The sequence below is a fragment of the Actinia tenebrosa genome, unplaced genomic scaffold (assembly GCF_029948245.1).
Source record: "Actinia tenebrosa isolate PJP-AT-01 unplaced genomic scaffold, QUT_ActTen_1.0 PGA_scaffold2__45_contigs__length_23673736, whole genome shotgun sequence".
NCBI classification, from domain to species: domain Eukaryota; kingdom Metazoa; phylum Cnidaria; class Anthozoa; order Actiniaria; family Actiniidae; genus Actinia; species Actinia tenebrosa.
In genome coordinates this window covers 19,484,643-19,551,523 of record NW_028292579.1, presented here as the reverse complement: position 1 = coordinate 19,551,523, position 66,881 = coordinate 19,484,643, and the positions used below count along the sequence as shown (strand labels likewise).

Below are 66,881 nucleotides of genomic sequence, written 5' to 3'. Positions count from 1 at the left end.
CTATTTCCAATGAAACTATAACTTTCATTCAACTTGTTTTCAAATTCTATAACCCTAACTTTTTATACAATTTTTTTTTTTCGATTGCTTCTTTACTTTAACTATTGATTGATACAATTGAACTTATTTAATGAGCAGGAGATCCGGATAGCGAGAAAAATTGTGCTCAAGGTGTTGAAATATGGATTTTGTACGCCAGAGCTTTGACTCCAATTGGCCTTTCGAAAAGATTACAGCGAGCAGCTCTCGAAATTTCTAGCCCGAAAGGTGATTGTAAGAAACCGTTAGCGGGTAGAGAGCGTTACCTGACCGCCGCTAGGAACGGTTACGGGGTGACTATAAAAAAAGTTTTTCGTTAGGTTTTCTCCTCTACATGACCAATACGTTCACTATTGAGACTCTTATACTAATCACATTTCGATTTGTACCGGAGGGAGGAAAACTGGAGAGCCTGGATTAACCCTTGTGTTAATAGAGAGAACAACACGTCAACTAACCCGCTCAACTCACATTTGCGATTAACTGGTCCGGCGAGAATCGAACTTGCGAGTCCGGGGTTGAGGGAGAGAGAGAGAGAATGAATGAATGCACCTTTATTTGAGGACGATAGTTTCATAAGTGTCATACACTTCTTTACATGAAAGTCGTACTTCATAAGAAAGAGATTTACATATAATATGTGATATATTTAAAAATGAATTAAATAATATGAACTATATATATAGCTATTAAAATGCGTATAAATGATAAATATAAAGTGACTAGGTACTATCCGACTGCCAATTAGACAAATTCTTATTAAAAACTAACCTAGAGGATGAAGTTCGGATATGTGAAGGAATAGAATTCCACAATTTAGCTCCTCTGTAAGAGAAACTTTTTTTAAGGAATTCAGTCCTTGGAATGGTTTGAATTTCTAATTTATCTTCGATATTTCTCAATTTAGATTTATAAGCATTTGAATCCTTACTTTTTGAGAAAAGATCTTGTAAATAAGATGGAGTATTGTCATGCAAAATATCATACATCATGAGAGAAAGGCGCTTTTCGCGTCTTATAGCCAAGCGGTCCCAATTCAATTGTTGCAAGATGTCTGCTGACCTTATGTCATAGCCCTGAAAGGTTATGATTCGGGCAGCTCTGTTCTGCAACTTTTGAAGTCGGTCTGCTTGGCCTTTGTTTAAATTACTCCAAACAAGATCACAGTAATCAAATAACGGTTGAATAAGAGCCTTATACATAAGTATTAAGGTATCAAGAGGGACAAAATCTCTGGCTTGTTTTAAACCATTAATGGAAGAGCCAGTTTTCTTACATAAGTTTTCAATATGAACATCCCAAGTTAGGTTTTGATCTAAATACACACCAAGGTGTTTTGAAGAGGTTACCCTCTTTACCTCTTGATCCTTAATCATGATATGCGAAGAAATTCCCAAATTTGAAAGCTGAAAATTTGATCCAATTAACATATATTCAGATTTTACTACATTCAAACTCAGCTTATTAGCCAATAGCCAGTCACTGACACACAGTAAATCTAAATTCACTTTATCATAGAGTTCAGTAGTTGACTTTGATGCGTAACTAATTAGGGTGTCATCAGCATAAAGACGAGGCTGACTAATTTCGAGACAATGAGGCAAGTCATTAATATAAATTATAAACAGTAACGGACCTAAAATCGAGCCCTGTGGAACACCGCTCGTTACAGTTACTGGATTTGAGGTATAGGTTTCAATGGTACAGCATTGACTTCTATCAGTTAAGTAAGAACGAAAGAAATCTAATGCTACTCCACCAACCCCATAGTGCTTAAGTTTAGAAATGAGGATGTCATGTGAAACAGTATCAAAGGCTTTCGCTAAATCTAAGGAAACTACAAGGTTAGTTAAGCCACTATCCATGTTAGTATACCAATCATTTGTAGCCTCTAATAAAGCAGTAACAGTAGAATGTAAGGGTCGAAAGCCAGATTGAAACTTAGTTAAGAGATTGAATTTATTAAAATAGGCATATAATTGGTCATAAGCTGCCCTCTCACAAATTTTAAATAAAATAGGGAGAATAGATATTGGCCTATAATTATTTGGATCATTACGATCCTTGGCCTTATGTAGAGGGATCACTTTAGCTCTTTTCCAAAGTGAAGGGAAAATTCCCTTAGCAAATGACGTATTTATGATATTAGCTATGATAGGAGCAATTATGGGAGCAGCTTCTTTTAAAAGCCGACAAGATATGTTGTCCAGTCCTGTGGCTTTATCTGTTGGCATATTGCTTAAAAACTTCAGAACTAAGTCACTAGAGATCTCCACAAAATTGAAATTAAATTCAACTGGTCTGAGGAAATCCTGGAAATCAATGATACCTCTCTCCATCTCTGCGACCAGTGTATTGCCAATTCTGGAAAAATGATTATTCATTAAGTCGGCAATTTCTGCTGGGTCATTAAAAGTGCAATTGTTAATTTTTAATTCAGTGATGGAATTACTTGTAGAATTGCTTCTACCAGTAAGGTTATTTATTGTTTTCCACAGTGCTTTAGGATTTCCATAATTGTCTTTAATTCTAGAGTGATAGTAAGAAACTTTAGATTTCTTAATTTCGTTAGTAACCATGTTTCTAAAGCTCTTATACTCACTCCAGGATTGTTGATCTCTAATTGCTTGTCTCTTTAAATAATTTCTATGAATAATTAGCTGTCTGATATCTCCAGTGAGCCAAGGAGAGTGGTTATTTCTAACCCTACGTGTTCTCAAGGGAGCATGAGCATTAGCAACTCGAAGAAAAACCTCTTCCCATTGCTCTACCATTTCACTAGGATCAGACAAATTGTCAATAAGAGACCAATCTATGGAACTCAGCTGAGTCCTAAACTTATTCGAATCAAAATTCTTAAAGCATCTATATGTAATATACTTATGACACTTAATATTTGAGGGAACCGCAAATTTCCTTATAGCATATATCAGGCTATGATCGCTCATGCCTAAGTGGCAAACACCAGATGCTACCATGCGGTCAGGCATATTTGTAAATATTACGTCAATTAAAGTACTGGAAGTTCGCGTTACCCTGGTGGGCTCTTTTATAATTTGAAAAAAGTGATAAACATCACAGATAAATTTGACGATTGATAAATTAGGATCAGATTTACACAAATAATTGCAATTTAAGTCACCAATAAGCATTAATTCCTTAGTTTCCTGGTCATAAGTTTGGATTATACATTCAAACGACTCGAAAAAATTTCTGTTACAATTTGGTGGTCTATAAAAAGCACATATGCCAAAAGGTTTACTATTTGGTTTTAAAATTTCAATGTTAATAATTTCGTGCTGCTCATCACAATTAACTATATCATGCCTGATCCTGAATTTATTTCTAGAATGAATATACAAACCGACACCTCCACCAGATCTATTTCTGTCTTTTCTAACAAAAGTATAACTATCAATAGACAAGAAATGATCAGAAATAGAGTTGTCGAGTCTAGAGAGAGAGACAGAGAGACAGAGAGACAGACAGACAGAGAGACAGAGAGAGAGACAGACAGAGAGCGGATAGATAGATAGATAGATAGATAGATAGATAGATAGATAGATAGATAGATAGATAGATAGATAGATAGATAGATAGATAGATAGATAGATAGATACACCTTTATTTGAAAACGATAATTCAATAAGTATAAAACTTCTTTACATGGAAGTCGTTATGAATATGATCAGTAAAATAAGAATATATAATCCTAAAAACTAAGTTGAAATTTTTAGAAACAAAGAAATGATTTATATTAAATAAGAAAGAGAAAAATCCTACTGAGCAAAGGCAGCACGCCATCTCAACAGACGTTTCTTTAAATTCATTCTTTAGTAGTAGGGTAGGGGCAGCACGGGCCGGATTTTGGGTGGGCTAGTGGTGGGCTAGTGGTGGGCTAGCGGTGGGCTAGTGGTGGGCACATTAATTATTCATCAAATATTAGCATAAAACGACCGGTAGGTATTGTTTCGGGTTACCATGGAGACCAATTGACGTCATAAGATTATTGTTGACCGATATGAACAAGTCTTTGTTTCGGGAATGGTGGGCCAGTGATGGGCACCTCCATTGTTTATTAAATGGTTACCATAAAATGACGAGCGACTATTGTTTATTAAATCGTTACCATAAAACGACGGGTAGGTATTGTTATGCAAGTTTGTGCAAGTCTTTTGTTTAGCAATCTAATTTATAGAGCGCGGGGATTTTGAATTTTTTATTCCAAAACTCAACCAAGCAAACAAGACCTAAAAAAATTACTTTTGAGAAACGCAATGGCAACGTTATTCCAGTTAGGATCTCGAGGATATCATGCTACCGTCAATAAATTCAAAGGACAGATCCTGATCTACATCCGAAAATACACTGATTTTCCTGACGCCGAAAAGGTTCCAACAAAGTATGGAGTATCTCTTTCCATTCAAGAGTTTGAAGAATTGAAAATAGTCATCACGGACTTGAGTGAGATGGTCAACGTTATGGCAGAAACGAGTCCTATATCCACCCAACCCGGAGATCAAACAAGAATTCAGAACCAACAAGTAATTGATCCACGAGCTACGAACCCTAAGTCAAAAGGTTTCGCTAAAAGACAGCAAGGAGGCAAAGAAAATGAACCTCCCAAGAAAAGACAGAAATCAAACAAGCTTTCTAAATCCGATAGCATGCGTGGAACTAATTTCAGTCTATTTTAGTTTTAGATGTAATTACTCATGTGTAATATTTCTAATGAAAATAAATGTTTTTTGAAACAATCTTATGTGTTGACCAAATTCTTGATAACATCCTTCCATAATTCTTTTAAGAACAAACGCCAAGCGTAGATATATCGTTTTATGAATTATAATTTAGTGACTATTGTATCCAACACAATACAATTAGTGACTCATAAACCACAAACAATAAGACTTACGAAGTTCTACCTAATTATTCAAATACGATGTACTGAGAAAGAGTAAAATACTTGTTACCAAACATTCAAATAAACAATACAGACCAATACAAATCATTGAGTTTTAGTTTATTCATCAATTTATGATAACAAACAACAAATACAATCAACTCATTCTACTTCATCTTTGCCTATAGATCATTTTAGATATTTTTCTTCTTAACCTAAAGCAATGTCAATGGTGGTCGTACTTATAAGGGAAGCGGTTTTTTACCCGTATTGACCGACGCACACTTTTTCCAGGCTTTTTGTTGGGGTCACCTTCTAAATAGTTAAGTAATCCAAGACGTGGTCGTTTACGACGTTTAGGAAGTGAATCAGGTGGGGTCAATAGCGAAGAAGGTGGTGGTATCAAAGGAGAAGGTGCCAAGAGAGATGATGTAGGAGTCTCTGGCATTTGTGGTTCAGTGGAGAGTAACACAGGAGAGGCATTGATAGGTGAAAATGCGGGTGGAGGAAGAAAGTTAGAAGGTTCAGCAGGTAGCGGTGAACTCTTTGCGGGCTCGAAAAACAATTGGTCTGATGGTGACTGAATTTCCGCAGCGAAGCTACTAAGGGGTGATGAATTACCTAATCCCACTGTGCTGGGATTTATTTTGTCCTTGTAGCGCAGATAATTGTTCTGGAGTTGAACGTATTGCCTTGCTTTTTGACTTTTGTCCATATTAGGATCCTTTAGAAGGATATTCATTTGATCTTTCAAGCTTTGCATTCTCGAAATCTCTGGGGGTAGTACAAGATTTTGCCTACCAAGGTAATGAAGCAATTCCTCAGGTACATTTTTCTCTTGCTCTTTCTTCTCTCCAGGGAAGACATTGGTTCTCAGTCTGCAGTCGTCTGGTGTGGTTGTCTTCAAGTCAATGAAGAGATATCCATAAGGTCTACTCACGGCTTGTTCATATTTTTGCAGAAAATATTCAGTTTTTCCAGGATACATTTGCTTGGCTAGATTGAGAATTTGAAGTTTATCTCTTGGATTCTTGAATATAACCAAATAATGACAATTCAAACTAATGCCTCGATTAAATTTTCCTTGATGAAAGATATTCTGTACCATGTAGATGACACTCAGGTTGCGATGATGCGATCCTTTAGTGAACAAGTTTAAAACTCGCTTATCATTCCCAGTTTCGGTCATCTGGTCATCGATCACTATAAGATTTCGTACATTTATATCAAAAAAATGATCTTGATCCAGTTCCTGCGGAATACCTCTAATAAATTCAATGCCAGGCACGGTTCTTAACATTTCTAGATAGGCTGGTTGCCATTGAGAATAACAGTATACAATACGCTGAGGTGGATGGTTGATCATCACTTGCGCATGCTCCAATAACTGCTGTACCCAAGAGGTTTTTCCACATCCTGTAGTTCCTCCTACCATACAAGTAAATGGATGCTCCAAGTAAAAAGGGATACATGATTTTTCTGGCCTTGTGATTCCAGCTTGTGGAAAGGTCCGATCCTTGTGTTTTCTATTCATGCGTCTCTTTAGATTATCTTTTCTAGAAAACTGTGTTTGACACACTGAACATTCCATATCCATGTTACCTCGACGGTGACTTATAGCTAAATGACATGAAACAAGTTCTTTTCTCACTAATATGTCTCCTCCTCCTCCTCTTCTCCTCCTCCTCTCCTCCTCCTCCTCCTCCGCCTCCTCTCCTCCTCCTCCTTTCCTCCTTTCCTCCTCCTACTCTGCTTCCTCCTCCTCCTTTCCTCCTCCTCCTCCTCCTCCTCCTCCGCCTCCTCCGCCTCCTCCTCCTCCTCTCCTCCTCCTCCTCTCCTCCTTATCCTCATGTACGAGTTTAAGTATAATTACTTAGGGACAACCGTTCCGGCATCATTTTTTCATCATGTCTCGTGTGGTAAAGAACAATCTTGGTTATCTTCAACTCTTGGTGTCTTCTCCTGAACACCAAAAGCACTTCCTTCTTTGCACTGCTACACCCGAGCAAGTTCACGCAATTATTCAAGTGATTCATAATATTTTGTACAAGTACATCCCTACGACAAAACAAGAACGGAATCATCTGCTACCTTACCAAAGCTCAATATGTGATCTTCACGACCCTGGTGTTCCATATAAGAAAAAGAAACAAATTCTTGTGCAAGAGGGGGGTGGATTCATTTCGGATTTACTGACCCCGGCTCTGATATCGGGACTTTTGATGGTATAAATGGGTAGTGATGTAGGAGCGGACAATCATTTGATTTAAGACTCAGTTGGGGATACATCACCATGAAAAGAAAATTGGAATGGCGGGAACAAGAAGACGAAGAAGACAATGAAGAGTCCAATGATGAAGAAGAAAGTGAAGAAGAACCGATTATTCAGAATGTTTTGCAAGATCTTTCGGACAGTGTTTCAGCGTCAGATGCCAAGGATCTTTTGCATAGCATGGCGGCTTCCAAAAATATTGTGTTCTGGACACCAGGCGGTGAGCTTTTGCGAAACCAGAGGCGCATACCTGTCACCAGTATTACAGACCTCTTAGATTATGTATTGTTGCCCTACAATCTTGATATCCTCAAACCTAGAGCCCTCAATTCGTTCCTGGAAGGATTGGCAGAATTGGGGATTAATAAGAAATGGATTCGAAACAAAAAAGTCTTAAGTGATTTAATGGAAAAAGAAGAACTTGAGGATAATAAAGAGCAATCCGATGAATCTGATAGTGAAGAATCAAGTAGCGAGGAGGAGGAGGACCGAAATTCTGAGACTAATGACACTGAACAAGACCAGGAAGAGGTGGACGAAGAAGAAAATGAGGGAAGTGAGACAGAAGAAGATCTCTGTGTTTACTGTGGAAACAAGGATGTCAAAGTGAACAGAATAGTGAAATGTCCAAAGTGTCTTTGGCACGAAAAGCTAGTAAATTTTCCTAGTTCAACACTCTGTAGTATTTGTGAACATCCATTTGCAGTCAATAGAAAAACGCTCAAAAGCGTGCTTACACGCTGCCATGGTTGTAAGACTATACATCACCAATCACCCAGAAGTAACAAGCAATAAACTTTTAATTTAAGTAGCGATGAAGAATAAGCATTGTATTTTTATGATAGTTTACAAATAAAGATGTTTTACTCTCCAACGTTTTCCTTTGTATTTGAATAATTAGGTAGAACTTCGTAAGTCTTATTGTTTGTGGTTTATGAGTCACTAATTGTATTGTGTTGGATACAATAGTCACTAAATTATGATTCATAAAACGATATATCTACGCTTGGCGTTTGTTCTTAAAAGAATTATGGAAGGATGTTATCAAGAATTTGGTCAACACATAAGATTGTTTCAAAAAAACATTTATTTTCATTAGAAATATTACACATGAGTAATTACATCTAAAACTAAAATAGACTGAAATTAGTTCCACGCATGCTATCGGATTTAGAAAGCTTGTTTGATTTCTGTCTTTTCTTGGGAGGTTCATTTTCTTTGCCTCCTTGCTGTCTTTTAGCGAAACCTTTTGACTTAGGGTTCGTAGCTCGTGGATCAATTACTTGTTGGTTCTGAATTCTTGTTTGATCTCCGGGTTGGGTGGATATAGGACTCGTTTCTGCCATAACGTTGACCATCTCACTCAAGTCCGTGATGACTATTTTCAATTCTTCAAACTCTTGAATGGAAAGAGATACTCCATACTTTGTTGGAACCTTTTCGGCGTCAGGAAAATCAGTGTATTTTCGGATGTAGATCAGGATCTGTCCTTTGAATTTATTGACGGTAGCATGATATCCTCGAGATCCTAACTGGAATAACGTTGCCATTGCGTTTCTCAAAAGTAATTTTTTTAGGTCTTGTTTGCTTGGTTGAGTTTTGGAATAAAAAATTCAAAATCCCCGCGCTCTATAAATTAGATTGCTAAACAAAAGACTTGCACAAACTTGCATAACAATACCTACCCGTCGTTTTATGGTAACGATTTAATAAACAATAGTCGCTCGTCATTTTATGGTAACCATTTAATAAACAATGGAGGTGCCCATCACTGGCCCACCATTCCCGAAACAAAGACTTGTTCATATCGGTCAACAATAATCTTATGACGTCAATTGGTCTCCATGGTAACCCGAAACAATACCTACCGGTCGTTTTATGCTAATATTTGATGAATAATTAATGTGCCCACCACTAGCCCACCGCTAGCCCACCACTAGCCCACCACTAGCCCACCCAAAATCCGGCCCGTGCTGCCCCTACCCTACTACTTTCTTTGTTGGAACAGATTTAATTTCAGAGGGGAGAGAGTTCCACATCTTGCCTCTGTAATAGAAGCTACTCCTGAAAAGTCTGTTTTGGGGGTGTATCGTACTTCAATTTGATCGCTCCCTCTTAATTTAGATTTATAGGTGCTCGAATCCGAGGACCTCATATTAAATAAATTGCTTAAATATGATGGGCAATTTTCATGGAGAACGCCAAACATGAATAAGAACAGTCTTTCCTTTCGTCTTTCGTGCAATTTGTCCCAGTTTAACTGTTGCAAAATGTCAGCAGACCTCACATCATAACCCTGATAGGTTATGATGCGAGCAGCTCTGTTTTGAAGCTTTTGAAGACGTTCTGCTTGACCCTTGTTCAAATTGCTCCAAACAAGGTCGCAGTAGTCAAACGTGGGCTGTATTAATGCTTTATACATTGTAATAAGGGTAGAAATTGGAACAAAATCTGGAATTTGTTTTAAACCGTAAATCGACTTGCCAACCTTTTTACAAATATGATCAATATGCGTATCCCAATTTAGATTATGGTCAATATAGACCCCAAGATGTTTAAGAGAACTAACTTTCTTAATGCCTGAACCATTAATCTCAATACTGTACACAACATTGCATTCTATCGTGTAAATACGATTTGAAAAATTCTAGACTTATTCCATTAATTCCATAGTATTGTAGTTTGAAAATTAAGATTTGATGTGATACGGTGTCAAAGGCTATAGCTAGATCTAAGGCTACTACTAGATTAGTCAAGACTTTGTCCATATTGGCATACCATTCATTTGGTTGCATCAAGCAGAGCAGTTATCCAAAGGACGAAAGCCTGACTGATATTTTTTAATCTGCTTATACACTCGATGTAGGGGGTTGCTAAATTGCGAGTCTGCGAGCCCGAGTCTCAGATATGCAAGCCGCGAGCCTTTTTTAGCGCCAATACATAATTTCGCCCCAAAACATGAATATTATGGTCTAGAACTCAAGATGGAGGATGCCTGTGAAAAGGTGAGTAAAGTAAATCTCATTTAGTTAGAAATCTGCTTTAAAATATTGGATTTTTTGTCTTAAAAATCCTTTAATGACCAAATTATATTAATGTCTCATAACTGCGGAACTCCCTTCGCGTCCATTTATGGAACTGACCCTTGTTTTTTTGTGATTTCAGTCTGAAATTTAACGATGAAGCGCACTGCAGTTTACATGTGGAACTCTGCAATTTTATTATGCACTTCATTAATTCATTATTTACTGCCTAACGCGACATTTAGAGAAAAGATTACCCCGAGGGGCGGAACACAAACCGAATGAAGTGTTAAATATTGTCATAAAGTGTAACAACTTTATTCACTAAACAGGACGTAAAACTCTTGATTGTTTTTAAGTTTGCAGTAACTTAAAAGGCGTCATACTCAACTTATCAACTTATCTCCCGGGTTCGTGCATCCACCAGGTAGGTGAATATGAAGCATATAGTAGTCTCCTACAAAAAAAATAGTTCAAAAATACAAAAGTCACGGTATGCTTAAACTGAAGGATCGCAAAGTAGGCTCGTGGCTCGCACACAGAGGCTCAGACTCGCAGACTCGCACTTTAGCTAACCTCCTCGATGTAGCATACACTTAACATAGTGATCAAGGTGGTTAAAAACTGCCTTCTCACACAGGTTTGATAAAATAGGCAGAAAAGAGATAGGCCATAATTACTTGGATCATCTCTATCATTAGCTTTCTTCCACTCTGATGGAAAAATCCCTAATGAAAGGGATTTGTTGACGATATTAGCTAAGAGAGTGAAAGGGAGAAAGAAGGAGAGTAGAGGGAAAGAGATATTTGGATATATGTTATAGGGGTATCATATTTGTTATTTTAAAAATACACGACCACATCACCAACGCTGTAAAACTTATGGTGCCTAAATAAATGTAACCTCTGGTTTTATTCACTTTGGTTAACGGTTTCTACACTCCAACTACTTGGATCCGTAGGACATGGCAGGTTCACAAACTTGTTACTGTAAACTATTTTGACCTAGTTTAAAACGCTTTCTACCAACGCTTTGACAGCCAAGATCCCCAACTGCCCCCAACGCGCGCATGGCTCTGTTCTTAAATACGCCGCACCCTCTCTCTTGAGACCTACACGGGCTTAAGCCCATTGCAATACCTTCCGCTTCCCGGGAGCCCTGTTAGAAATATCATTATTAATTATTACTATTATTAACTACACTACAGTAGCGCCGTAGCTACACGTGCCACCACGTGCCATTCTTGGAGAAATTCCACATCAGTCAGCTGTTTTTTGTCACCATGTCCTCAGCTCTCCAAAATACAAAACGACGGACGATTCAGAGCTAACACAGTTAACTTAACGAAAACTTATCTTCCAAAAACTGAGAAGAATCCCATTTGTTTCTTTGCCAAATTTTTAGTCGATTTCTACTGATTATTGAATTAAACATTAATCTTCACATCCTTTATACATTGACCATAGACCGCTCGCCATGACTTCAAGTAGATCAACCCAGACATTGTTAATGATAAAATCTGTAAGCTAGCAGTGTACCGCCTGACTTACATCATCAGCCCAGAGGTTGATTCTGCAAGGGCGCTAGGACAGACGGATTGGGTTTTAAATATGTGTGATTGTTTCAGTTATTCGTAGATTTCTAATTGAATTGATATATGTTCGTTTCCAAATGGATACTACTGGTAAATAGTGTTCACTTATCTTTCCCATCCAACGGTCTTTCTGGTTCGAATCAGCCGTACGATATGAATATATTTACCACGTCCACCAACGGTCTTTCTGGTTTGAATTGGCTGTACGCTCTGAGTATTTACCGCTGCACTATCAGTGCCAAGCAGCGGCGGCGTCGCTTCGTTAGCGATTACTCTCCTTTAATTGAGTTAATCAAATTTACCTTCAGTACAGTAAAATAGACCGTACTGAAGGTAAATTTGATTAACTCAATTAAAGGAGAGTAATCGCTAACGAAGCGACGCCGGCGCTGCTTGGCACTGATAGTGCAGCGGTAAATACTCAGAGCGTACAGCCGATTCAAACCAGAAAGACCGTTGGTGGACGTGGTAAATATATTCATATCGTACAGCTGATTCAAACCAGAAAGACCGTTGGAAAGGACGTTTACTAGCTTTTAAAGATAAGTGAACACTATTTAGTATCCATTTAGGAACAAATATATATCAATTCAATTAGAAATCTACAAATAACTGAAACAATCACACATATTCAAAACCCAATCCGTCTGTCCTGGCGCCCTTGGATTCTGGGTTCAATATGTCAGTTAGCCATAGTGCCCTGACTTAGATCAGCCCAGAGGTTGTTTCAGGGTTCTATCTGTGAGTTAGCCGTGCCCTGACTTAGATCAGCCTAGAGGTTGTTTCAGGGTTTGATCTGTGAGTTAGCCATGCCCTGACTTAGATCAGCCCAGCGGTTGCTTCAGGGTTCTATCTGTGAGTTAGCCATACCCTGACTTAGATCACACCAGAGTTTGTTTTAGGGTTTAATCTGTGAGTTAGCCGTGCCCTGACTTAGATCAGCGCAGAGGTTGTTCAGTTTAGGTGAACCTAATCTGGAATTTTTTATTTCTTTGTGACGTAATGACATATTTTTCGTGCGCTGACGTTAAATAAGAAATACCCGAATACCAGTTTATTGTTTGATCTCAATTTATTTCTTTATAAGTTAACATGGTTATACAGTAGTTCTATCCATCGGTAAAATATCAGATTCCATTGTATTCTGGTTTCACGCAAGGCTATCTTATCAGTGTTGGTCATATTTCAAACCGTCATCACTTTATATCATTGCTTTATTAACTTTCTTTTGTTGTTGTTGTTTTTACCTTTCCATGCTTAAATTATTCATCATTATTAGACATCGTCTAAACAAGTACAATGTCATATATTCATTTGTCTCATTCAAGCATGTCGGGCTCCACAGCTTCCATGATCTTGGACCTTTGTATTTGTCTCACGCGAAAACGTTGACGAGAATGGATTGCCGCTTCAGCCTGTCAAGAAAGTTAATATATATTAGCATAAACCTACTAGCATACTATCACGAATCCTGCAATCTGATTGGCTAACGTACTCACTATCAATCCTGTGATAGATAGCGAGGGGCGAAAAATAAGCAAGTGCATGGTCAAGTTTCGTCGAAATCTCTGCTTGTTCTATAAAAAAATCTTTAAAAATCGGTTGTAGAAAAGACAAGACTGTATCAGGGAAAGGAATTGAGGTTTTGAACGGTACAGATAAGTAAAAACTGAAGAATTATGGCAATTTTAACACGAAAAAGCGGCCGTCAGATTTCGCTGAGATTTTCATGTGCAAACTTTACGACGGACAAACAACTGACAACTGAGATAACGATGACATTTTAAAAGATTTCCTCAAAGGACAGAAAAAATCCAAAAGACAACTTATTCACATGTATTCAAGAAGAATTTTAAACGGTAAGAACAGACGAAACAATTAAGAAAGTGCAAGTTAACTGACAAGAATCTTATAATAAGCAAATTGTAAACATGGCGCGGCTTTGAATGATCTGACAACAAAGCATTTGTAAATAAATTATTTCAGTTTATCACTCATTAATTAGAAAAATGATCCCAAGAACTGATAAGATAAAAAACAGAGAGAAAGAGAGTTTTGACAGTAATAATAGAGACAAAAAGCTATAAAAATAGAACAAGTTTAACAGTTTACGTTAATACTTCGAGTCGAGTTCGCGAATATGAATGAAAACAGCATAATATTCTATCCTATGTATTGTTATTAATGAGGTATGAGGCATCCACTCTGGCCTGGAACAATGCCCAGGTAACCCAGAGTGTAATGTTTTTTATCCCGCTTGCTCGCGGGTGAGGCGGGTAGGTCGACGTCTGTACTCTTCCCGTTAATTTGAATGAAGTGGCACCAGAGGGACCACGCTTCCCTTTATATAATATACTCTATTTGCATATTACAATTCCCTAGGGTATTCATCATAATATTCACAATGACTGAATAGTGCTGCCAGTTGACCGTCGCTTTGTACAGTAAAGTTTTCAGTGTCATTTTTTGTTTTTAATACTATATTATTAGCTAGTAGTTGTTTTATGCTAAAACAATTAGACTACTCGTTCTCGTTTTCTATGAGTCAAATAGTCGATTCGGCGTTACGCGCCTCATCGACTATCTATTGACTCATAGACTAATTTTGGATTATTATGTCTCAAAATGAATTCATAATGATTATCGTCCACGTAGCACGAAAGGAAACCGAATGGATCTAAAGACTACAGTTAACTGCACCTTGTAGTACGCTCACTCATTATAAGTTACCAATTATAAAACAGACTACAGTACTTTACATTTCGTAAGCCACTGCTTTCCCTTTTGCGGCCGGGGCAACGAGGTGGACACTTTCCCCATAAACAATATGACTGTGACACGAATAGTGACAAGAGTAGCATGACCACAACACTGCTAACTTTCATCTTACTCAACTGTGATATTAACTGTTGGAAAAAAAGAGAAACAAATAAAACGATTGGGAGTAAGAAAAGAAATACGAGAGAAGGGAAGAAAAACAGAAAAGAAAATGCGACTAGGAAAACAGGAAAATTTAAAAAAAAAAATAAAGAAGAAGATAACGAAACCATCATTCACTGTCTGGCTGTTTAAATACCCCTAAAGTTTGACCATATATGGTCATTTGGCGGGAAATTTGAATTTCTTTCATTAGCTGAAACTTTACGCCGTTGTATCCGAATGAGATGGGGTTTTCACTGTAAATATGCTTTTTGTGTAGCAAAAATATCTATAACACTTTTAACTCTACTTTACAAATTTTTAACGTTGTTACTAAAAATAGGTGTTACTTATGACGTCATAATTTCAAGAAAAGTCAAACATACCGTTACTATTGTAAAATTTAGAATTTTTTTTCCCTAAATAGCACGTTTCAATGTCTTGATTTATTTGGAATGGAAACTACTCTTCTGTAAGACAAAATGTGAATTTAAGACCCTTGCGGGAGAAAAAGCCATAGCAACCGACCTATACCTTTAATGATAGTAGTTTCCTGGCTGATCTTGGTAGATAGTAAAATCGATTGATAAAATGGTGTTCAAGAGCAATGCTTTAAATAGCTAACTTTTTGACGCAGATCTACTAGCAAAAGACTACACACCAATATTTCTTGAGTGAGAAAAAGGACTCTTGCTTTCGGTTCGATATAAATTGATCACGCACTTGACACAACTCGAGTTCGTTTTATTTCGTGTCGGCCATAATAATAATAATAATAATAATAATAATAATAATAATAATAATAATAATAATAATGCCTTTATTAAAGAAATGATAAAATACATATCATTAACGTGATTACAATCATAAAACTAAAAACTGATTAAAAGTAACTAATTACTAAAGATTATTCTATTTACAAATGAGTTTTTAAAACGTTGAGAATTAACTCTAGGTCTAATAAAATATGATTTTCTTAAATTATATTTGGACGTTTGTATTTTAGGCGCTATGCTATGCAAAGGATGGTCACTACTAACCGATTTCTTATATAGCCTTGTGTCAAATTTATTTAAAAGATCCTGGATATTATAATGGTATGTTGTATAATTTCGTTTGTAACAGCGATCTAAAAAGTTTTGTACGGTGGTAAGCTCCGGAGGTGATGCTCCATAAACACTAAGACCATAAATTAGTTTTGATATAACAATTGTTGAAAAAAAATGGTCAACTTCTTTTTGTGTATATCCTTCCTTCCTAAGGGATCTTATAACAAATAAAGATTTGTTTATAGCTGTAATGGTATCTTTTACATGAAGGTCAAATCTACTATCACTTTGGAAAGTAATACCTAAGATTTTAAGACTGCTACACTGAGGAATTTTAGAAATAGGCTGAAAACTAAATTGGTCCATTCCTTTCTTAGTAAAAATTATTTCTTTGCACTTAGGAGGATTGCATGACATACTATTATTTGAGGGCCATAACATGAAAGAATTAACATAACTTAACTGACTGAATTACCAGTTAGTTTCCCATTAACACAGAAAACAGGAGATACAATTGTCATGAGAGAGAAAATTAATGTTTTTACAGACTAAGCTAGACATCAGTTTTTTAATTACTATTTCTTATCGTATGAAATCAAGATAAAGAACGATCAATTAGTTATTGAAAATATCGATATAAGATTTCAGTAAGGCTGCCATCACGCACGAGTTTAGATGATGGTATGCTTTGAATTTACAAGTAAACTACTTAGCTCCTCCCATTAGCATGTACACCTATGGTTACGCCCTACACACTCTTTACCCCTTTGCCTAGTTATTTTAGCACTATTCTTTTAAATCTTATGATACATATATTCCTCGTAGACCTTTCTATACATTTACCATATATTCACATATTATCCTTGGTTTAAGTTATGTTTAGTTCTATGATTTTCACTCGTATTATTCTTAATAAGATATCACACTCAGGAATTTACTATTTCCATTAGCCAATCAAGGCACAGCGATAATATCATATTGATTGTAGAATGACACCTGTCATGAAGTTATTATAAATAGAGCTCATGTAATTAGTTTTAGTCAGAGTGAAGAGAAAGTGGAATAAAGATCCCGAGTAGCTCTACCGAGAGCGGTCCATCCCATAACACAATAGTACTATCGTCTGCATATTTGATTAACACTTCCTCATCAGGACTGGAGGAATCAAATATCTCTAAATCATTAATAAAAATAATGAATAGATATGGTCCACTAACTGTTCCTTGTAATGTCCCTCTATTTATGTTTTTCCAAACTGTTAAATGATTGTTACATATAGTTCGCTGTTTCCGATTATATAAGAAATTTATAAACCAGTTGATTAAGTATGGGTTCAGCGGCATTTGTTTGAGTTTTTCAGAAAGTTTATGATGATTAACGTAATCAAAGGCTTTGGAAAAGTCCATACTGAAGACTCTCACAGCTTTACATGTTGTATCATCTAAGGCAGCTAAGACACGATGTTGTAATTTAATCAAAGCGTTAAAACAATTTCCTCCTCTCCTGTAAGCAAATTGGTTATTATTCAGATATTCTTCAAATTTATCTCTGCAAAATTTTCTGTAAACCGCTTTTTCAAACTGTCTTGCAATGACAGGGGTAATATTGATACCTCTGTAGTCTGCATTACTGGTAGGGATGTCTACTTTAGGTAGAGGATGGATGTTCGCTTTTTTCCATATGTCCGGCCAAATAGATGTTTTTAATGATAGATTCCAGCATCTTGTTACCACAGGTGCAAATATATCTGCGAAATCTTTCCAGACCCAGAACGGAATTTGATCTGGACCGGTTGCAGTTCGTTGTATGTTAATTAACGTTTTAAATACTTCCATAACAGATAAAGTTGGTGGTACTACCGTATGATTGCTAGTGTCATGTGATAAATTAGTTGGACCAACATAATCATCATCTGTGCAGAGATTACAGAAATACTCATTTAAGCTGTTAGTACTATCTGCGTCCAAGCAAGGTCGACGATTTTGTTTCCTATTAGATAACATATCCACTCTCTTCCACCATGTCTTTGATCCTATCTTTCCAGAAAAACTTTCCAGAAAAATTTTCCAGAAAAACTTCCAAACAAGAAATTCATACAAGAAGAAATTTAAAAACACCGCTCAAAACACTTAAGGTGGCTCGGTCGGTATTTCCAAATGACCGAATCGCTTATGTCGATTTTGGACTCATAACTTTTGCGCCCTTTAAGCAATTGCCATAAAACTTTACCAACATCTAAAACAATCATTTAGTTATAATATGGTATATTCTGATTGCATTCATCGCCAACTATTCCGGTCATGCGCCCGCGTACAAATGCAGCGGTGTCGCTTGAAAGTGTTAAGCGAGTTAAATCAGATTTTACAAAGAAATGTATAGAGAGTCAAGATAGTTTTCGATTTATATATTTCTGTGTAAACAGTTTTCCACTTGCCTGGGTAGAAGAACAATATATAACATTAAATCATTTAATTTTTACCAAACATACTTTAATTTGTTTGGAAAAACCTTTTCGTCTCGATAGTTAGATTTTAACAGCCTTCCTGCCATATGTGCTTTATTAAATTGCAAGAAAAACACAAAAGGTCAAATATGAACAGGATTTCTCAAAATCAGAACTAGTTACCTCATTTGCCGGAGTCGATCCTTAAAATACACACATTCTAAATTACTGATGTCGAATCTGTGGTCGATTGAACGAATTTATACTTTTCGTTTTTTACTTTCAAAAAGCTCCGATTTGAGACGAATATTTGTGAGATCCTTCTTCAAGAATAGGCACTTTGTGAAGCAAAAGCCTTGAAAATTATTCGCAAAATACGGCATGTTTGGTACCAAAATAAAGCTTGAATCCTCAGCTCTAGTTTGCCATCATTTGTAATAGGATACCTATTAAAGCACAGGAATACCGTAGCAAAAAGTTATGTTTCTCTACGTCCGGGCCTGAGAGAGTTTGGGCTTCCTGTGGTTTTTATTTTATACATGATATCCGATGACTTGGTGAGCGGCGCATGGCCGGAATAGTTGGCGATGTTCAGGTTAATAATTTGTAAGATGTAAGCGATTAAGCAAATGCACTGTTTTCACAAAAACTCGATTTTGCAAAAAATCTGTCCGTTTTATTTCGACGAAAATTTTGGGATCCTTTTAGATAAACATAACACACAACCTGGCCAAGTTTAAAAAAATTCCTTGGCGCTGAAAAACCGCTACAGAAAGCTCACCTAAATTCACCATTGTGATAATCTTTTAAAGTTGTTAACTAAATAGTCTTTGAATAAACATGCTTGAAAGCCATAGTTTTTAAAAAGTAACGGCAATTTAACATATATCCACATGTCATACTGCGATTGCCAATCAGGCTGACAGTTTCAAAGTATTTTTATAAAGTAACGTTAATGTAATAAAAAGCTCAAATACCTGCTTAAGTTCAAGAAGTTGCGCTTTCTTCAATTTCTTCGTGGTTATCCAGAATTGTTCAGACATAATTTGCCCACATAAATTTCAAGGTACTGTGATGAATTACCATCGAATTTAGCTGCTGTTTATCGCTATGAATAAGAGAAATAACGTATTGGGTCGAACACTGTTCCGTGTCGAAGCTCAATCGAAGCTCTTTGCTGATTTGTTGTTGAATACGAAATGAGCATAAGGTGTAAAATATGTCAACAATTCACACGCTTGTTAGGGGGGTGTTTGAGACGGTTTCAGTGGGTCGAACGCCGACCGTAATAAAAGGATAAGAAATAGCCATAGTAGACCGTCTCAAACACCCTCCTAACAAGCGTGTGAATTGCTTTTTAAAAACTATGGCTTTCAAGCATGTTTAGTCAAAGACTATTTAGTTAACAACTTTAAAAGATTATCACAATGGTGAATTTAGGTGAGCTTTCTGTAGCGGTTTTTCAGCGCCAAGGAATTTCTTTAAACTTGGCCAGGTTGTGTGTTATGTTTATCTAAAAGGATCCCAACATTTTCGTCGAAATAAAACGGACAGATTTTTCGCGAAATCGAGTTTTTGTGAAAACAGTGCATTTGCTTAATCGCTTACATCTTACAAATTATTAACCTGAAATGCAATCAGAATATACCATATTATAACTAAATGATTGTTTTAGAGTTGGTAAAGTTTTATGGCAATAGACCTTATTCGTGGTGTGACAATGTTTTCCCAATTCAGCGTGACGAACCTCCAGGGGATTCATTTTCTTTTGTTTTTACTCTTCGAAAAATTCATGATATCCCAAAAGATACGAAAGGAATAACGATGATATCCCGACGAGTTTCAAAACAATAGCTCTTCATTCCCCTAGAGGTTTGTCACGCTGAATTGGGAAAACATTGTCACACCACGAATAAGGTCTATTGCTTAAAGGGCGCAAACGTTATGAGTCCAAAATCGACACAAGAGATTCGGCCATTTGGAAACACCGAGCCACCTTAAAACACTTAAAATATACTTGTGGCATACAAAATAACATAAGATGTGGGATGATGATATCTAAGCGTTTTGTCAACTTTCGTTTAACTTCCAATCACCGTGGCGTGTTATGGCAATGAAAATTAAATCCAGTGATTTGTAAGTGACGAGCGATCAAAAATTGCCAAAACCGAAACACTATTCTCGTACCCATAGCTCCTCGGTTTCGTTCCTACCCGTCGACGGAGGCTCTGGTAACAGCCGTTTTTCCCTCGATGCTGATTGTTATATGTTCAATGCTCAGAACGTTTAGGTTTAGAATACTACACGCATAAAGACGGCTGACTAATTTTCCCGAATGCTCTGCTGAAAATAATTTCAATATGGCGGATTGGAATGCCGGAAAGCAACGAGAAATCCAAATATATCCTTTTTCTAGTTTCCAGAGGATGCTAGGCAATGTTCTGTGGAATGTTTCAGGTCTATTTTCGAATCATATCTACGTTTCTGAGCTTAAGTTGTGTGTGTGTTTCTAACTCGAAAACTTGTATGACAAAACCATGTGCTCTCCAATCTCGTACGCAGAGCCCGCATTTCTTCTGGCCTGCGGCGAAGAACAAGGGCTCTGGCATAATCTATTTTTTGAGATCAGGCTTTCTTGGGCTTCCTGTGTTCAAAGGCTTGCTAAAAATTAAAAATATGTTCCCAATTTCTAATTTTTATTTTGATGGAAAATAAACACAGGACTCTGATTTAAATCAGTTTTAAAGCATGATTTTCATTGATTATATTTCACTTCCGGAAAATAGATTATGCCAGACTAGCCCTCGTTCTTCGCCGCAGGCCAGAAGATACGCAGGGTACGAGATTGTGTGCTCTCTTAACCGACTCGTCGTACGCATGTCCGTAGCGTGTTAACACAGGAACCCCACTCATTCACTTCTCCCCCTTTCACCTTGCATACCTCACAGCAACTAACTAGAACACAAACAATAGCATTGCTATCCTATTGGAGAATGCCTCTTACATTCCGATCAAGTTCGTCTTTCATTATTTTTGAAAGTTGCAGGCAAATTATTCGCATAACTGTAAAATTTGAACCTAATAAATTATTATGTTTATACAGACTACTCTACGTGCGAAGCAAGCACTAAATACTTTATTCAGTAAACATGATTTCAATAGTTTTATCCGCATGTCAAATTATAGATTCGATTTTATTTTTATGAGTATTGTTTCTATCTTATGCTTACCATTTTCAAAACCAGCTTAGTATAGTTTTTAATAATTTGCATTGATGTTTTACAATAACTTTTTGGGTTGCTTCATTATTTATGAAAACTTTTAGTTTTTAACAATGCGATTAATTTGTATAGATACTTTGATACAGTGATTTGTATAGATACAGTGCGACTACTCCAACCAAAGCCACCTCGACAAATTTTCCACAAATTAGCCAATCAAAAGTAGGAATGTGAACAATAGAATTGCTACAAATCGGACAAATATCCATGGGTTTACACGGCTTAGAAGACTGCCGGTACCTTTGTTATGTCGAATATAAACGTGCTATTGCATAGCAACATAGTGATAAGATCTAACAGTGTCAGCCTGATAATTTGTCTGGAAGAAACAAACTGTAATCATAAAGAGATATAACTAGCTAAAAACTAGTGTGAGCTGCGTCGGTGTTTCTAATGAAACAGTAATGATGAAAAGGTAAATTATACACCGTGAAAAGATGAAACAACTTACTGACGTTTCGGACGCTAGTCCTTCGTCGGAGTAAAAGAGAAAGAAGTGGTAGAAAGGAGTGTATATATGATAGAATAAGACAAAAGAAACCAATGAGAGCAAGGTAGGCAAGGAAACAAAAACAAACAATCAAAAGACAAAAGAAAAGGTTAGTTGAAAATAAAGCGTTCATTAATCCCGTTGGGACTAAGAGTGCCCAATAGGTGAATAAGCCGCATTTCTTTGGTCTTGCGACAATCATTGTTGCCGTTAAGCAAAGAAAGACCGAAAACAATGAAGTCAGAAAGAGAATGGTTAGCTAGATTAAAATGGCGCATTAAAATGACCGCATTCCTTTCACTCTTACGTATCATCCTATTAACATTTCCATTAAACCCATTGTTAACCGCAACTTTTCTCTGCTTGACTCTGATACTCGCACTTCTGCTATTTTCAACAACCGCCCTCTCTTTTCCTATAAACGTGATCGTAATCTCCGTTCTTTCTTGGTCAAGGGAGTTCTTCCCTCTAACAAAGAACCTGGTACTTTTCGCTGTTCTCGTAAACGTTGTTATACTTGTCCTCACATAGTCTCTCACACTTCTGTTGTCGGTCCTAAATCAACTGTTAAAATCACTGACCATTTTGTTTGTACCACTTCTAATGTTGTATATTGTATTAAATGTACCCGCTGTAATCTTTTGTATGTGGGCGAGACTGGCCGCCGTCTTGGTGATCGCATTTGCAATCATCTTTATGATATTCGCAATAACGATCCCACCAAACCAGTTTCCCGCCATTTTAATCTAGCTAACCATTCTCTTTCTGACTTCATTGTTTTCGGTCTTTCTTTGCTTAACGGCAACAATGATTGTCGCAAGACCAAAGAAATGCGGCTTATTCACCTATTGGGCACTCTTAGTCCCAACGTGATTAATGAACGCTAGCAGCAGTAAGGGGGACTCGCGGTCAATGTCAAAGATTTACGGGTTTTACAGGCGGTTTAAGGAAGGCGCCGGCAGCGGGAATAAGCCGTGTCTCGTTATTTGTTGCTGCTATGTTGGGAATATTTGTCTTATATATGCATGAATGTAAAAAGTTCACCAATGACTTCTGTATAATTTGCCTAAGATCCAAAGTTAACATACCTAAGCCCAAGGGTTTCTGGTGTTGTGGTAAGAAAATGCAAATAGAAGACGACACGTCAGCGCAGTGTTACGAATGTGGTAAGAATATTCGTAATGCCGTACCAAATGCTACCAGAGAGCAGTATTACGCCAATGGAGGTCGTAAGAAAACGCCATATAAGAGAATAAAATACTTCAGGGACTGGATGAGTCATATCCAAGGTTTACATCCGGTATATTTAAGCGACGAAGTAAAGAAGAAAATCATAGACCATTTAGAAGAGCCAACCCCACAAAGTCTACGAAAAACGTTGAAAAAATTAAAGCTAGGGAAATATTACAAAGCTATTCCCTATCTTTTGTCTGAAATTACCGGTAAGTCTATTCCTGAGGTTTCTGATATGACAAAAGCCGAGTGGATGTTTTGTCGGCTGAATAAGGATATTCCTTATTATCCTGACGTAATTTACGAAATATTTTACAAAATAGACCCCAACCACCCCCTGTTAGGATGGATTCCGAGAAAATAAAAATGCAAAACTGGCGTTTATTTTGCCAGAAACCCCACTGGGGAATGCATCGCGCAGAACACCAAGCTATCCCCAGTGGGGTTTTTTGCATTTTGGGCTTACGGGGCTTATTTCATCCCGCGCCAGAGGCCCTCTAGTACATACACATATATCTTTCTTACGACCCACCAGAGGGTGAACTCCGGACAGCGTCCCGAGACACCCCCTGACTTTTCCAATCGCGAACCCCCCATCGCGGGGTTGAATCGCACTTTCTACCCCTCCCCCCACGGTTGCTGTGAGTGGGGGAGGCTTTTTTTTCACTCACAGCAACCGGTCCAAATGCATCTACAGCGAGGCTCGAACTCGGGACTTTAGGCCTCCCCAGCCCCAAAGTCCACGATCACAAGCGAACGCCAGACACATCTAGACGCTTATGTATGTGAAAATTATTATATTTAATCTGCATATTTTCTAGACTGACGTTCGATATGTAAATAGAATCCCGTCACGCTCTTTTCGAAGCAGATGTTTACTGAGCAAGCTTTCTTTGAAGCTCTTCTTTTGCCTCCTGGTAGATCTTTTTGCGAGATTCCTCGGAAAGATCTTTTACGATTGTTTTTTTATTCCTTATGTCCGTCTTTAATTTCTCGTATTTGTCGTCTTCGGCCAGAATAAGCGAGAATTCTACGTCGTCTATCTTTCTGTCACGCAAAGCCTTTGAGACAAGATCGGTAATAGTATTTACTTTAGCCCTAGATAGAGCTATTGTCGTGTCATGCTTGGATATTTTCGTAGATAGCTTTTTCATAATGCCCGTAGCAACAGCCGAAATGATACCACAAGCTGCCCCAACGCCGGCCAAAGGAACTCCAACGATTATTCCCGGCCCAGTAAGCGAAGTAGCAACGCCAGAGCCCGTTAACACAACAGATATGGATCCTGAAGTTATCGCAATCTTATGTAGCGTACTCCGGGCTCTAACGTACTTTTTTCTAACTTTTTCATAGTGTTTTGCCTGCCCTTCCAAGTAAGCCAGGATTAAGTTCGCTTTATTCAGACGAAAGTTTTCGGCGTTTAGTTCGTTAGGTGTAGTATAGGGAACATCTGGGTACAACTTAGGTGCTGAAGGTATGACATCCATTATATATACTAATGTACGACGCTTTTGGGAATGATATTGAGGAGCAGCCACATCACGACAACCGGGATTACTGGAACTGGAGGGCCTTTAGGAAGATGTTTCCGCATGCAGACCCTAGTAAGTTCGAAAGAAGACCCGATGGGATTTACTATAACGGCTCTAGGATGTACAGCAACGAGGATTTGAAACCTACGCTGGTCGATCAGATAGACAATCAACTGAAGAATTCTGGTTATATCGAACATAAGCCCGTGCAAGGTTGGTCAAAGGAATTATTGCTTGGTACCGGTACTTATCCGATACCCGCGGTTTCATTTGATGAACATCCAAGTTTGGATTTGACATTGAACATGCGGATCTCTAACAACCATTCCTTTCCGTTAAAGGTGCGAGATATCTTCAAAAACGTGCCCATTAATCATACCACCGCTAAGGAATCTCATGAATGGTTAAGTGGTCCTAACATGCGTTATTGGCCGCAGCAACTAAACTTTGCGGTTTGGTGTGCCACTAGCGGCTGCGGTGTAAGTGCAAACTTGATGAAGAATTCAATATTCATGTTTCACTTCCACTTCACGGTTAGAAGAATACTACATGAAATGGGTGTTATTGCGCTGCCGGGAGATGCTGCGTTCTATCCAAGGGATAATAAATACGACGTTCCAGCCTATGACAGGCTTTGTAAGGAGTTTGGAGTTGTGGGAAAAGACTTTAGATGCACTACCGGTGCTAACAATGGTTTGGGGCACATTTGGGCTTATTGGGGGATTGGTGGGCACGAGCTAAGCAACAGGGAAGTTCATGCGCTGCAGTTGCGATGGAACACGGGATATCATAAGGAAACTCACGACAGTAGCACCTTCTTTGAACCAAACGCTAAGACCACTAAGGAAGTCAGAGACGGGCCTCTGTTTAAAGACGAGGGCGGTAAGTATCGTGGAGCTAACCCGCTGATTATCAAAATTACCAACGACGAGCAAACAAAGCAATATCTTAATTTCATACCCCCAGAAGGCAAAGGACTAACCAAAGCCGGCCTTGCCCGTTTGAACCGCAGCATAGAAGCTTACATGTATTCCATTTTGGGAGCTCAGGTAAATACCCGATCAAATATAATTGGGAATACCGGCGCCGCAGAAGAGACGCGAGCCGAAGCCTTGGTCTTATTCGAAAGTTCGATCTTGGAGGGTGATATTAGCAAGGGCGTACAGCGTTACCAACTAGCCATACAAAATTCCAAAGCAAGGTTGGACTATGCAGTATCCCCGGGTTGTTGGTTAATGCCCAGTAATTTATCTATAAATACTGGTTCTGTAGTAGGATACAACAACAAACTTCAACGAGCTACTAAGGATATGAAGTTTGGGGTGAATGACGTGAACTCTGACACTCTTAGGAACATTCCTCACTTCGTAGAGAAGCCAAAAAAGTCACACGAAACGAAGCTACCCGTAGTTAAGAAACCATCAAAGAAGGTTATGCCTGCGATACCTGAGGAATATGACCATAACTTATTAAAAGCCGGCCTAGCAGCTGCAAGCATTGGTCTGAGCTATTATATATGGCGATGAGTAACCCCTACATGGCTGGAGTAGATTGTGTCTATACGACTTACACAGGCGAGAAAAAATACACCCAGGCATCGTGGGTTGATGTCACGGGCATGTCCGTGAATTTGAACTACTCAGGAAAGAAATTGATCCTTTGTAGTATTTGCATGGGCGCGAGCAGTCACGCCAACGTCGGCTTTAGGTTCCTGGATGACAACGGCGTACTGCAGCCTATGCGTGTGAAGACAAACAACAGGGAGCCTGTGCATTTCTCCGTAGAGCCGAACACCGACAGCGCTGAGAATTTATCGGTTTGGACTTTTCATATGGTCGCCGATTGCCATGGGAAGGTAAAGCTGCAAATGCGCGTAGATGACACCGGGAGCGTTTGCATAAATAGCATAGAAAATCAGAGAGATGAAAAATATAACCACGCAACCATTTGCACTCTTACGGTAATGAGTCTCTAGAAGCAAATTTATTTGCTGGTATATATGAACCCACATACTAAGGAGGATTCATTCCTTTATTTTCTGGAGGAAGATAGATACTTGCGTAATGCTAATTGGGTTGACACGGAATTGTGGGTGAAGGTTGGTGGGTTGGGATTGATTATGTGCACAATTTGTATTAGCGTAAGGGAGGAATATGGTATTGGATTTAGAGTAGTAGATGAGAATAACGATCCATTGTTACCATACAGAACACTGAAAAATACTAGACGGTCAGCTCATTTTTCATATGAACCGCCAAATAGTCTAGACGATATAGTACCAATAACCTTTCACATGGTAGCTAATTGTCAATACGCAAAGCTTCAGATCAATACTGACGCAACATCTAACGTTAATGTCGAAGTTAAGATAAACGCTGTTATTTCACAATCAGCTGCGCCAAGCGATTCTACTTTTAATCATAAGACCATTTCTACTATGACTGCCATACCGCTAGTTCCGCATTATCAAGGCGGTGCGAATACTATCTTTACTTATCCCCAGTCGAGGATGCCTCGGGCGCCCGACGACGATTATAAGCCGTCAGTAATACACAAGGATAAGATCAACCCCGCATCTTCTTCAAAAGGACCACGCCGATAGCGACGACCAAGATCCAAATGTTATTCCCCACGAACTTCAACAGTTCGCCGCCGGCCCTAAGTGCCAAGGAAACAACCGAACCCAGCAGCCCAGGAAGACCGGCTGCCATCTTTTTTCCCAAGTCCGTCAGCCCATTGCCTAATTTCTTTACGCCCGCGCCTGTAGCCTTAAGGGAGCTAAGGATAACTCCTACTACGCTCGAAATAGCAACCGCAAATGCCAGCGGAACACCATACTTCAAAAGGGCTCTTTTTACCTTTTCCTTGGTGGTAAGCCCTAATTCTTTCTCCAACTTCTCCTTTTCCACCCGCAATTCCGCAAGGCGTACCTCTAGATTTTCTATTTCCTTTTGAGCTGCCTCCTTTTCTTCCTCAGGGCGTTCTTGATCTTCGATTACCCCCCGCTGTCGTTCTATTTCATACTCTAAGTCTTTGATGGCTTGATCTTTCTGTTGAATTTGATCTGTTTTTGCATTGATTTCAGACATTAACATTCGCCTTTCTACCAAGGAGTCAGACATTTCAGCCCGCAGGTTTTCGCTTTTTACGTCCAACGCCTGCAGGGTGAGACCAAGATCCTTTTGTAATTTATTCCTTTCACGTGGAATCTCATTCCTTTGGTCTACCAGATCCCTTATGTCTTGCTCTTTGAATTCGACCTCCCTTCTATGTGCGTCGGCAAGCCGCTGGTTTTGCTTCATGTATTCCTCCTCCCTTTCTTCCAACGTTTCCCGCAGTGCTTCCACCGAGGCGCCTGAGTTTTTAGCTTCTTCTAAGTCCCTTTGTGCTTTATCTCTTTGGCGCAGGGTTTTATCCAACTGGTTTCTCATTTCTACCATTCTTTCGTTGCCGAACTTCTTTTCAGCATCGACAATTAGCTGAGTTTGCTTTGCGTATTCTTCCTCCCTTTCTTTTAACGTTTCTTGTAGTTCCTCGACGCGTTTTTCTAGCGCAACCTTTTCATTCAGGGTTTGCAACCTTTCTAACATGCTTCGGGTAGCATGCTGAAAGCCTTTTAATCTTAAGACGTCGCCCCTAACGTCACCATTCTCATCAAAGAGGGGTTGTGGTTTCGTCCAGCGGTCTTTGTCAGGAAATCTTAGGTCTTGAACGCTTATGAGAACTTTGTTTCCGCGTTCTGTGAGCTTTACGTCGTCAGCATCAAAGTTGTCGTAGCGCAGCTCTAGCTCCTGCTTTGCCCACTCTACGGTTTCCCGCGCGGCTGCTTCCGGCTCGCCTATGTTTTGAAGCTCTATGTGCTCACGCGGAAACGCGTACTCGCGTGCTTTGGGATGTCTTAGGGCCTTTGCAATCCTATCCCTTAGGGAATCGTCGACTTGTTGGGTGGGAAGCAGCGGTTCTTCATCACCGTCGTTAATGTCAGCCTGACCTTCCTCAGTGGTGGGATCGAAGTCGGGGTCTGTTCCTTCTACTTCCATTATATATGATAAGCTCAAAGTTAAATCCCAACGTATTACCTAAGCAGGTTGGCGGGCTGAAAGCAGAACGCACCTTTCACCGGGTCACATTCACCCCCAGCAGCGCAAAGCCAGGGGAAACCCTGTACGTAGGCGTGCTCCGCCTAACGGATAACCTAGTCTTAGTTCCTGGCACCTTGGCGTTAAGGTTCGACCTAGCGGTGCAGTCAAGCCCCACAGATGAAAGGATTATCGTTAACAACGTGGGTCGCAACATCGTTTCTAAGATGAGAATCAAGTTTGCTGGGGAATCGCTATTAGATTTGAATAGGTACGATCTGTATGCCACGTACAAAGACTTATGGTTGACAGCCTTTGACCGCGCGCAAAGGATAGAACAAGGAATTGGTAGGGTTATCCTGCGTAAGGTCCGCACACCTACGAAAACGCAACCTACTGACGGCAGCGGAGAAACCGCAGTAGCAGACGCAAAGCGAATAAAGACCGCCTATGGTAGCAAGTATGTCATACCGCTGGACTTTGAAGTAATCACGAATCACGGTGTGTATTACCCAAGACAGCTTGCCGAACTGCAGTTTGAAGTAACTTTAGCAGATGCTAATAACATCATTGGTGGGCTAAGCACTGCACTTACCACAACAACCCCATACTCTATCACTAACTTAGAGCTGCAGTATGAGACCGTGTACAGCGAAGAGCTGGCCCGTAGCGCTGGCATGGAATACAGCTCCGGGAAGGCATTCCTTTACGACCACGTAGTGATGTATAAGACGTTCAGCTTCCTGGATAAGACGGACGAGGTTATCAACCAAAGCATTAACCTCCCCCGAAGAAGTCTCACGGGGTTAATGTTGGTGTTTGCCAAACCCTACGAGGCCGGTAAGCGCGAATCCGAAGCCTTTCACAACCCCAACATTACTAACGTCGGCGTGAATATCAACGGCGTTCCAAACAAGGTCTACTCCCAGGGGATAAAGCCTGCAGACGTGTACAGAGAGGCAAAGCGTAAGTTTGGCGACCAAATTAGCCCCGCAGAATTCTTTAAGGACAAATATGCGTTATGGATTGACATGCGCACCATTAACGACGAAGACCTACATGGCCAGGGTTTACGTCTAGTAAATACGCAGGATGGTATAACATTGGAGATCAAACGCACAAAGAATGCCGCTGCGGGCGACGGCGATAAGATAAACTGCTACATCTTCGTCGTCTCAGACGCGCAGCTAAGCGTAGAAATGAATCAGCTAAAGAGCGTTGCCTACTAGGCTCGCGTTCCTTGAGCCAAGCGAAAGGATAAAAAATATCCCTTACGTATAATATGCTTCGCGTATTTGAAAACAACGACACCAAACTGCAATGCATAGTGCAAGGCGAAACTTTGTACTTCAAAGCAAAGGAGGTGGCTTTGGCGTTGGGCTATGAGCGCCCTAGAGATGCAACTAGAGCACACGTATCTGAGAAATACCAGAAAAAATGGGTTGATCTACAAGGGGCTGCGAATCACCGCTCCTTTACTACGCAACCAAATGCCGTGTTTATATCCGAACCTGGTTTGTACGAACTGATATTTAGCTCCAAACTACCCAAAGCTGTGGAGTTTCGTGATTGGGTCTTTGAGGAAGTCCTACCCGCGCTAAGGAAAACGGGTAAATATGCAATAGAAAGGCGGTTTGGCGGCCCAAACAAGTTAGTATTTAAGATCGAAAACGAAGCCGACCTACACGCGAAGGTCGTCGACTACATACGTAGGTTTTACCCCGATTTCATCATAGCGCCGGGTCTTGGCGAACTTCAAGATTCAGACAGCAAGCGAATAACCTGCTGGCGAAAAGGCTACCAAGCCGGTCAACCCGACCTCTTAATCCTAAATGCGCATAAGAAATACCGCGGGTTGTGTATTGAGTTGAAAACCCCAAAAGGAAACGGCGTCTTATCCGCGAAGCAATCTAAGAAAATCTCACAGCTTGACGTAAATGGTTACCTAACGATGGTTAGCAACGATTACGACATTATCTGCCGTGCCCTGATGGATTACGCGGATGGTATTCGTATTCCCTGTAAGGGCTGTGTAAAGCGGTTTAAGTCCTACGCCACTTTGAAAACGCACCTAAAGATATTCCATAGGTATAATGAAGCTCAGCTTGACTCACTGGCGTGATCTTGTCCACGGTAAAGCATACGAAATAAAAAATTACGTCGTCTTCGAAGACATCGACCGTTTACGGTTAGTCCTCAAAGACTTAGAAGGCAAGGAATATTCCCTTTGGGCGCCGGATTGCGTGCGGTACGTAATTCAGGGCGAGGAATTCACCCACTTACGCAGCTATGGTAAGGTAAATGGCCGATGGAAGTTTGACATTGAAAGAAGAGTTACTCCATCTCCTCTTTGTAGTTAAGCGCCCGCTGCGCTTTAGGATCCGCGGAGCACCAATGCCCCACAAAGGATCCTTCGGAGAATACCCTGTCGCAATGAAGGCAGGTGTATTTTTTACGCGGCCTACGAGGGGTAATGCAGTCGGCAGGTAGTTCGCAAGTAATACAGTCCATATATTGAAAGGGTGATTAGGGCGCCCCCAAAGAATGCCGTGAAGTAGGCTACCATATACTTAGGGGACTCTGCAAGGCCCCTTTAAAGGGGTCTTTATTTTTATTTATTATTATTCATTATCCTTAATAATAATAAATAAAAATAAGGATGGGATTTGAGACTCTTTGCGCAAACCCTACCTTACTATTAAAGGCCCCAAGAAATGCTATTTCAAAAGTGTCTCAGAATGTTAACAATAAGGTTAAATCTTTGTTAAGTATGTGTGGAAACTATTTCAAAGAGTGTCTCAGAATGTTAACAATAAGGTTAAATCTTTGTTAAGTATGTGTGGAAACTATTTCAAAGAGTGTCTCAGAATGTTAACAATAAGGTTAAATCTTTGTTAAGTATGTGTGGAAACTATTTCAAAGAGTGTCTCAGAATGTTAACAATAAGGTTAAATCTTTGTTAAGACACCCCGGAAACTATTTCAAAAGTGTCTTAGAATGTTGACGTTTAGGTTAAATCTTTGTTAAGACAGTTGAAGATATGTTCCTCTTCTCTAACGCAACCACAACGATCACACTCCTGCCTCCAATACTCCCTTTTAGTCCACGGAACGCCTTCTGCGCGTTCAAAAGAGGGGAAAGTACGGACTATCTTCTTATGGTAATCTATGCGATTCCTTAAGTAATCCTCTTTATGCGGGCAGCGACTCATCATATCCGCACATTGGTAACAATCCACGCCTTCCAAGTCGTAAGCGCGGGAGAGAAACCTATAATTCACTTCATGCGTTCTCCGGTGCGTCTGTAAACGTTGACGACTACTAAGTATCTTATTACAGAAACTACACTGTCTGGTTCGATTACAGACGCCCCTTTTCAGATGCTGCTGCATTTCGAAGGGGTTGTGGAATTCCTTATTACAGTCCTTACAAAGCCCACAAATGCGTTTATCCTGATGTTGTTGCATCTTTTGAACGGTGCTGAATTCCTTACCACAATCCTTACAAGCGCGGCTAAGGGGTTTCTTTGTACAAACGCCGCGACGAACGTGGTATTGAAGTCTTTGTTTGGTGCTGAACACCTTCTTACACAACGAGCAGTCCATATATACTTAACAATATCTTAGCCTCCATTTAACATCCTTAACAAAGATTTAACCTAAACGTCAACATTCTGAGACACTCTTTGAAATAGTATATATACTTAACATAGATTTAACCTTATTGTCAACATTCTGAGGCATTTTTTGGAATAGCTTATGGGCGACTTAACAAAGATTTAACCTTATCGTAAACATTCTAAGACACTTTTTAAATAGTTTCCAGGCATCCTTAACAAAGATTTAACCTTATTGTCAACATTCTGAGACACTTTTTAAATAGTTTCCAGGCATCCTTAACAAAGATTTAACCTAAACGTCAACATTCTACAGGGGATATCGCATGAAGTCCTTAACGGACTCCTTAGCCCACGTTGCCATCGTTATCAGCGCACCAAACCTCTCCGCGCGCTTCAGGCCGCACATTTCATCGTACAACTCCTGCACGCGCTCTTTTAACCGGTCTATCTCCTCCCTCTGCATTTCTATGGTGTCTCTTTTATCTTTTGCGTCGGCGACAATTCTTTGCACTGCTTCCACTGGCTCCATCGTATATATAATGGATCCGAACCATATTCCTTGTAACGCTCTGATCGTAGGACCCACCGGCTGCGGCAAAACGCAGTTCGTGGTAGAGCAGCTATTAGGACCCTTTAGATACCGATTCGACTACATAGTGCTGCTTTGCCCCACCTACGTGAATAACCGCACCTGGACGGGCATAGGAGTGAAAGACGACGACTTCTTCGTAGATATCTTAGACCCTAACGAGTTATCCAGCCATTTGAAGTTCTGGCACAAGCAATTCCCTAAAGATACACAGACTTTACTCATACTGGATGACATTGCCTGCGGGGACGACGTAAAAAAGCGCACCTCCGAATTAGTAAAGCTCGCCTTCAGCGGTAGACACGACAATATCAGCGTTTGGTTGCTTTCCCAGCAGCTTACCAGTGTCTCTAAACCCTTCAGGGAAAACATAGGCTCTCTCGTAGTATTTTATACTCCAAGTAAGTCTGACCTGGAAACCATCTTAAGCGACTACGGCGGTGAGATATCCAAGGAACAGTTACACGAATACATGCGGCATTTAAAGACGCACCAACATTCCAAGATGATCTTCTCTTTGAGGTTTCCGTATTCCATAAAGATATATGGACATTGAGCAGCTCTTAGATGAAGTCCCCGCGCAGTTAGACGAAAGTAACCTTAAGGAACAACTTAACATCCTTGTGTCTTCGGGGAAGTGTAAAGAAATGATAGGCAAGGAACTTACCCATGAGCAGGTTAACAAGTTGCCAGAAGAGGAAGTCAAGAAGTTCCATAAGAGGTACGAGGCTGCCCTTGCAAGTAAGACCACGGACGCCGTAGCAGACTCCGCTATCCGACTTGCGACTAAATTGCTTGGACTTGCGCTGCCCATAGACGACGTGGAGCAACTGCGGAAGGACATACGCGAGGACTATGTCATTGCTCAAGAACTTAAGATAACCTGCGGGTGGTTGTCTTTGAAGTGCGGTAAGTTAATGGCAGTCGCCTCTGCGGCTTTGCACGTAGCTCAGCATGTCGACTTGAAGGAGGTACTAGGTTCCTTTGGAACATCTTGGAAGGACTTCAAAAAGGACAGAGAAGTCGGAAAGGTCTTCCAGGCAGCACTTGCTGAGGTACCTGATCAAGTCGCCTCAAGTACCTAGTTAAGTCATTCGTAAGTACTTAGTCAAGTCATTCGTAAGTACTTAGTCAAGTCATTCGTAAGTACTTAGTCAGGTCATTATTAAGTCATTGTCAAGTCGTCATCAAGTTACTTGTCAAGTCCTTCAAGTCCCTTAATATAAGATGAGTGGCACCGAAGAACAACCAGAAAAGGCTCCCGTAGAAGATACCAAGATTACCAAGGCTAAATCTCCAGGCAGAGTTGCCGCGGGGAAGAAGCTCGCGGAGATGAATAAAAAGAACAAAGCCAAAAAAAAAGAAAAGGTGGAGGAAAAAGAAGAGGAATCCTTCATTAATCCTGGGTACGTCATTGGCGCGTTAGGAGTTGCTATAGCAGCAGGCAGCCTTTACTTACAATGGCGGGCTACGAAGCCAAAAGTAGAACCACCAACATATCACGCGCCCGTGCACGCACCTGTGGAACCAGCTGTTAGAAAAAGTAAGATCCCTGAAATGGAGTAATAACCTTCTCAGAGCATCGTCGAAAGATTCAATAAGACCCTGGCCGAGCGTCTCTTTGGGTACCAGGTATTGGAAAGAGCTGGAAGATCCATCCAAACGCAACAGGGAATGGACTCAGAGGCTCCCCCAGGTCGTCGCGGCTTTGAACAACGAGGCGGCCAGGGCTACGGGAATGAAACCCAAGGATGTCATAAAAAAGAAACACGTGGAGCACAAGTCCTACGTCAGAAGTTCGAGGGCGGTCGGACTGAAGGAAAAAAAGCTCCCCCGCGACATAGTGGTCAGATACCTCTATCAGCCGGGGGAACTCGAAGGTGGCAGTAAGAGAGCCACGGATCCTAACTGGTCTTTGGAAACGTATGAGATTTCAAAGTCCGTCACCAAGGAAGGGCAACCCGTGTTGTATTACCTAAATGGCCCAAGTCGTGGATTTGTCATGGAAGAGCTGCTCACAGTCCCCAAAGACTCAAAGTAGTGCTAGCTGCCCTTCAAAGTAGCGCAGCACCACGCGCCCGATTACACTCTAGGCATGTCAGCCTTACGTTGCCTCTGCAATGCCCGCGTTTATTATTTATGCAATCCACGGAGAACTGCTGATCGTCATTTGGGTCAAACCTCCATAGTAGAGGTATGTTACATTTGGCACACCTTGCCCCTTTCTTATAGACGTCGTCCACGCATAGGTCGAATTTGACCCCCGCATAGCGGGGATCCGTACTCTTTTCTTCGTCGTGCCGCTTGTAGCGAAGGAGTTTCTTAGCAATGTTCTCTTTGGCTATGTCCTCTGCCGTTTTATCGTAACGCAGTTGCGGACCCCAGCTTCTTTTCAACTGTTTGGCATACTCCACACGACTTACGGCGGTGTAGATAAGGTTGCTCCAACACAGCCGCTGGTCTATGATCCATAAGGTTTCTTTTATGGTAAGCCCTTGCGCGCTGTGGACTGTCATGCAATAACCCAAGCGCCAGTCTGGATGGGAGGTTATTTTTTCCACCTTTTCTATGGGTACCCAGGCTTTATCATGCGTTACTGCGTTCTGCAGTTGGATGTCGGTACCAGGTACCCAGACGTCTCTTTTTTGCATGCGGGTGTCGTGGGGTTTATAACAAACAGGTACGGGATGCGTAGGGAAGCGCTCTTGTTGTATTTTGAGTAAGTCTTTCTGTATGCGAGACTGTGCTGCGCGTTTGCTGCTCAGCACCAGATCCTTTGGATGCCACGTGTAAAGGAAGTCTTCGTATTTCTTCGCTCGTACGCGTTTGCGCAGCGTCTTGCATTGGTCGGCGTCACTAAGGCCCCTTAATTCCGCTTTCAGGTTTCTTACTTGATCTTTGCTGCGGTAGTCGGTGTTAAATTCCTCCGCATGGTCTACGAACCCCTTTAGCCATTCGTGGGGCATCTCTCCGGCTATTGGAGGAGGCTGGCAGGGATCTCCGGCGAATATTACTTGACACTTTCCACGGAGGAACTCTACGAATTCTTTGAGGATTTCCAAAGGTACGGTGCAAATCTCATCCCAAAGTATCACCGGAGGTATGTCGTGGATGGCTTCTGGTACCCACTTTTGGCCATTCCAACGGAAGAAGCTGTGGTAGGTCTGCGCGTCGTGGCCCATTTCGCAGAGTTCTCGTTCCAAACGGTGCGTTGGCGTTAGCACCTTTATCTTAGGAAAGAGTTCTAACACACGCGTCGTCTTACCGCTGCCTCCCGTACCGTAGAGGTAAGAGAAGCGTTGGTAGGAAATGGGGTCGGCAACCGAAGGCAGTGGCTCCCCGGTTGGTTCCACGCTACCGCAAAGATGTTCTCCGTGATATTCTACACGTTCTCTCCATGCTTTTATCTCCTCATCTTTAACGCGCCATTGACCACTTTCCGCCAACTCATCTTCGGTGTAGAATTCTTTCATCTTCTCTAACACTTCAGGCTTTACGTACAAGGAATCCGTGGCTACTCGCGGAACGTCCTCTTTGTCAAACCGTAGGAGCATCGCAAGTAGGTTAATATGCGCATATGCTAACATACTCGCACGCAGGTGGTAATATTGCGGCCTGTGGTCTTGGTAGTAACAAAGTGCATTCCATTTCTGTTCTTTCTGACCTTCTATGAAGTAGTCCCATTTCTCCACAGACACCATTGTTCCTTGTTCGTGGGCGCGCTTAATAAGGAAGCTTAACTCTCCTTCGTCTGTTATCAGGCGTCGCTGCATGTGTTTCTCGCCCTCCTTAGCGCCCTGCGTGAATTTTCCTATGACAACGCGTGCTGTGGGGTTGTGTTCTGGGAGCCATTGCGTAAAGGCGCTATGACAAAGTATGGCTTCATGCGCCGCGTAGGTAAGCAGCTTACGCTCTTCGAAGAACTTTAACAGCGGTATGGGTATCCATTCCTTCTCCTGCAAGTGCTTTCCATACCACGCGTAGATTATTGGATGCAAGTTCTTTGCGAATTTCCAACTGGTCAATCTAACGAATCCTGTAGCTGGCGCATCTTACTTACCATCTAAAGCCACGCGGAAGAACTGGGAGTCCGGATGTCCGTAACGGTCGTAATATTCCTTACAATCGCCGAGGCCTTTGAAACTGGCAGGATAGCAATGTTTCATATCCAGCGACACGTATTCGTCTTCGTCGTACTCCATGTTCCATAGGCCTCCGTGGCCGTGTTCTACGCATGCTTTGGCTACGTCTTTGAACTCTGCCGGCGTGGGTTTCCAGCCGTTTCTTTTCTTGGCAGCCAGAAAGTCCAAACTACGGGAGCTAAGCACTTCGTCTGAGAAGTCTTCTCCTAAGGTCTCGCACGCGCTTTGGATGCGCTGGTGTTCAACTTCGGGGCGGTAAAGAGTACCGTCTTGCGTCATAAACTGACTTCCTTCTGAATCCATTAGCCAAACGGAGTTCTCGTGGATTAAATCTGCAAGTGGCGACTCCTTGTAGACCTTGGTTTCTTTTTTTCGTGGGAATCTAAGTTCTCGCCACGCATGCCCGTTGTGTTGGTAAATTACGATAGGCGCACCACGGCCGCCGTACTTATGCGTCCCGGAGTAAATGAAGCCGTCGGTATTATCTTTCACATGGATTCGCCTCTCCAGCGCCGTTTCTAACTTCGTGATGTTGTCTATCGACCCTCCGGTCCTATTAGTATCTTTTTCCCATTTCCTGATGGCTTCTCTTCTCTTTAAAGTCAGTTTACCGCCCCGAGAGGAGTCTTCAAAGAACTCTCTTACTAACTTCCCTACGCAGTTACCGGGATGTCGCATCGGTTTCAACTTCTTAACGTCTGGCGTCTTTATCTCGTACGCACCGTAAATGACTACGGTAACCGGGTAAGCAACCTCGTAGAACAGCATGTCTATTCCTACCAATGCTCCCGGGCGTGTGTTTTCGTTTAAGACAAACAGGTCCTTCTTACCAGACGCCCTGATAGGATTGCGCCCCTTTTCTATCATCCACTCGCCGTCTAAATACTTTATGAACGTTAGCTCCAACCGGTAGTTACCTTCGGGTATTAAGTTAATTATTCTTTCAGCCCTTTCTTCTGTCATCGTCTCGTCCGTATCTCCCTCCATAAATGTTGTGAAGGCAAAGTCAGCATCCAGGCGATCCAACACCTGAGTTCGCAGTCGGCGCACAGTTTTATTTCGAATGCTTGTGATGGTGTCCATCTATATGTAAAGGATATCTTAACCTCCGTTTGCGGTTCGACAACTAGCAGCAGTAAGGACACGGCGCGCGGCTTATTCCCGCTGCCGGCGCCTTCCTTAAACCGCCTGTAAAACCCGTAAATCTTTGACATTGACCGCGAGTCCCCCTTACTGCTGCTACGCTTTATTTTCAACTAACTTTTTCTTTTGTCTTTTGATTGTTTGTTTTTGTTTCCTTGCCTACCTTGCTCTCATTGGTTTCTTTTGTCTTATTCTATCATATATACACTCCTTTCTACCACTTCTTTCTCTTTTACTCCGACGAAGGACTAGCGTCCGAAACGTCAGTAAGTTGTTTCATCTTTTCACGGTGTATAATTTACCTTTTCATCATTACTGTAATCATAAAGACTGTGTTTCATACGGTCTCTCATTTGCTTTCCTGTCGTATTTGAAGTCGTACGTTACTATTTTTCTATATCATCGTTGACACAAATCACTAATTTGCGAAGAAAATATATTACAAGCTCTTCTTCATCATTTAGTTTTACCAACCGAAACAACGGAAGAATATTTAAATTCAAAATTTGCGGTTAATCTATTGTCTAAATACTCAAACTCTATTGGCTAATTTGTGGAAAATTTGTCGGGGTGGCTTTGGTTGGAGTAGTCGCACTGTAACAGTTAACTGATGATATTAATAATAACAACTTTATTTGCTAGGGTTGCACCTTACCATGACTGATAATTTTCAGGTGGCCCTCGGGATTATAAAAGATTTACATATATACAATATAAAGAATGTTATAAAGATGTAAATATAAAAGGAGAAGGATAAAACTAGTTTCTTAAAAAAATTATTCAAAAAGGAATATATGATATATATATATATATATATATATATATATATACACTCGATTGCAGAAACGTAGTATACATTTATACAAACATCTAATTTATTCAGTATATTTAATGATATGCAAAACAAAAAAATCGCTTTATTTATTGTTTGTTTCATTCAATGACTGTCAAAATATTTTTTCTTGTCTATTAGATCGTACAGATTATAAATCATTTGGTTTTAAGAGTTGAAAATAGTTATTTTGCATTATGCATCTCATTAGATATTAGTATAAATGTATAAATGTATACTACAACGTTTCTGCAATCGAGTGTATATATATATGTATCTATAAAGGAGCTTTAAAAAATTCACTTTGTCGGCGCAAGCCGTCATGATCACGAAGTATAAATTGCTTTAGATTGTGTTACGGTCACTAAAAAGTTTGGAGATTGTTCTCGAATTTCCGAATTTCATTAGAATATGATTGTGACACAAAGAGTGACAACACAGCTAACTTTAATCTTACTCAACTGTAGTATTGTCTGTAAAACGTAAAACAAGAAACAAAAAAAAAAAACAAAAACAAAAAAAGCCCATGAAGGTACTAGAGATATGTATAATGACACTTAGTGGAAGGACAGTCAGGCGTAATAAGACTCTAATGCGCCGCCTCTCACCAATAATAATAATATAGATAATAATAATTCGAATTTATATAGCGCCATTTCCGGGAGCTCAATGGCGCTTCACAAGATCAGTGGAGCACTTAATATATTCGGGTTGCATATTAAGGCGCCAGTAGCAGCCGTTCAGCTACAATCATGAGTGATTTGTTAGTATGTTGGTATTTTGAATAACTCAACAGGTTCTTTTATGTCCCCCACTTTATTGCAGGTTAGGAAGGGTTGGGAGACAGGGACTATGGTTTTACTAGTCCTTATCCGAGAAGCCTTGAAGGTCTAACCATTTGCACATATTGTTACAAAGGCAGCACCTTCTCCTCGGTCATTTTAAGATCCTGAGTATTGGTCCGGCTGAGGCTTGAACCACGACCTCCCGCACTAAAGGACATGTCAAAAATTAGACGGGGGGAAGGCTGAGCGCAAACCTTAAACAAAGAAATGATACTCTAGGGAATGACACGTGGTCTGAAATGGGAAAACATTACGTCAGAGCCGATGAGGTCTATTAGTTTATGTGGCGGAAAATCTCTCTTTTAGACTTCTTTTTAAATGAAACTGAGAAATCGCTTTATTCCATTTGGATAAATATGAATTTGAGCCTAGTTAGTAAAGTTATGCCTTTAGATCTCTTGTCACAAGATTCTACTTGTCTTAGTTTATTGAAGACGGCAGTGGTAAAACTCAATTAACCGATTATGAATTCAGTATATTTGACTTCAAAATCGATTATTTTAACAAAGGAAAGAAAGAAGGAAAGCTAAGAAGGAAAGCAAGCCAACAAACGAAGGAAGAAGGAGGAAGGAAGAAGACAAAGTTACCCTTACCTTGAATGGTAGTATTTTCCTGGTTGATCTTGGAAGTAAAATCGATAAAAATGATTCCCAAGAGAGCACTCTTTATATAAGTTGACTTTTCAATCTATTTTAGACACCGTATATTGCTCGTTCATTTCAAAACTGCAAATACTATACCGCGGTGTTTAGTAAATAAGATTAAGACAGATTCAATATCGGCTCTTTTGGTTAGCTTTCAGTGACAAGAAACAATTCCCGTCCATTCGTGTTTTATTTCCTGTCAGCCATGAAACTCTTCAAGCTGCAAGTCAATACAAGAAGAAGTTCAAGGTGGCTTCAACCAAATAAACTACAATTCCGTTTATATTTTTCAACGCTTTTAAAAAGAAGCCTTGAGACATACAGAATAGATAAATCACCGGCAATGTAGAGTGAAAACTGTAGAAAACTGATTTAAAATCAGTCCAAAAGTTGTTTTATAGACCACTAGTAGTAAAAAAGAGCCGGTTTTGAACACAGGCGGCCCAAGCTCTTGTCCTGTGGTGTTGTATTACAACGAGCGGGTCATTCGAACGTTGGCATATATAACATATACAGTATGAGCGGCCGCGTTGTATCCGATATACAAACTCGAGGCGTAGCAGAGAGTTTCTATATTGGATACAACACGGACACGAATACTGTAGATTACTTATCAAACGTCTAGGCTAGTTCCTTTGTGTTTCACTAAACTTTTCAAGATAAAAGTGAATCTGGCCAAGAAAATCCATCTTAAAGTTTATGCAAATGAACAGGATTCTGTATCTGATTTACAAAACTCTTCACGGTCGTGTTTTTTGTTGTGTTTTCCTCATGCATTATTAATTAATTCTTTTAATTTTAACCAACTATCGTATGTTTTTAAGTACAAGAAAAAGCAGTTTCGTTCGCCTCCTATCGGCAAACCAAAGAAGCCTTTCCTTCAATAGTTTTAGTATTTCTACAGATAATCTATCTAAATGTTGAATGAAATAAAAAAAGGAATACTTATTTGCATTAATAAATCTGTCTCAGTTGTTTTTGTTAAGTTTAACTGAATCTAAATTTTATTTTTCAAAACCTTTTGTCTTTTGTGATTTTCACATCTTTTTCACGCATAAAAACAGATTACACTGGTAAAATGAATCTCGAAATCGCAGAAGTAACCTTAGTTTTTAAGCTTCTCAAAGATTAGTTAAACCGGCTTGAATGAAAGGAATATACAATATTTTAATGAAGAAGAAGAAGAAAAATCTTTTCTCATTGATTATTTTAAACTGACACTGATTTGGCTTTGCGTACTTACTAGCTACATTGAGCTACAATGAGCTATACAATGATCCACAATGAGCTACCAAGTGATCTTCAATGATCTACAATGAGCTACAAAGAGAACTTCAAACGATAGAGCGAAAACGAGCTACTATAAACTAGTTTGAAGCTACATAAACTCAAAACTATTGATATTATGATTAAATACTGTAATAATAAGCTTTATTTTTCAACCTTAAATAAAATATGCGGTGGATTTACATGGTTAGAACTATTGTATATATCAATAATTCTAACCATGTAAATCCACCGTATATTTCATTTAAGGTTGAAAAATAAAGCTTATTATTATTTAATCAAAATAAACCAATAAAGTTAAATTCCACTTAAATTGTGTACTTGCTGCACTTAAATTGTGCACTTTCTGTCAATTAACAGTCCTTAAATTAACCAGGAATTCAAAGCTTAAAAATGTTACAATATGGCTAGCGATCTTAATAGTCTAGGTCCAAACGGACACAGTAAAACATCTTAGTAAAATCATTTCAAGGGATTTGTCGCCGATCATCAAGTCTTCGACTGGTTAACCGAGCTGATCGATAGGATGCTGAAGAATTTTGCCAGACAAAATTGAAGAGTATACTGAAGAATTCAACCCGTTAAAACCATGAGTGTCGAACACAAGAAGCAGGAAAGAAGTGTAGCAAAACGAGCTGTTACAGTTGCTGCTAGAAGGCTAACTGGATCAATTAACAGAGAAGCTGACATGGATATTCTGAAAGAATTGATGTTGGAATTGGAAAAGGCTTACGATGATTTCTGCAACGTGAACGAAGAGTACGAGATAGCTATTATGGATGAATGTAATGCTGAACATCGAGTGGTAAATGGTGAGGATATTGTTACTTATAGAATGAATGTTAGACTGACTTACAAAGAAGCTAGAAATGAGTTTATTCAAGCAAAAGGGTTTACACAAGAAATGGTTAAGGATAAGGTAGTAGGGCCTATCAAATTGACACTAATTGCAAGAAATATTATAAAGTTAAGAGGACTCACGTTAGAACTTGAATCAAATTTGTATTCAGAAAACCCTGATTGGCAAGCTTTGGAAGTAGATAAGGAGCAACTAGAACCTGTCATGGATGTGATAGGGGAAACTATGGCTAGTCTCGGTGCTTTTCTAAGCACAGAGAAGGTATTGCATCAATTCAAGGAGGAGGATGAAGCTTTTGAGTCAGCATATCATCTGAAAAGAGAAATCAAACAACATCTTAGAGAGGTACATAGCTCTTCGGAGTCAGTCTCTCCTATCATGAAATCTATCAATGTCTTAGATGGCACTACAGCTGCTTCAGTACCTGTGTCCAGCACACAGATGGTGATGAATAAATTACACGTGCCACCACCTGTCGAATTCAGTGATATTCCCATGTTGCCAGACACCCCAGTACATGTTGATTTTGTTCAAAACATAAGTCAATTGGATTATCCTGGTTACTGCAGTGAAACACATGTTCAGACTCAACCTGTTCATACCCATGACAGACCTGTAGTGGCCTCAACTCCAATCGAGTACCCTGCTATACCAGATGGTGAGGTCCCAAGTAGTCCACTGGCCAGACCGGTGGTGTCTACGACTCATGAAGATTATCCTGGTGACTGCAGTGAAACATATGTTCAGTCTCAACCTGTTCATACCCATGACAGACCTGTAGTTGCCTCAACTCCAAGCAAGTACCCTGCTATACCAGATGATGAGATCCCAAGTAGTTCACTGGCCAGACCGGTGGTGTCTACGACTCATGAAGATTATCCTGGTGTCTGCAGTGGAGCATATTTCCAGACCCATGACAGACCTGTAGTTGCCACAACTCCAATCAAGTACCCTGCTATAGCAGATGGTGAGGTCCCAAGTCGTCCACTGGCCAGACCAGTGGTGTCTACGACTCATGAAGATTATCCTGGTGTCTGCAGTGAAACATATGTTCAGTCTCAACCTGTTCATACCCATGACAGACCTGTAGTTGCCTCAACTCCATGCAAGTACCCTGCTATACCAGATGGTGAGGTTCCAAGTAGACCACTGGCCAAACCGGTGGTGTCTACGACTCATGAAGATTATCCTGGTGACTGCAGTGAAACATATGTTCAGTCTCAACCTGTTCATACCCATGACAGACCTGTAGTTGCCTCAACTCCAAGCAAGTACCCTGCTATACCAGATGGTGAGGTCCCAAGTAGTCCACTGGCCAGACCGGTGGTGTCTACGACTCATGACGATTATCCTGGTGACTGCAGTGAAACATATGTTCAGTCTCAACCTGTTCATACCCATGAAAAACCTGTAGTTGCCTCAACTCCAATCAATGACAATGTCGATACCCCTCGACATACTCAAGTGACAGTTCAAAACGAGTGTCATAGGCTTACACAAAACAATAAATCTACGTCCTTTAACTCGACGAATGTACAGTTAAAGAAGATATCCCTACCTGTGTTTACGGGGCACAGGAAAGACTGGCCTGAGTTCAGAGCCGTGTGGAGGGATTTGGCAGAAGAAGCATACCAGAATATATGTGCTCTGGCACATGAGCTCAAGAGAAGTGTTAAGGGTGAGGCCGCCCAACGTATTAAGAGGGCTAGTCCCTAAAAACCAAACAACGTGAGCAGACCTTGAAAAATCAAAATTCTTCAAACTTTACCAGATCATAGCATTTGGGCTACTATTAAACACAAAATAACTCAAAGGCTTATTGGGACGTTATTTTTAATGAACAGAGGCAATTTTGATTTTCGCCGTTTTAGGGCGACTTTTGGGGTTGGAATACTACCTCTCAACCCAATCTCATTTCTATATCAATCTCAAACGCTATGCACTTTTAAAGTTAATACATAGAAAGTATAGGCATTTTTCTACATTTTATTAGTTTTCTTGATAAATATGTAATACGTGGAATATTTTACAGATTTTTGAGTTTTTTCGATTTTGAAGCAAATTCAAGAAGAGCAAGAATAAGCCAACTTCACACTAAAATATCTAGCAGCAGTAAGGGGGACTCGCGGAGGGGGTACCGGGGGAGCCGGGTATTACCCCCGCCAAGTACCATTGGTCCGCAGCGGGTATTACCCGTAAGGTCCCTCTGTGTATTGCCTGTGTAATTCGATTCGAAAAGCTCTCTACGGGTTTTACTGGTGCCCCGCATTACTAAGTTTAAAATATTTGTCTTATATACGATGCACGAATTCATAATGCCCGTAGCAACAGCAGAAATAATACCACAGGCTGCCCCAACGCCGGCCAAAGGAACCCCAACAATTATTACCGGCCCAGTAAGCGAAGTAGCAAAGCCGGAGCCCGTTAACACTACGGATATGGACCCCGAAGTTATCGCAATCTTATGTAGCGTACTCCGGGCTCTGACGTATTTCTTCCTAACTTTTTCGTAGTGTTTTGTCTGCCCTTCCAAGTAAGCCAGGATTAAATTTGTTTTATTGAGCCTGAAGTTTTCGGCATTCATTTCGTTAGGTTCCTTAGGAAGTTCAGGATAAAGTGGAGGTGCTGATGGTATAACATCCATTATATATACTAATGTACGACGCTTTTGGGAATGATATTGAGGAGCAGCCACATCATGACAACCGGGATTACTGGAATTGGAGAGCATTTAGGAAGATGTTTCCGCATGCAGACCCTAGTAAGTTCGAGAGAAGGTCCGATGGGATTTACTTTAACGGCTCCAGAATGTACAGCAATGCGGACTTGGAGCCAAAGGCGACCGCCAAGCATCCTAAGATTTTACCACCCGGCTATGTTAAACCAAACCCCGCGCATAAAGAAAGGCTACCTAATTTTCCAAAGAATCTATTAATAACCAACCAGGATTACCCATTTTACGATGCTGAAGGTGGCGTAAACGACTTTGATAAAATAGTAACACATTTGAAGATTCCAGTGGGTAAGCAAACGTTTGATGTAGTAGTAAGGAATATCTTTAAGGATTTTAACCTTACGCACACTTCAGGAAAAGAAGCCAGAGAATGGTTAAAGGGACCTAACTTTATATATTGGACGCAGCAGTTAAACTTTGCAGTTTGGGCGGCTACGAAGGGCTGCGGGGTTGCCGTGGATATGTTTGACACTGCCTTTCTAAGGTTTCATTTGGCTTTTACTATGCGTCGCCTGTTGAAGGAGCTTAACGTACCATTACCGGGGGAGAAGCTTTTTAATAGAATGAATAACCACTACGATTCCGCTGCCCTAGAAAGGCTAATGAATGAGTTTAAGCCGCAGTAAAGAGACTTTCGTTATCGGGAGGGTGCCACGCATGGTTTAGGTATCATTTATCTTTACCATCCGACTGGAACACGCCCCGCAGACATGTATCATCAAAAATACCCAGGTAATTTAGAGTTGGCAGATTTAGGTGGTAGTAGGTGGAACCTTAATCTTATTGAGAAGATTGAGACGATTTACCCCAGTCCATGGGACCCATTCGTATTATTAAAAGGAAAAGGCCTAAGAAACCTAGCTCGAATTAACCGCAGCATAGAGGCATTTGTGTACTGCATCTTAGGAGCGCAGGTAAATACCCGCAGCCCCATTGAAAGACGCAGAAAGACCAATTCCCAAGCCCACAGCCCAAAAGAAGGTCCATGTTATGCCACCTGAGGAATATGACCATAACCTGCTAAAGGCCGGCTTAGCCACCGCAAGCATTGGTCTGAGCTATTACATATGGCGATGAACAACCCCTACGTAGCTGGAGTAGATTGTGTCTATACGACTTACACAGGCGAGAAAAAATACAACCAGGCATCTTGGGTCGACGTTACAGGGATGTCCGTGGACTTGAACTACTCAGGAAAGAAGTTGATAATATGCAGCATTTGCATTGGTTCGGCGAGTGATGCGAACATAGGATTTCGCTTTTGTGACAACAATGGAGTATTACAGCCCATGCGCGCGAAAACGAACAACAGAGAGCCTGGACATTTCTCGGTAGAGCCGCCCGACACCAGCACCGAAAATCTCTCGGTTTGGACCTTTCACCTAGTTGCCGATTGCCATGGGAAGGTAAAGCTGCAAATACGCGTAGATGACACGGCGTCGGCTACGGTAAATAGCATAGAAGATCAAAGGGATACTACCTATAACCACGCAACCATCAGCACTCTTAAGGTGCTCAGCCTATAGTATACATGAACCCACACGTAAAAGAAGGTAGGGTTTTCCATCACTTAGAAGAGGGAAAGGAGTATTCAGGCGACGAATGGCACGACACGGAATTGTGGGTGGAAGTCGGAGGCCTGGTATTGATAATATGTACCATTGACAGTAATACGTGGCGGTCATGTAATGTCGGGTTTAGACTCGTTGACGAGACCAACACCCCATTACCGCCTTATAGGGAAAAGACGAACAACAGGCCCCCGGTTCATTTTTCCTTTGAACCCAATGCATATAGCGGAGAAGACTTAACACCCGTAACTTTTCACATGATAGCTAATTGTCAATATGCGAAGCTACAAATTCGCCCCAGTGACATGCTTAAGGGTCACGGTCTTGGCGGCCTCCGACTGAACGCCATAGGAAAGCCTGCTACGGACGCCGCTTGGAATCATAAGCCCATTAGCACCATGAGCGTGTTACCGCTAGTTCCGTATTATCAAGGTGGCGCGAATACTATCTTTACTTATCCCAAGTCAAGGACACCCAGGAGGTCCAACGACGACAAGTCCCCAGTAATGCGCAAGGGTGAGATCAACCCTTCACCTTCTTAAGGAGGACCATCCCGATAGCGACAACCAAGATCCAAATGTTATTCCCCACGAACTTCAACAGTTCACCGCCGGCCCTAAGTGCCAGGCCAAGAACACTACCAAGCAGCCCAGGAATGCCGGCTGCCATCTTTTTTTCCATATCCGTTAGTCCTTTACCTAATTTCTTTACGCCTGCCCCCGTAGCCTTAAGCGCGGACAAGATTACTCCTACTACGGTGCTAATAGCGACCGCAAATGCCAGCGGAAGACCATACTTCAAAAGGGCCCTTTTTACCTTTTCCTTGGTGGTAAGTCCCAACTCCTTTTCCAGGTTTACCTTTTGCGCCTGTAATTCCGCAACTCTTACCTGAAGGGTTTCTGATTCCCTTTGGGCTGCCTCCCTTTCCTCTTCGGGACGAGCCTGGTCATTGATTATTTCCTGCTGCCGCTCTATTTGCCCCTCCAGGTCCTCAATGGCCTGATCTCTTTGCCTGATTTGCTCTTCCTTGGTGTTAATTTCGGCAACCAACTGCCGCCGTTCCTCCAAAGAGCCGGCTATGGTGACATGCAAGTTTTTGGCTTCTTCCTTGCTCATATCCAGGTCTTACAGGGCGAGCTCGAAGGCCTTTTGGGCCTGGTCTCTTTCGCGTAGGGCATTGTCTGTTCGTTCTCTCATTTCTATCATTCGCTGATTCTTGTCGTCAAGTTCTCTCTTTTGAGCATCGAGAAGTAGTTGGTTTTGTCTCATGTATTCTGCTTCCCTTTCTTCCAATGTTTCTTGCAGCTCCTCGACGCGCCTTTCTAGCGCGACCCTTTCGTTCAGGGTTTCCAACCTTTCTAAGTCACTCCTGGTGGCCTCTTTGAAGGCCCTTAATCTCGCCACGTTAACCTTGACCGAGCCACTATCATCAAAGAGGACTTGTGGTTTGGTCCAACGGTTAGCGTCGGGATATCTCATGTCTCTGACGCTTATGAGGACTTTGTTTCCGCGTTCTGTGAGCTTTATGTCGTCGGCCTCGAAGCGGGGATAGCGTATCCGTAGCTCTTGCGTTGCCCACTCTACGGTTTCCCGCGCAGTTGCTCCCTGCAAGTTCATATCCCGAAGTTCTAAGTACTCGGGGACGGGGCTGCCGCGGTTCCTTGATTGCCACATGCGATTCAAGGAGGTCTTGAAGCTTTTTCACCTATTGCAATACTTGTTTTCTAGGGCCATGTCGTAGATTAGGGGGTCGGTTTCCGCGCCTTGGGTCCATGCGTCGAATTCTTCATCGTTAATGTCGCCTTGGCCTTCTTCGGTAAGGGGGTCAAAATCCGTTCCTTCTACTTCCATTATATATGATAAGCTCAAAGTTAAACCCCAACGTATTACCTAAGCAGGTTGGCGGACTAAAGGCAGAACGCACCTTTCAGCGGGTCACATTCACGCTCAGCAGCGCAAAGCCAGGAGAAACCTTGTACGTAGGCGTACCCCGCCTAACGGATAACCTAGTCTTGGTTCCTGGCACGCTGACGTTAAGGTTTGACCTAGCGGTGCAGCCAGATACCGCAGACGCGCGTCATGTCGTCAATAACGTAGGCAGGAACATCGTCTCTAAGATGCGGGTCAAGTTCGCCGGGGAATCCCTCTTGGATTTGAACAGGTACGATCTGTACGCCACGTACAAAGATTTGTGGCTGACGGCCTTCGACCGCGCGCAAAGGATAGAACAAGGAATCGCCAGTGATGCTATACGTAAAGTAAGAAGCGCAGCCTCTGGCGCCTCAGGAGAAGACGAAATAAAGACGGCCTACGGTACTAAATATGTTATTCCGTTGGACTTGGAAGTTATCACGAACCACGGTGCATACTACCCAAGGCAGCTAAGTGAACTACAGTTCGAAGTAACCCTAGCAGATACTACGAACATCCTGCAGGGAAAAGACGTAAGTTCAGCAGCCGTCCACCCATACTCCGTTACTAACTTGGAGCTGCAGTACGAGACGGTGTACAGCGAAGAGCTGGCCCGTAGCGCCGGCATGGAATATAGCGCCGGAAAGGCATTCCTTTACGATCACGTAGTAATGTACAAGACGTTCAGCTTTACGAACAACGTCGAAGAGGTTATCAACCAAAGCATTAACCTTGCTAGGCGCAGTCTCACGGGGTTAATGTTGCTGTTCGCGAAGACATACACCGCAGGATTGCGTGACTCTGAGGTATTCTTTAATCCTAACATTACCAACGTAGGCGTTTGTATTAACGGAGTGCCTAACAAGGTCTACTCCCAGGGGATAAAGCCCGCGGATATATACCGGGAAGTCGCGCGCAAGTTTGGCGACCAAATTGCCCCAAAGGAGTTCTTCGCGGATAAGTATGCGCTGTGGATTGACATGCGCACTACCAACGATGAATCTATGCACGGTCAGGGTCTGCGGCTGGTAAACACCCAAGACGGCATTACTTTGGAAATCAAGCGCGCCAAACATGCCAGCGATTCGACTAAGATAAACTGCTACGTCTTCGTTGTGTCTGACGCGCAGCTAAGCGTAGAAATGAACCAACTTAAAAGCGTTGCATATTAAAATATTTGACTAATATACCATGTTACGCGTCTTCGAAAACAACAACACCAAACTGCAATGCATAGTGCAAGGCGATGAACTGTACTTCAAGGGAAAGGAAGTCGCCGCGGCGTTGGAATATTCCAATGCTAGAGATGCTTTAATCACGCACGTTTCGGATAAGTACAAGAAAAGACTGTCTGAGTTAAAAGGGGTCGTGAATCGCGACACCCTTACTATGCAGCCACATTCCGTGTTTATCTCCGAGCCTGGTTTGTATGAACTGATATTCAGCTCCAAACTACCCAAGGCCGTAGAGTTCCGCGATTGGGTATTTGAGGAAGTCCTACCCGCGCTGCGCAAGACAGGCAAGTATGAAATAGAACGGCGCTTTGATACAGCAAACAAGTTGGTATTTAAGATCGAAAATGAATTCGACCTGCATAAAAAGGTAGTTGATTACATCCGCAGGTTCTACCCCCAAATGCTCGTGACCCCTGGTCTAGGCGAACTGCAGGATAGCAACGGCAAACGCATAAAGTGTTGGCAGAAAGGATATCAACGCGGTCAGCCCGACTTGTTAATCCTTAATGCACACGTGCGATATAACGGCTTCTGCATCGAGCTGAAGACTCCCAAAGGCATCGGGGTATTATCTGAGGACCAACGTCGCCTGTTGAACAGCTATAAGCAGAATGGTTATAAAGTAATGATCAGCAGCGATTACGACGACATCTGCAGAGCCATCACGGAGTATGCACAAGGTATTCGTCTACCATGTAGGTGGTGCTGCAAGCGTTTTAAAAGCACGCAGACTCTGGGAACGCATTTAAAGATATTTCATAGAATATATGGAGTTTGAGGCTGTAAGGCAGATACACTGGAGAGACTTAAAGGAGGGTGTTACGTTTGAAATAAAAAAATTACGTAGCCTTTGAAGATATTGACAGGCTACGGTTGTTATTAGCGCATGAGGGTGTCACGTACAGCCTGTGGGCGCAGGATCGCGTCCGATACGTGATAGAGGGGCAGGAGTTTACACATCTGAGGTCGTATGGTAAGAAGGATGGCCGCTGGGGCTTTGACGTCGCAAAGTGCGTCCTTCCTTCGCCTCTATGTGGTTAGGCGCGTCTAAAGCGTCGTTTAAGTGGGGTTCGTCGACAATGAGGGTCGGCGACTCTTTTTTAACGATGCAGTCCGCAGGGGGTTCGCATGTAATACAGTCCATATATACTTAGGGTAATTAGTAATCCTCCAATGCGGCTATCATATATCAGATTGAAGGAATCCCTTATTCTTATTGAGATCTTATTAGGGCCCCGGAAACTATTTTGAAAGGAGTCTACGGAAGGGTTACGGAAACTATTTTAAGGGAAAGCTTATTATTATTCAAATATTATTAAGAGGAAATTTCTTATTATCCTTAAATAAGATCTTAATAATAATGAGGATATCCTTGAAATAGTTTCCGGGGCCCTAATAAGATCTTAATAATAATAAGGATATCCTTGAAATAGTTTCCGACCAACCCTAATAAGATCTTAATAATAATAAGGGGCGCCCTGAAATAGTTTCCGGGACACCCCTAGTAACCCTCTAATCGCTTAGGCGACTTTCCCCAGCATCAGCATGCCATTTCCTAATGCGATCCATGTATTCTTTGAACGTAATTGGGTCCGCCTGCACGTACAAACACTGCCAAATATGTTGACCGTCCCTCCTACAGCCGCAGCGTTCGCAGTCTGCCTCCCAATATTCTCTGTATTCCCAGCGCACGCCTTCCGCGCGGTCAAACATAGCAAAGCGCATATCAATCTTCTTCTTTCGACGTATTAACTCCAACTTGGTCTCCTCAGGACAACAGCGCGCCACAATATCGCCGTGGTACTCACACGCTACTCCGTCTAATTCATACCGCGTTAGGCAGCGGAAGCGATGCCAATCCTCTTCTTTATCCTCCTCGCAGCGCTCACAGATATTCTTCAAACACACCCTGTTCTCCACATGGTACTTTAACATCTGCTTGCTGCTGAACAGACGATCGCAGTGTTCGCAGCGCTTCTCCCGCGGCTTTCTACAGACCTTCTTTTCAACATGGTATTTGAGCATTTGCTTTGAGCTGAACTCCTTGTTGCAGTACGCACTCCATATATAATAAGAATTTAATAAGCCTTACTAGAATCACAAAGGGTATTTCATAAAGTCCACGACGGACTCCTTTGCCCACGTTGCCATCGTTATTAGCGCGCCAAACCGCTCTGCGCGCTTCAGACCGCACATTTCCTCATAAAGCTCCTTTACGCGTCCATTCAACCGGTCTATCTCCTCCCTTTGCATTTCGACCGTCCTCTCCAGGTCTGACGTTTCTTTGACGACGTTAACCATTGCTTTGACTGCTTCCACGGGCTCCATATATAAATATAATGAACCCAGATCACATGCCTTGTAACGCTCTGATAGTAGGACCCACCGGCTGCGGAAAGACCCAATTCGTGGTAGAGCAGCTATTAGGACCCTTTAGATACCGTTTCGACTATATCGTGCTACTTTGCCCCACCTACGTGAATAACCGCACCTGGACGGGCATAGGAGTAAACGATGACGACTTCTTTGTAGATATCTTAGACCCTAACGAGTTATCCAGCCACCTTAAGTTCTGGCACAAACAATTCCCTAAGGATACTCAGACACTCCTCATACTGGATGACATTGCCTGCGGGGATGACGTAAAGAGACGCACTTCCGAGCTCGTTAAAGAAAACATAGGGAAAACTTTAGGGAAAACATAGGTTCACTTGTCGTCTTCTACACACCCAGTAAGAGTGATCTGGAAACCATCTTAAGCGACTACGGCGGCGAGATATCCAAGGAACAGTTACACGAATACATGCGGCATCTAAAAACGCACCAACATTCCAAGATGATCTTCTCTTTGAGGTTTCCGTACGAGGTAAAAATCTCCGATCTTTAACTCCTAATGTATATGGAGATTGAGCAGCTCATAGATGAGGTCCCCACACAGCTAGACGAAAGTAACCTTAAGGAACAACTTAACATCCTTGTGTCTTCGGGGAAGTGTAAGGACATGATAGGCAAGGACCTTACCCATGAGCAGGTTAACAAGTTGTCAGAGGAGGAGGTTAAGAAGTTCCATAAGAGGTACGAGTGGGTGGTTGTCTTTGAAGTGCGGTAAGTTAATGGCAGTCGCCTCTGCGGCACTTCACGTAGCTCAGCACGTCGACTTGAAGGAACTTACGATGTCTTGGAAGGACTTCAAGAAGGACAGAGTAGCACTTGCCGAGGTCGACAACAAGTCACCTCAAGGACCCGATCAAGTACCTAGTTAAGTCATCCACAGGACTTACTCAAGTCATTCTCAAGTCGCCACAAGTACTTAGTCAAGTCATCCTTAAGTACTTATCAAGTCCTTCAAGTCCTTAGTATAAATGAGTGAAGCTGAATCGAAGGCGGAGGAGCAACCCCAAGAGGAGCAGAAGATTACCAAGGCCAAATCTCCAGGCAGAGTCGCCGCGGGGAAAAAGCTCGCAGAGATGAACAGAAAGAACAAAGCAAAAAAAGAAGAAAAAGCGGAGGAGGCAGGTGAATCCTTTATAACTCCTGGATTCATTATTGGCGCATTAGGAGTCGCCATAGCCGCAGGCAGCCTTTACTTACAGTGGAGGGCTAGGAAACCCACACCAGAGCCCGTCTATCTGGTGCAGGAGCCGCCTAAGAAGAAGAGTCGTATTCCGGAAATGGAATAAACCTTTTGGCTTCGTAATATATGAATCCATTAACTGTGGGTCTTGAAAGTGCCATAGGCACCACTGTGGGCTTTACTGTACTTGGCTGGGTTGGTAGAAAGGTCATAGGCGAGGAGTTGGTGGCCGACCCCAGTAAGAGCTTTGCCAACTTCGTAAAAATGGCTGCATCACTGGCCGTTATTCGCGTGACGTTTCTTTATGCCTTTAAGGATCGCATCGACGCTTACTATAAAAAGCACCCAAAATCTTCTACGGATCTAATATAATGTCGTCCACGATATTGAAAACTTTTGAAGAGGCTGCTATTATTACTTCCATTGTTGCGGGTATTGGCTGGGTGGGTAGGAAAGTTATCAAAGAGGACTTTACTGACGACCCCAGTAGAAACATCGCCAACTTCGCTAAGATGACCGCTGCCGTAGCAGCCAGTATCGCCCTTAAGGACTATTTGCAGAAGGAAAAGTACATCCCTAACGTATAGATCGCTAGCGTGGTCGTAGGCGGAGTTATCGCAGCTTTAGCATTCACTGGAGCTAATTATGGTGGTCAATATTTGGATAGATTAGTTAGAGGTGATAGCAGCGGAGAATCGGCTGCCGAAAGGAAGAGACACGACTTAGCGCTGGAGAAATATCAGCGAGACGTGGCGGCTTGGAATGAAAAAAGACAAGCTTACAGGGATTGGTTGGACAAGAACTACCAAGACAAAATGCAGGCAGACAAGAACTTCGAAAACACAGACTATGCCTTTAAACTCTATGCACAGGCGCACCCCGACTTTAGAATGAGAAAGCCTCAGTTCAAGAATTACTACCAGCCTTCTAAGAAACAAAAAGACAATGAGTTGGTATTCGTAGGAGTCGCAGGGCTGGCCGGAGGCGTGGCTTTGGCGTATTTAGTCTAATATATGATCGTCTTTTTGGAAAGCGACAAGAATGACTTTACCACTTACTTGAATCCCCCCATTAAAGCACATAAGGTTCGGCTCATAAGTTGCTCTTTGTACAATTCTTGGTATAACCTGATTGGGGGCATAGTCACTGAGCATACAGGAGGATCTAACTATCAAGCCGTAATGCTGCCCAATGGACATTACACCCCAATCACACTGGCCAAGGAATTAGCAAAGCACGGTTATACTCTCACCACAGGATTGCCACACGAAATGACCCTCAAACATAATATGCCAAACTATTCAGTAACTTTTGGAAAGTTTGACCCATTGGGATCTTTATTATGTGCCTCGGGCAAGACGATTACCGACACGGCCATACCTGTGAAATGGAAAGTTGCATCCTCTTATGAGGTCTATTGCGACTTGGTTCATAGCTACAGCAATGGAAAAAAGTCTTCTCTTATGTCCAAGTTTCTGCCCAGAGGTAATCCATTTGACCCAGTAGAATACACTCCCATTTCTTTGAGCTATGACTTGCCTTGCGAATTGGTAGAAAGCATAAAAAATCACCATTAAAGTGGACGGAGAGACGGTGGATTTCAACGGACGTAAGATCAATCTTGTTGTGGAATTCATATAATGGGCCTGAAGGCTATTGGAGAGGAGCGTCAGCTATCAAGAAACTCGCGACCGCGGCCAGGGTATCAGAAGAAACGGCTAAGAACTGGCTAAGAAAACAAACCCTCTGGCAGGTTTATCTTCCCGTGCCCAAGTACATTCCCAGGCCCAGCTTCACCGTAAATGCCCCCAGTGAAGTTCATCAGGCGGATTTGCCTTTCTTACCGCACGACAAGGTGAGAAGAAAGACTTATAGATACGCTTTGACCGTAGTTGATATCTCAAGCAGATACAAGGACGCCGAACCCATAACCAGCAAGGATTCTGGGGAAGTCGCAGAAGCCCTAGGTAGGATTTATAAGCGCGTTTTGAAATGGCCCAAGCTGCTGCAAGTGGATGCGGGGACAGAGTTCATGGGCGTGGTTACCAAGACCCTGAAAGACCACAGCACCAAGATTAGGAGAGCCGAAGCAGAGTGCCACAGGGGTCAGAGCATCGTCGAAAGATTCAATAAGACCCTGACCGAGCGCCTCTTTGGGTACTAGTATTGAAAAGAGCTGGAAGATCCCTCCAAACGCAACAGGGAATGGACTCAGAGGCTCCCCAAGGTCGTCGCGGCTTTAAACAACGAGGAGGCCAGGGCTACGGGAATGAAACCCAAGGATGCCATAAAAAAGAAACACGTGCAACACAAGTCCTACGTCAGAAGTTCGAGGGCGGTCGGACTGAAAGAAAAAAAGCTCCCCCGCGACATAGTGGTCAGATACCTCTATCAGCCGGGGGAACTCGAAGGTGGCAGTAAGAGAGCCACGGATCCTAACTGGTCCCTGGAAACGTATGAGATTTCGAAGTCCGTCGCCAAGGAAGGGCAACCCGTGTTGTATTACCTAGATGGCCCAAGTAGTGGATTTGTCAAGGAAGAGCTGCTCATAGTCCCCAAAGACTCAGAGTAGTGCTGCTCCACGCGCCCGATTACACTCTAGGCATGTCAGTCTTACGTTGCCTCTTCAATGCCCGCGTTTGTTATTTATACGATCCACGGAGAACTGCTGATCGTCATTCGGGTCAAACCTCTATAGTAGCGGTATGTTACACTTGGCACAGCGCGCCCCTTTCTTATAGACGTCGTCCACGCAGAGGTCGAACGTCAAATTTTTTTCTTCGTCGTGCCGCTTGTAGCGAAGGAGTTTCTTAGCAATGTTCTCTTTGGCTACGTCTTCGGGGGTGCGGTTGTAACGCAGTTGTGGACCCCAGGCTCTTTTCAGCTGTTTGGCATATTCTACACGACTTACGGCGGTGTAGATAAGGTTGCTCCAACACAGCCGCTGGTCTATGATCCATAAGGTTTCTTTTATGGTAAGCCCTTGCGCGCTGTGGACTGTCATGCAATAGCCCAAGCGCCAGTCCGGATGGGAGGTTATTTTTTCCACCTTTTCTATGGGTACCCAGGCTTTATCGTACGTTACTGCGTTCTGCAGTTGGATGTCCGTGCCGGGTACGCAGACGTCGCGGCGCTTCATGCGGGTGTCGTGGGGTTTATAACAAACGGGCACGGGATGCGTAGGGAAGCGCTCTTGGTGTATTTTGAGTAAGTCTTTCTGTATGCGAGACTGTGCTGCGCGCTTGGTACTTAGCACCAGATCTTTAGGATGCCAGGCGTATAGAAAGTCCTCGTATTTCTTCGCTCGTACGCGTTTGCGCAGTGCCTTGCAATGCTCGGCGTCACTGAGCCCCCTTAATTCCGCTTTCAGGTTTCTTACTTGATCTTTGCTGCGGTAATCTGTGTTAATTTCCTCCGCATGGTCTACGAAATCTTTTAGCCATTCGTGGGGCATCTCTCCGGCTATTGGAGGAGGCTGGCAGGGATCTCCGGCGAATATAACTTGACATTTCCCTCTTAGGAATTCTACGAATCCTTTGAGGATTTCCAAAGGAACGGTGCAAATCTCATCCCAAAGTATCACCGGAGGTATGTCGTGGATAGCTTCCGGTACCCACTTTTGACCATTCCAGCGAAAGAAGCTGTGGTAGGTTTGTGCGTCGTATCCCATCTCACGGAGTTCTCTTTCCAAGCGGTGCGTTGGAGTAAGCACCTTTATCTTAGGAAAGAGTTCTAACACACGCGTCGTTTTACCGCTGCCGCCCGTACCGTAGAGGTAGGAGAAGCGTTGGTAAGAGATTGGGTCCGCAACTGAAGGTAGGGGGTCCGCAGTGGGGGTTACGGAACCACGGGTGTGTTCTCCGTGATATTCTACGCGTTCCCTCCAAGCTTTTATTTCTTCGTCTTTGACGCGCCATTGTCCACTTTCCGCTAACTCGTCTTCTGTGTAGAATTCTTTCATCTTCTCTAAGACGTGCGGTTTCACGTACAAGGAATCCGTAGCTACGCGCGGAACGTCCTCTTTGTCAAACCGTAGGAGTATTGCTAAGAGATTGATATGCGCATATGCGAGCATACTGGCACGCAGATGGTAATACTGTGGTCGATGGTCCTGGTAGTAACACAAAGCATTCCATTTATGTAGTCGATCTTCTACTAAATAGTCCCATTTCTCCACAGACACCATTGTTCCTTGTTCATGGGCGCGCTTGATAAGGAAGCTTAGTTTGCCTTCGTCCGTTATTAGGCGTCTTTGCATATGTTTCTCACCCTCCTTAGAACCTTGCGTGAACTTTCCTATGACGATTCTTGCGGTTGGGTTGTGCTCCGGTAACCACTTCGTGAAGCTACTGTGGCAAAGTATGGCTTCATGCGCGGTGTATTTTAGCAATTGGCGCTCTTCAAAGAACTTTAGCAAGGGTACGGGTATCCATTCTTTCTCCTGCAGATGCTTACCATACCAAGCGTAAATTATGGGGTGTAAGCCCTTTGCTAACTTCCAAGAGGTCAGTCTAACAAATCCTGTAGCCGGCGCGTCGTAGTGGCCGTCTAACGAAACACGAAAGAACTGAGAGTCTGGGTGTCCGTAGCGGTCGTAATATTCCTTTCAATCTCCTAGGCCTTTGAACGACGCAGGGTAACAATGTTTCATATCTAAGGATACCTATTCTTCCTCGTCGTATTCCATGTTCCATAAGCCGCCATGTCCATGTTCTACGCAGGCTTTAGATATTTCTTTGAATTCCTTTGGGGTTGGTTTCCACCCATTCCTTTTTTTTTGCGGCTAAGAAGTCCAAACTACGACTACTTAATACTTCATCTGAGAAATCTTCTCCTAAAGTGTCGCAGGCACTTTGAATGCGTTGATGTTCTATTTCTGGGCGATATAGAGTACCATCTTGGGTCATAAACTGACTTCCTTCCGGATCCATTAACCAAATAGAATTCTCATGGATTAACTCCACCAATGGAGAACTCTCGTAGACCTTTGTCTCTTTCTTTTTAGGAAATCTTAGTTCTCTCCAAGCATGCGCATTGTGTTGATAAATGACAATAGGAGCACCCCTACCGCCGTACTTATGCGTCCCAGGATAAATGTACCCATCCGTGATATCCTTTACGTGTATGCGCCTTTCTAAGGCAATTTCTAATTTCTTGATGTTTTCTATTGTAGCTCCGGCCCTCTTAGTAGCATCTTCCCATTTCCTGATGGCTTCTCTTCTCTTTGGGGTAAGCTTACCGCCCCGGGAGGAATCTTCAAAGAATTCCCTGACTAACTTTCCTACGCAGTTGCCGGGATGTCGCATTGGTTTGAGTTTCCTAACGTCTGGCTCCTTAATCTCATACGCACCGTAGATTACTACTGTAACAGGGTAAGCAACTTCGTAGAACAACATGTCGATGCCTACCAGCGCTCCGGGCCTGGTATTCTTGTTTAGGACGAACAAGCTCTGCTTACCAGACGCCCGGATAGGGTTACGACCTCTTTCTATCATCCATTCACCGTCGTAATACTTTATAAACGTTAACTGTAAACGGTAATTACCTTCAGGCATCAGGTTTATTATCTTTTCGGCTCTTTCTTCGTCCATGACTTCTTCTGTGTCTCCTTCTGTGAATATCGTGAAGGCGAAGTCGGCGTCCAAACGATCTAATACCTGGGTTCGCAGCTTGCGTACAGTTTTGTTTTGAATGCTTTTGATGGCGTCCATCTATATCTAGGAAATATTTTAACCTTCGTTTGCGACACAAATATTTTAACTCAGTAATGCGAACAGACACATAGGGACCTTACGGGTAATACCCACGGCGAACGCACGTACGTGAGGGCGGGTAATACCCATGTAATTCCGGGGGGTGGCCGCGGGTCCCCCTTACTGCTGCTTATCTCCACTGGTATGTCGATCCAATACAAAAAAAGACTTCTGAAACAACGAAGGGCATGTCTTCTTTCGAAATGTAAGATAAAATTTTGGGGCCAGTTGAAAACAGGATTCAGAGAGTCGAAAATTCAAAGGCTCATAATCTCAAACATCCACGCGCTACGGTATTGTTATGTCACGCAAACTCGCGTCTTCAGCGTAGTGAAAAAATCCCTTTGCCCGTAGAATGACTTAGATCATCAAAACGGACTAGCCAAATTATTTCTTATAACCTTTAACACATTTCAGTTGCATTTTGTGAGAAATTAAAAATTATATTTTAAACTGGAGCAACTCATTTCACACTGAAAATAGTAAAATTTTCTAACAAAGTTGAACGAACGAAACTCATTTGATTTTCCATCTCGCTACACGCAATTCTTAGGAATTTAAACATTAATTTTATATTTATTTAGCAGTTAATTAGAACTTACCAAAAATACAAGATAGATTCCATTCATTTGGCGCGCGATTTTCGATAGCGAGAGTTTATACATTTGCCGCGATCGGAACTACAAACAAATAGCACGATATTGCGTTACACACAGGAAACCCAAGCGCAAGATCTATAAAATAATAATAGCGGTCTTGGCTGTATACTGATTTTCTTTATAATTCTGACCATGAATCAATCAAACGGATCCCAGTACACAAGAACATGACTGTAAAGTTGTCCTTAAAAGATCGATATAAGGGGCCTTTCGACGACTGGTGATGTTATCCGTATCTATATCAAAATACTCACAAATGCTAGCAAGCATGTTAATACTTAATTGTTTAAGCCCATTAGACTTGTTAAGCCGACAAAGATTGTAGGTCTCGTATGTAATGGGATGTAGAAGCCCACATTGCTGGATGACTTGCTGGATGACCTCTCGCGTCGATTGATAGCCTTCTTCCTCTGTAGCTGCAGCGAATTGCTCTTCCGCTGCATCAGTAGCTAAGGTATCTACTGGTACGCCCTTCAGCTTTGCAGCTGTTCTACTGAAATACGATTGTATTTGCTGTGGTGTTAAGAACTCATCAATCGTGAACAGCCTGTTGTCATTGCTGTCTTTAGCATATCTCATGTCGCGCGATACAGTCCCTGCGTCAATCTTGTGGCCAGTTGCCTGTCCTATTAAAAACTTGTCGTTAAGATAAAGTTTCTGTCGGTCACTGAATCGCAATGTCTTCTTAGATCTTTTCAAAGCCCAGCCCATTGGTAGACAGTCATCTGCAGGTGAGGTGTAGAGCATCGAGCTGGACATATCTGGGGCACTATCAGCACCATAAAGTAATTTTTCTCGGTAAATAATCTTGGCCTTATCCATTAAGCTCTCTCTCTCTTGAACACGCTTACATTCACCATATTGGATGTGGTTTTCAAGAGAACTATATCTCTTGTACTCTTTAACGCAGCCATCTTTAGGGCAGGCGAAAAGTTTTGCGGTTGATCCTTCACTGTCTTCCACGTCGTCTTCCACTTTATCTTTTTCGTTATCTCTACTTTCTTGGGCCTCCACACTCTCCGGTCGTTGAATGATTTCAACAAAATCCCCTTCTGAAAAAGATTCGATAAACTTTGCAAAGGAAGGGCTTCGAAGATCTAACAAAAAAAGAAGAAGAAAAAAGATATATTAATTAGTTCTTATTTATTAATTCTCTCTCTCTCTCTCTTCATGTTCTTGTTTTTTCTTACATTCTTTTTTTCGTAATTTTTTTTTTCTCCCCTTTTCACTACCAGTTTATCATTTTCGTTGTGGGAAAAAACAAAAACGAAAACATATATAATGATCGCAATATTGAAAGCAATAAATAAGGAGTGCTTAAATAAAAATTTATTAATTACCTTGTTGTGTAGCCCAGTCAAGAGATTTCCCTTTACCAATGACATAGGCTTTCCACATCGTAAGCTTATCTTTGCTGTACTTGAAATTATTAAAAGGAATTAATCTCAACTAGTTTAATTCCCTGGATTGTTTGTAAGCCAGCAGCGTCCATCACAGCAACTCTAACACCACGCACACGACCATGGGAGAGAATGGCTTCCTTTAAGGCTTCTGCATTGCAAACATCGTGTCCTTCGTTAATGTAACGACGAACGTGTGCTTTGATCGTTGCGGCCTTACGATCACAAGAGCCTTTCCCTCCTTGAGGATCGCTAAAATCAATACGCTTAACTCTAATTCCGGTCTCTTTCTGCATGAAGTGACAGGCAGTTATTATAGCTGCACTGTGATAACACCCCGCGTTGTCTTGCTTGTACACAGCACCAGTGATTTCAGGATGCTCACTTTTGAGTTGCCTCTGGGTGTGTTCCATGATAGACACCACGTCGTCGCTGTCTTGGCTACAGTTTTTTGCAATGTGTACAAATGCTTGGTGCTGGAGCTGTCCTGCTGCTGTTCTTCTGACCACTACAGATATGTGCCAACTAATCCCTCTCTTTCCGAACCAATCGGTCTGAGTTTCTGGATACTTCTGGGGAAGAAATTTCATCGCCCAGTCTTGGGTGATCAACACTGTACTCTCATCTAATTCATTTATCATGTCGATTCGTGATTTGTCTTGTCTCAATGATCGAAGTTGGTGGGATTTCCAAGTATCTATTAGCCTGTATTGCCTGTTGACAAGAAAACATCATATCATCGCCCTTTTCGTTTCCTAGACGCTGCGAAACGTTTGCCACTGCGTTCTTGATTGAAGAAAGGACAGTTTTTAGTTCCTCACAAGAAGAGCAACTAAGGTCATGTTGGTGATCGCTACATGATGAACACAACTTCTTTTCATTTGGGTCGTTGAGTGCGTAAACAGTACATTGATCTTTCACTTGAGATTTCTCTGATATGTGAACCTATAATAAATTCATATCGTTTAATAATAAAATCACATATTTCACGTTCTTTTGTTCGTTTTGTGTGGTTTTGGGTTCTTGCCCTTTCTCCTTTTGCAAGAAAACGTTTTTTTAAATTTATAAATGAGCTTGAATAAAGAGATAAAAAAGATCTTAATTTTTTCAATGCGCTGTGGTACTGAAAACGGTTTTGTTTTGTTATGCATGATTACGAACCTTGTAGTCGTTTTTTTATATACTGCTTTCCTCTTTTTAGCATTCCTTAGCAGTTTTTGATCCAGGCTTTGTCTTGGCCATAATCAGCAAGTTGATTGATAAGGATAGTCAAGTCATCAAAGCCTTTTGCTCCATCTGCTGAAAGGTAATCTAGACCTTGGAGGGATTTTCGCACTGTGGCAGTGCAAACCGAGAGTATTCGGTACATGGTAGATGGACTTTGAACTTTCACATTACTTTCATTACAGAACTGGGTATACTGATTTATCATCCTCTGAGGAATCATAAGTCGTATGACGTTGGGAGTCTCTAAAACCTGACCATTCGATAAGTGCAAGTAACGTTGACCGAAGGGAAGATCCTGTACGACATGGCTGCTTGTTATAAAGGACAGGAAATGATCAAGCTGGTTTGGATCGATTCTAATTCGAGGACTTTTCTCTTTAAGAACAGGAGTACCCCGACCATGCTTCAGAATGTGCATTCTTGCTGCCTAAAAACGATACTTAGTCAGGCCGGGAATAAACTTTGGAATCTGACAAAATGTCACCAGGTCACTCATGATTGCAAGAATGATGCGTTTGGTATCCCAGCTTCCTGCATTTTGGTACGCTTCAGCCAAAGCTTCAAGATACTGTCTCTCGGTTGGTTGTAAAACGCCAAGAACTTTATCGACAGAGTGAGAGGATTGCACAGCTTCCCAAAGATTATTCGCATCACCCGGAGTTAAGACATCCAATACAGAAACAATGGCTTCGGTGGCTCTATTGATGTAGACGTTCTTGCTAGGCTGGCTCATATTTTCTCATGGTTTATTGGGCTGTCCAATCGAACCACACTCTGCGTTACCTTTGCACACTCGTAGAAATTCGTTTAACTTCTGGAGTTTCTGTTTTGAAAGGTCTATGGAGCCATTACTACTCTCTGTTGAGTCTGAAAAGATCACTGCTGGGTCCTCCTCTAAGTTCAGCTTCTCTAATGCATATTGCAAATCATCTAATAGCTGCAAAAGAATTTGAATCATGTTACCCCACTAGCATTATTTACTCGATATCATCTTGAACGATGATTCTCAAATTATTTACTTACTTCACTCCCCGCGTCACTGTTTTTTGTTGCACATTCACATGAACCAATGTCAGGCTCTTCAACGTTTTGTTAATCATCTGAAGTTTGAATGACCGGATCTTCTTCATTCTCGGGTAGGGATCGATATTGCAGTAAATCATCTTCAGACTTTAATTGCATTCGACATTGTTTGCAGATTGCTAGAAAACAAAACATTTCTGACTCAGTTGTGTAGGCTTACATACGTAATTACCAACAGTAGGGACATATGGTTCCGCAGTGTAAGAGTGTTACTTCCATATATGGACTATACGGGGATGATCCGCTGAACAGGGTATGGTTTTTCGAGCTTCTTGTCATAAACAGAATATGCAATTTCACTCAAGTTCCAAGTTCTTCTTGGTTTTCCTGTCATATTCAGGGTTTCTACTTTCCTATTGACCGAAACTGGTCATTATGGTAGTAAACAAAAACAAACAAAAAGAAACCATACGCGATCGCGAGATGACATGACAATTGAAACAGGAACTCAGTGCAATAAATTATATGTTTTTTCATAAACAGGGTCTACAAATTTGAGTTTTTATGTCATAAACAGGGTACCCCTTTCAGAATCCCAGCGGAACACCCCTACCAAAATTCTGGCGGAGTACCCAATCCGGGGTTTGTGTGTTGAGTAAAAGGGGTAGCTGGGAGTGGAACTGGGCGATGAATGCAGAACCAAGGTAATAAAAAATGTATCCATTGAGTAGTAGATTCTCTATTTGTCTTTGTTCATTTTGATCTGTGATGGCAAGATATGTCATAACATTATTATCAAAACTACCTTTATTGGCAGATACAAAATTATAAAAAAATACTCACGTGTCCCAACTGGAGTCAAGTTATTTGTTAATTGATAAAGTCCCTTTGACTGTTGGTTCGTAAGACCACGATCGCCTCTGTACTGATTTAGTTTGTGTTGGGCCCAACTCACTGGCATTGAGCAAGTTTTTTTAAAGCAGCGCCACCTTATTCCATGTTGGTCTCGGAGCAGCAGTAAGGGGGATCCGCGATTGCTCCCTCGATTCACACGGGTACAACCCAGCCCAGGGGATAGGGCGTCGGCATCGGGTATTATTCGCGTCGCGCTAAATAATTTCTGCTTTTGTGTCTAAAATGTTCCATAGATATATGCACGAATGTAAAGAATTTGTCTTTGACGTCTGCGTGAAGTGTTTAAAACCCAAGTTTGTACCAGAACCTTTGAAAAAGTTAGTTTGCTGTGGTAAAAAGATGCAAATAGAAGAAGATACGTCGGCACAGTGTTACGAATGTGGTAAGAATATCAGAAACGCCTTGCCTTGTGCTACCAGGGAACAATATTACTCTAACGGTGGTCGTAAGAAAACGCCATATAAGAGAATAAAGTACTTTAGAGACTGGATGAGTCACATCCAAGGTCTTCGACCGGTATATTTAGACGACAAGGTAAAAGAAGAAATAGTAGATCATTTGGAAGAACCAACCCCGCAAAGCTTAAGGAAAACGCTGAAAAAATTAAAGCTAGGGAAATATTACAAAGACATTCCCTATCTTTTGTCTGAGATTACTGGTAAGTCTATTCCGGAAGTGCCTGATATGCAAAGAGCCGAGTGGATGTTTTGTCGTCTGGATAAGGATATTCCTTATTACCCTGACGTAATTTACGAAATATTTTACAAAATAGACCCCAAACACTCCCTCTTGGGATGGATTCCGAGGCGTTGACGTCACATAGCAACGCCAACATTCCTTTTCCTCATAACAACCAGCGTTTTCCGAGCACACGACCAAAACCCGAGCACGCGACAAAAAGCCGAAGTAAGTTTGAAATGTAAACAACCTCGGCGAGAAATTAATTTGCATATTTTCCAGACTGACGTTCAATATGCAAATAGAATCCTGTTTCGCTTTTCTCAAAGCAGATGCTTACTGAGCGAGCTTTTTTTGGAGCTCTTCTTTGGCTTCCTGATAGATCTTCTTGCGAGATTCCTCGGACAGATCTTTCACGATGGTTTTTTTGTTGCCTGACTTTAATTCCTCATACTTCTTTTCCTCCGCGAGAATCAAAGAGAATTCAACATCGTCTATTTTACAGTCGACGAGAGCTTTGGAAACTAAGTCAGTGATCGCATTAGACTTCGCTCTGGCGAGGGCTATGGTGGTGTCATGCTTAGATATTTTAGTAGACAACTGCTTCATAATACCTGTAGCAACAGCTGAGATAATTCCACAAAATGCCCCAACGCCCGCTAAGGGGACTCCAACGATTATTCCCGGTCCAGCGAGTGAAGTAGCAACACCAGAACCCGTCAAAGCTACGGACAAAGATCCTGTAGTTATGGCTATTTTATACAAAGTGCTCCTAGCGCGTGCGTATTTTTTTCTGACATTCTCGTAGTGTTTTGTCTGACCATCTAGGTAAGCTAGGATTAAATTTGCTTTATTCAAGCGGAAGTTTTCAACGTCATTTTCGATGGGTAGCGTAGCATGATAATTAGGAATATCTGGGTACAACTTAGGTGCCGTTGGTATAACATCCATTATATACTAATGTACGACGCTTTTGGAAACGACATTCAATCGAATGAAAGGAGTTACTGGGCACCGCCTAAGGCTTTACCAGTCGAACGTAAGGCTTTACCGGCCGTGTCTAGGAAGGCGGTAGAAAAGGAGTCAAACTTCCCAAAGAATTTATTGTCAACGACGGAGAATTACCCACTTTACGACAATAAAGATGCAGGTGACTTTGCTACGATGGTTACCTCTTTGGAGATTCCTGTGGGGCCTACAACATTTAAGGTAAGAGTCAGAGACATTTTCAAAGAGACGGCTATAAAGCATAATTCAGGTAAAGAAGCCCGCGAATGGCTATCAGGGCCCAGCATGCGGTATTGGCCGCAGCAATTGAACTTTGCAGTCTGGGCTGCTACTAAGGGATGTGGAATTGCTGTGGATATGTTCCATATTCCTTTCTT

The 66,881-nt window shown here is 41.7% G+C and overlaps 1 long non-coding RNA gene and 1 pseudogene across 1 annotated transcript; both read right to left on the bottom strand.

Annotated features, from left to right (window-relative positions):
- Positions 1–12,884: 12,884 nt before the first annotated feature.
- LOC116291436 (uncharacterized) lies at positions 12,885–40,764 on the bottom strand. The gene is made up of 3 exons (XR_016120365.1): positions 40,620–40,764; positions 14,591–14,737; positions 12,885–13,246 (listed from the first exon to the last, which is right to left on the bottom strand). It is a non-coding gene; the product is annotated as an uncharacterized LOC116291436 (long non-coding RNA).
- A 19,630-nt stretch (positions 40,765–60,394) lies between these two features.
- LOC148909524 (uncharacterized) lies at positions 60,395–63,842 on the bottom strand (annotated as a pseudogene).
- Positions 63,843–66,881: the final 3,039 nt, after the last annotated feature.